At 35.1% G+C, this 69,430-nt stretch overlaps 10 protein-coding genes across 16 annotated transcripts in view; 4 read left to right on the forward strand and 6 right to left on the reverse strand.

The window, feature by feature from the left end:
- LOC112791768 (F-box/kelch-repeat protein At1g23390) overlaps positions 1-1,268 on the reverse strand; it is a 1,774-nt gene extending 506 nt beyond the window's left edge. The window contains exon 1 of the mRNA XM_025834726.3: positions 1-1,268. This exon is cut by the window's left edge and continues 506 nt beyond it. Within this exon, the coding sequence (XP_025690511.1) occupies positions 1-887 (887 nt within the window). The 5' untranslated portion in view covers positions 888-1,268.
- Positions 1,269-25,597: 24,329 nt separating this feature from the next.
- On the forward strand, positions 25,598-28,805 carry LOC112791769 (uncharacterized). Its single transcript, XM_025834727.3, has 7 exons — positions 25,598-25,786; positions 25,901-26,042; positions 26,120-26,202; positions 26,565-26,651; positions 26,898-27,046; positions 27,561-27,692; positions 28,489-28,805. The coding sequence occupies exons 2-7, from the start codon at positions 25,904-25,906 to the stop codon at positions 28,676-28,678; spliced, it is 780 nt and encodes a 259-aa protein (XP_025690512.1). The 5' UTR covers positions 25,598-25,786; positions 25,901-25,903; the 3' UTR covers positions 28,679-28,805.
- A 461-nt stretch (positions 28,806-29,266) lies between these two features.
- On the reverse strand, positions 29,267-32,524 carry LOC112791770 (uncharacterized). 5 transcript variants are annotated; one of them, XM_025834729.3, is made up of 10 exons: positions 32,188-32,524; positions 32,048-32,079; positions 31,160-31,511; positions 30,946-30,979; positions 30,667-30,849; positions 30,484-30,573; positions 30,251-30,316; positions 30,019-30,110; positions 29,759-29,806; positions 29,267-29,671 (listed from the first exon to the last, which is right to left on the reverse strand). In XM_025834729.3, exons 3-10 carry the CDS (start codon positions 31,480-31,482, stop codon positions 29,551-29,553), a joined length of 957 nt encoding a protein of 318 aa, XP_025690514.1. In that variant the 5' UTR covers positions 31,483-31,511; positions 32,048-32,079; positions 32,188-32,524; the 3' UTR covers positions 29,267-29,550. The 5 variants fall into 5 exon arrangements, with proteins under 5 accessions (XP_025690514.1, XP_025690515.1, XP_072083684.1 ...); XM_025834730.3 differs by having other exon boundaries at positions 31,150-31,511; positions 32,188-32,348; XM_072227583.1 differs by lacking the exon at positions 32,048-32,079 and having other exon boundaries at positions 31,160-31,539; positions 32,184-32,495.
- Positions 32,525-32,949: 425 nt separating this feature from the next.
- On the reverse strand, positions 32,950-37,994 carry LOC112791772 (CRS2-associated factor 2, chloroplastic). Of its 3 annotated transcripts, none has more exons than XM_072233578.1 (8): positions 37,725-37,994; positions 37,390-37,477; positions 36,304-37,091; positions 35,749-35,876; positions 34,912-35,137; positions 34,381-34,508; positions 34,045-34,189; positions 32,950-33,565 (listed from the first exon to the last, which is right to left on the reverse strand). In XM_072233578.1, the coding sequence occupies exons 3-8, from the start codon at positions 36,968-36,970 to the stop codon at positions 33,129-33,131; spliced, it is 1,731 nt and encodes a 576-aa protein (XP_072089679.1). In that variant the 5' UTR covers positions 36,971-37,091; positions 37,390-37,477; positions 37,725-37,994; the 3' UTR covers positions 32,950-33,128. The 3 variants fall into 3 exon arrangements, with proteins under 3 accessions (XP_072089679.1, XP_025690517.1, XP_029153065.1); XM_025834732.3 differs by having other exon boundaries at positions 36,304-37,029; positions 37,725-37,967; XM_029297232.2 differs by lacking the exons at positions 37,390-37,477; positions 37,725-37,994 and having other exon boundaries at positions 36,304-37,286.
- A 7,915-nt stretch (positions 37,995-45,909) lies between these two features.
- LOC140183621 (protein MAIN-LIKE 1-like) lies at positions 45,910-47,021 on the forward strand. The gene is made up of 2 exons (XM_072232084.1): positions 45,910-45,978; positions 46,362-47,021. Exons 1-2 carry the CDS (start codon positions 45,910-45,912, stop codon positions 47,019-47,021), a joined length of 729 nt encoding a protein of 242 aa, XP_072088185.1.
- Positions 46,920-48,691, forward strand: LOC140182797 (uncharacterized). The gene is made up of 3 exons (XM_072230213.1): positions 46,920-47,104; positions 47,189-47,276; positions 47,361-48,691. The coding sequence occupies exons 1-3, from the start codon at positions 47,055-47,057 to the stop codon at positions 48,291-48,293; spliced, it is 1,071 nt and encodes a 356-aa protein (XP_072086314.1). The 5' UTR covers positions 46,920-47,054; the 3' UTR covers positions 48,294-48,691.
- Positions 48,692-51,094: 2,403 nt separating this feature from the next.
- LOC112791773 (ubiquitin-ribosomal protein eS31 fusion protein) lies at positions 51,095-51,943 on the forward strand. Its single transcript, XM_025834733.3, has one exon. The coding sequence runs from the start codon at positions 51,285-51,287 to the stop codon at positions 51,750-51,752; it is 468 nt and encodes a 155-aa protein (XP_025690518.1). The 5' UTR covers positions 51,095-51,284; the 3' UTR covers positions 51,753-51,943.
- Positions 51,242-54,498, reverse strand: LOC140181914 (uncharacterized). Its single transcript, XM_072227609.1, has 4 exons — positions 54,268-54,498; positions 52,732-53,125; positions 52,370-52,448; positions 51,242-52,273 (listed from the first exon to the last, which is right to left on the reverse strand). Exons 2-4 carry the CDS (start codon positions 52,853-52,855, stop codon positions 52,165-52,167), a joined length of 312 nt encoding a protein of 103 aa, XP_072083710.1. The 5' UTR covers positions 52,856-53,125; positions 54,268-54,498; the 3' UTR covers positions 51,242-52,164.
- A 6,988-nt stretch (positions 54,499-61,486) lies between these two features.
- Positions 61,487-64,714, reverse strand: LOC114927493 (uncharacterized). Its single transcript, XM_029297481.1, has 4 exons — positions 64,515-64,714; positions 63,506-64,425; positions 62,205-63,422; positions 61,487-62,076 (listed from the first exon to the last, which is right to left on the reverse strand). The coding sequence occupies exons 1-4, from the start codon at positions 64,712-64,714 to the stop codon at positions 61,487-61,489; spliced, it is 2,928 nt and encodes a 975-aa protein (XP_029153314.1).
- Positions 64,715-68,510: 3,796 nt separating this feature from the next.
- LOC112782986 (replication protein A 70 kDa DNA-binding subunit B-like) overlaps positions 68,511-69,430 on the reverse strand; it is a 1,507-nt gene continuing 587 nt past the window's right edge. Inside the window, exons 3-6 of the mRNA XM_025825697.3 lie at positions 69,409-69,430; positions 69,163-69,292; positions 68,857-69,050; positions 68,511-68,750 (exon numbers count right to left, since the gene is read on the reverse strand). The exon at positions 69,409-69,430 is cut by the window's right edge and continues 133 nt beyond it. Coding sequence (XP_025681482.2) covers positions 69,009-69,050; positions 69,163-69,292; positions 69,409-69,430 — 194 coding nt within the window. The 3' untranslated portion in view covers positions 68,511-68,750; positions 68,857-69,008. The remainder of the gene's footprint in view (positions 68,751-68,856; positions 69,051-69,162; positions 69,293-69,408) is intronic.

The raw sequence follows: 69,430 nt of genomic DNA on the forward strand, positions 1-69,430 counted from the left end.
TTAAGCTTCTCCACCATCTCCTCCGGCATAGCCGCCAGCTCCTCGCACCAATGCTCCCCCGATCCAAACCCTAACTCCCCATTCACTTTCCACAGTTTCACTCCCTTCACGTTCTCCGCGTCGCCGATTGTTCCCGCCACGATCAAACAGTTCCTCAACGTTCCAATCACGCAGCAGAAAACTCCGTCGTCGGGGCGAAGGTGGTACGGTCCGTGCCAGATTCCGGCGCCACAGTCAAACGAGTACGTCACACCGGAGTTTTTCTCCGTCACGAAAACCATGTCTCCTGTGACGGCAACGGAAAGCCACGTAGACGCTGAGGAGTCCTTCAGGATTGCCGGCATAGACTGACACCGGATCCACGCACCGGAATCCGCATCGTACATCTCCACCGCGAGGGGATCATCCTCGAAGTCGCACACGCCGCCAGCGACGACGATCTTGCTTCCCACGCTGGCAACCACGGGGTCGATGCGCCACACGCGCGGTGGATGCACGTGGTGCCAGTCATGGTGGAGAGTGTCAACGGAGAAGGAGAATCTGCCAGGGGAGATGGCGTAGAGGACCGTGGAGTGGGAAGAGCGTATAGCGGATGACAAATTTATGGGAGGCGCGTGGATCCGAACCCAGGCACGGGAGCGTGGGTCGTAGGCGTGGGAGGTTGTCACGTGATATGCACGTGGGCTCTGGACATGCACGGTGAGCCAGGGCTTGATGGGGTTGATTTGGAGGGAAGTGGAGACGGCGCGCTCCCACGCCTTGGACACGTGGCGTGCTGGCACGAGGTGGACAAGTGGCACGTGAGATAATACAGCCTCTAAGATGTCTCCATAGATTGGAGCTTCGTTCTCTTGTTGGTGTTCTTGGAGCTTCTTTTCTTTCGCCATTAGAGTACTTGGCTTTCTACTCTGGTTTTCTTTTCTTTTATTCGACTTACAAGTGATATCTGGAACCCGGTGTTTCTATAAGTAGAGGCGTGGAAAATATGAACTTAAATTACCAAAAGAAAACATTGTATTTTAAGGACGGCTGATAATTTTTATTATGAAAAAATCTAGGGGACCAACTTTGTTAAATTTTAGCGAAAAATTAATTAATAAAAGAAAAGTGAATAATTTTATATTATTGAATAAAATTTTATATCATTCAAAATATCATTATTATAAATCACAAAAATTATTGACACTCATTTTTTATTATTGTCACCTGTATTTTTTTATTGATTTCAATTAAAAAATTTCAAGAGTTATATATATATATATTGATTTATTGATTTGATAGCTCAAGTTAAATTTAGTAGAGATATAATTATTTGTGTGGCTTTTTTTAATAAATTTAAGTTTTAAAAATTAATTTTATAATATGTAATTCTTGTATTTTTTATGAAATATATGTATAATGTTGTGTTGCATTATTGGTGGGCCATTGTTAGAATTGATATATAAATCGTTGTTTCTTTTTATATATTAAGGGTAAAGTATTATTTTTGTCTCAACGTTTAGATAAATTTTATTTGTGTCTCTAATATTTAAATTGTCTTATTTATATTGTAAAAGTGATTTAATGTTATTCTGCCGTCAATTACACATCATGAACGCTTTAGTTTGAGTTTTAAAAATCTCTTCTTGAAGTTAGAATACAAATGTCTAAGATAGAATCGATGATCTACTTTGAAAGATAACTCATCAAAAATTGAAACTAATTCTTACAACATTTACAGAATTCACTTTTCTAGGGACATAATTGAATATAAACACAAATAGTGGATAAATATTAAAATCAAACACATCCAAATGAAGTCACAAAAAAAACACATTCAAATGAGATCCAATTGAGGATGAATACATCAAAGTGAGAATAATTGAAAAATATAATTTGATTTGTTAGTGTAATTAATAATAAAATAACATTGAATCACTTTTATAAACGTTAGGAATACAAATAAAACGATTTAAATGTTAAAAACACAAATAAAATTTACTCCAATCATTGGAGATAAAAATAATACTTTACTCATATATTAATCAAATAATAAATCGAATTGATTAATTTCGTTTTATTTTATGTAAATGAAATGTATTTTCTTAGTTAATATTAATTGACTATATCCGATTTAATTTATATAATTAATACAATATTCATACATAAATCAAAACTATTTAATTCGATTTATTATTATAATGTAAAAATTAAATTTATCTAATTCAATTTATATAATTAAATATTTTGAGACATCTACAAAATACTTTTTACTTTTAAGTGATTCGCATAATTTTGACATAAGTGGTTTATTTAAGCTAAGGTATAAAGTTACATTTGGTTGAGAAACGTAACTTGTGTGCGGTACATAGTTACATTATTGCGGCCATCCACGAAATTATGAAGGTCAATATACTCAATTATAATAGTTAAAAAATTAGTTTTTGAAATTTTTTAATTAAATTAATCTTTTAAAAATTTTAAATTAATTATTTTAATTTTTTTAATTATTTTTATTATTAATAGTGTTAAAATTTATTAATATGATATGTTAAAGTAATATCACAATACAACACATATCTAATAATTATAATTAACGATAAACATGATAAGTTTATGAAATTAGATTAAATCAATTTTAAATTGAATAATTTTAATACTTCAAGTTTTTTCTTTAATTAAATTTTGATTTAATCTAATTTCATTAACTTAAATAATCAATTAACACTCTTATGTGTATTATAATATCATTTAATAAATCATATTAACAAATTTTAATCTTATTTAACAAAAAATGATAAAAAAAACTAACGTAATTAATTTAAAATTTTTAAAAAATAAATTTAATTAAAAAAATTGAAAACTAATTTTAAAAAATGAATAATTTTTCATAAACAAATTATACCATTTATCCAAATTCTGAATAATCATACCTATAAAAAAAATAGCTGAATAATTATATATTTAATCACAGCAGATAATAATATTAATAATCTGCAATTGATTGATGTTCTGCTAATTAACTGCTACATCATTTCTGCTCGGATTTGTGTTTTAGGCACGCACGAGGTCTTTCTTGGTATTTTACCATTTTTTTATTCTTTTAATTTATTTTTTACATCCAGTATTTAATATCCATTAAAGATTAAATATTAGATTAGTTTCATAAAATTAATCAAAATCAATAATTCCTTGAATGATTTTGCCAAATATTTTGTATAATTCTATCATATTAATTTTTTATAAATATTAAATTAATTTACATTTTTTCATGTCCTTGGTCAAAATTTTTTGCGGTCGAAAATGAGAATTTATTCATTAAAATATATATTTTGTTTGAATTGAGATAACCATGAGACCGTTATATTAGTAAACGGCATATTGTAATGGGACCGGCTAAACGGTGATATGACATCCATATCAAGACTAGAACATGGTTGTTGCAGAAAATTAAATTAAAAAGGCGTAATACGTATACCCATTAATATTGTTAATATAGTTAATGCTCTAGCCAACCTTGTTTATATTCATGAGCTCGTCTTGGTGGCATTCAATATTATTTTTGCATATATTAATATTAGTTAAAAAGTCAAAAGTCAGAGTTTATTACAAATACATTTACCAAATTACTTTTTGTTTTGGTCTAAAACTGGTCCAAGGTATAGATCGGTGACAGCCGAAAGAGTACTGGCAGCGTCTTTCTCTTGTGCGTTGCACTACAAATTCCTTCTTCGTCTGAACAATGTGAAAAACTTGTAAAAAGGACTTTGATATCTAAATCAGTTCGTGATCAAATAATAATAATAACAATATTTCGCTGAATTCTATTTTGTGTGTGTATCTGATGTTTTTGTTAAGTTACTTGTAGTATCTTATTTATACTTGAACAAGTGCGTTTGTTATGACCCCAAAATTCTTAGAATATGAGCCGAGAGATAGCGTGGATCTTTCTTGTTTGGTACAACTGACTTTGACCTAACTGATCTGAGGTATAAGGTCGGCTGGAGTTATTGGATACGGGTCACAGCTCCCAAGCTTGACTTGTTAATGTTGGTAGCAAGTTAAGCTTTTGTCTGAATATCCGACGTTATATCTATTTTACTTGTATCCGAGCCCCCAAGCTCAACATGATGTCGACTCGTTAGTAATTGCTGCTTTTGTCGTTTGATAATTACTGTGCATTTGTTGTCCCTAGAAACCACCAAGGCACGTTTGCAATAAATAGTAGTGGGGTATTGGTTCGAGGTAATCATGACCGCTAAGCTTTTGGTTATCTGAACGGTTTCTTTGATATGACGGCTAGGGTTGATCTATTTGTTTATTTCCTTGCTAATGTTTACTTGAACACTCTTTAGTTTACTTGTGTTGGACAAATATACTAAGTCTAAGAGGATGGCAACAAAATGTTAGTCTTTTCATTTCTTTGTTTCTCTGTGTTTTTGCTGAGTTCTTAACTATGAAAAAGCCAAAGGATAAAGTAGTGGAGGTTAAAGACGACCTGTATGAGTGGGTGCATGCGGACGTTAAATGTCGCACTTTTCTTCTTCAGAGTGTGAAGGGTTTATCTATTTTTAATACCGTGAACTGGGTTCATGGTGGCTCCGGTATAGGTATTGAGTTGCTTCCCTGTAATGGGGAGGACAGGGTTTGTGAAAAAAGGGAGGATTAGGCTTATTTTTATGTATATACCTGTTTGTTTATTGAGCTGGGAGTGAAAATTTTTTTTTTTTGAATTTTGAGTGTTCAGTGTTGACACAGCTCAACTGTGCTCCGTCACAGTTGCTTCCAAATTCCTGGGCCTTCCTTTGTGCCTCTGAATGTGTGGTGAATTTCCTAGAAACCGTCCCTACACTAGATATTTTCTTCTCGCTTTTCTAGGCGAAAGAAGTTTGTAAAGGCCTTTGAATAAATTTAAGTAGTTATCCTAGTCACTCCATTTTTCATGTTATATAAATTGTCGTTTAAAAGTTTTAAAAAAATGTTCGTGAAGATCCGTTCTTGTGAGATGGGGTATCCGTTTTTCTTGGATTCAGAGTTAGGAGAAAATCTTCTCCTGTATTGGTGTCCTGAACCAATGCAGATTCTGCAGTAGTAGGTAGGTTTGATGAAGAGGATTTGTTGTTGGACTATTTGATTGATGAGTGTTTCTCTTTTGGGAAACTGTTATGTATTGATGATGTTTTAAAATTTGAGAATAATTCTGAAGGTTTGGTTTTGTTTTACATTTGGTATGTTTCATGTTTGTCATATTGTAATGTATTATTTGTTGACACAGGTGGAAAAGTGCCGAGTTTATCCTTGGCACAAATGAGAGGACTTTCTTGGATCAAAAAAAGAAAGAAGGTAGGGAAAGTTCAATTGGAAAGGTTGATAAGGATGCTGCTGCTGATGTTGCACAATTTAGTGCACATCCACGAGGAGAACAAAGAAAAAATCATGAATCTGAGCGATCACTAGAGATTATGTCTGGAGTGGATTTGGTATTTGATTCTGGGGTTAGGAGTGGAGTGAAATGGCAGTCGCGCCTTCATGGTTTTATGGCTGATGGTGTTACAGAATTGATATGGAGTGATCGCTTTCCTTTTGGTGCTGTTGCTGATAGGGTTGCTCAGAACCCTAATGAAGTTCAGCTTTTGAAAGACGTTGGAAAGGAGGTGATCGGTTAGTATATGCAAGTACGTATGGTGTTGTTTGTTTTACACTATTTTTGGTTTGGATCTTTTGTTTGATCAATTATGTAATTTTATATGGTTCTTGGCACAAGATTGCTCTGCGTTGGCCGAACTACAGAGTTGTTCAGAGCTGAAGAACGGGCTAAAAAGGAGAAGGTTGTAAAGCTAGAAAAGTCGGTTGCTGAACGAGATGGAGTGGTCATTGGTCTTACCAAAAAGATGAAAGATATGAAGGTCGAGGTTGGGAATTTGCAAGATCAAATCCGAACTCTTCAAGGTCAGCTGAAAGAAGCTGACGTCAAGAAGGGGAAACTGACATCTCGGATTCACGAGTTGGAGGATGAAGGATTGGAAATGTTTGCTGCTGGATTTGACCGTGCGTAAGCCAAGTTTATGTTTTTGCTCCTGGCTTCAAGATTAGTCAGTTTGATGTTACTAAAATTGTTGCTGATGGTAAATGGGTGGATGACGAGCCTGGAGTGGAGGTCTAGGACGAGACTGTAGATATAGCTGATAAGTAGGATCGAGTATTAGTTGAAGAAGTCTGTAATTATTAGACCTTTGTTTGTTTGAAACACTTTTTTTTATTGCTTATTTTGGTTTATGTAAAATTTGATACTTGTTTATTGCATGTCTTTGCAATGGTAGATTGCGATATATAATATGCGAGTTTTTATTTCGGAATATTTGAAGTGGTTGTCCTCGTTAAAACCTCCCCGAGTAAAATCCTGTTAGGAAAAAATCTCGGTAGTAAGAAAAAGAGTACCTTCTGAACTTCAAATCGTTACAAATAGTCAAGTGTAATATAGTCGTAATGACGAAGTATTCCATATATTTGGTAAATCGACCCCTTCCAAGGTCTGTAGGGAATATACACCTCGACCATGCACTTGCGAGACTCGGAAGGGACCTTCCCAATTTGCGGCGAGCTTGCCTTGTTCTGGAGGTTTTCGTACATCTTCAAGATGTCTGAGGACGAGGTCTCCTTGTTGTAGTGGCCGAAATCTGACCTTCTTGTTGTATTTACGTTGAACTATGAGCTGCATTGCTTCTTGATGTATTCTTGCATCTTGTCATTCTTCCTCTATGGTATCTAGCTTGGCGCTCCTCATTTGATTATTTGCCTCTTCGTCAAAATGATCGGTTCTGATTGATCCTTGAGTTATTCCTACCGGGATCATGGCATCGGCTCCAAACACCAATTTGAAAGGTGTTTCCTTGGTCGAGATTTGTGGGGTGGTGTTGTATTCCCAGAGTATCTCTGGTATTAACTTGGCCCACTGAGCTTTGGCTAAAGTTAACTTTTTTTTAATGCCTGCAAAATAACCTTATTAGTCGCTTCGGCGAGCCCGTTTGTTTGAGGGTGCTCGATCAATGAAAAATGATATTTTATATTTAAGTTTTGTAAAAAATATGCTATTTTCTTATTAGTAAACTATCTACCATTATCAGTAACAATGTCCAAAGGTAATCCATATCGACATATGATAAATTTCAAATGAAATTTTGTACCTTATCTACTGTTATTTTAGCGAGTAGTTGAGCTTCTATCCACTTTGTAAAGCAGTCAATTGCCACAAGTAGAAATTTTACCTAGCCTTGTGATACTAGAAAAGGACCGAGGATATTCAGCCTCCATCTGTGGAATGGCCATCCGACCTCTGATGTGTGCAACATCTCGGCTGGGTTGTGTATTTCTGGTACGCACTTTTGGCAGTTGTCACACCATTGAACCTTTATCATGCAATCTTTCTTTAAGGAAGGCTAATAACACCCTACTCTTAGTAACTTTGCTACTAGGCTTCGTCCTCCTATATGTGTGTCACAAATGCCTTCGTGTGCTTCTGACATTACTAAGGCGGCATCCTCGTCCCTAAGCATTTTAACAGAGGTCGGAAAAACCCTCGTCTGTAATGGTCGTCTCCAATGATAGTGAAAAACTTGATTTTTTCTTGAAGACTTTCGGATTTCTTTCTGTTGTTGGTATTGTTCCATTTTTTAGAAAGTTGAAATATGGACTTTTCTAATCTTATACATGTGATAAACTTAGAACAAGGTTGTTGCAAATACTAGGTTGTTCCAGGGTTATTTGTGATAAAATTTGATGGTTTTTCTGTTCTTCTTGATGTAGCTAGTTTAGATAATATACCAGCTCTATTATTTTCATTCCGATTGACATGTGTTATTTGGAAATTTTGAAATTACTGAATTAAATGCCTTACATGTGTTAAATATTGTTCTAATAAAGGCTCGCATACTTGGAATATGTCATTTACCTGCTGAACTACGAGCAGGGAGTTACAATAGACTTTGATGTGTTGAATTCTGCTTTCTTTGGCTAGACGTAAGCCAGCCAGAAGTGCCTCATACTCAGATTGGTTATTGCTGACTGGAAACATGTATTTTATTGATTGTTCAGTAGAGACCCCTTCTTTGTCTTTGAGCACGATTCCAGCTCCCCAGCCGTCCTCATTGGAGGCACCGTCTACGTATAATTCCCATTCTGGATAAATTTTGTCTGTTGAGGTGAATTTTGCTATGAAGTCGGCGAGTACTTGGGATTTAAGTGAACCCCGAGCTTGGTAGTTGATATTATATTCTGATAGCTCAACCGACCATTTTGTTAAGCTTCCTGCCAAATCTGGTCGTGTATGCACTTGTCGCAACGGATGATTAGTTCGGGCTACAATCTCGTAGCTCTGAAAGTAGTGTCGTAGGCGTTGTGCTGTAACCACCAAAGTCTAGGCTAGTTTTTGGTTGGGTACTAAGTTTCTACGTTTTGTAAGATTTTACTGATAAAGTAGACTGGGTGTTGCTCCCGACCTATTTCTGTTACACGAACGGATGAAATTGAGTTAGCAAAAATTGAAAGATATAAATAGAGTGGGTTACCATATGTTGGTTTTTTCAAGATTAGAGGTGATGATAGTATCTGCTTGAACTCGGTGAAGGCTGCTTCACACTTGTCCGACCATACAAATTTGTTAGACTTTTGTAGTGTGTTGAAAAAGTGGCTTGATCTTGCTGCCATCGTTGGTAGAAATCTTGACAAGGCTGCCATCCTTCCTGTCAATTGCTGCACTTCTTTGATCGTTGTTGGCGACTTCATCTGAATGACCGTGTTGCATTTGTTGGGGTTTGCTTCAATTCCTCTATGGGTTAACATGAATCCCATGAACTTTCCCTCTTGTAGTCTGAAAGCACTTTTTTTAGGATTTAGGTGCATATTATACCTCCTCAATTGCTCGAATACCTCCTTAAGATTGGACAGATGATCTTCTTCCTTTTTTAAATTGACAACCATATCGTCTACGTACACCTCCATATTCCTCCTGATCTGTTCCTAAAAGACCTTGTCCGTCAAACACTGGTAGGTGGCACTTGCGTTCTTGAGGCCGAAAGGCATGACTTTGTGACAGAAATTCCATGTTTGATTATAAAGGCTATTTTGTCCTCATCTGAAGGATGCATGAGTATCTGGTTATAGCTTGAATAGGCATCCATGAAGATTAATATTTTATAACTAGAGGTGTTGTCGACAAGCTTATCAATGCACGACAATGGATAAGAGTCTTTTGGGCAAGCCTTATTTAGATCGGTGAAGTAAACACACATTCACCATTTTCCCGAATTATTTTTTACCATTACCACAACTGCTAACCAGGATGTGAAGCGGATTTCTCAAATGAACCCCGCGCTTAGTAGTTTCTGTGTTTCTTTGATGGCTGCGTCTGTTTTTTCCTGTCCTAAATGTCTCTTCTTTTGCTTTACTGGATGAGCTTTGGGATCCAAAGCCAGTTTATGGCTTATGACTTCTAGGTCTATCCCTGGCATGTCATCCAGGATCCAAGAGAACAGGTCGACATTTGCCTGGAGTAAGTCGGTGATTTGCTTCATGTATCTTGCAGATAAAGCAGAACCAATGTTAGTGTTCTAATTTTCACTGTTAGAGATGCTTACCTTACGCAGATCATTGATTGAAATAGGTCGTTGTTCTTGATTGGTCGGAGGATCTAGCTCGGCTAATTCTAGTTTATCGTTGGTATTTTAGACCGAATTTATTCTCGGTGTTGGTGGCTGTTTCATTTTAAGCCCTGCATTCTAACATTGCCTTGCTTCCTTTCTGTCTGAATGTACCGTTGCTATGGTTCCATCTCGCAAGCAAAACTTGACGTACAAGTGAATTGTGGAGACTATATCTCCGAAGGCATTTAAAGATGGTCTTCCTAGTATAATATTATAAGGGATAAAGCAATCGACAATTAAAGACTGGATATCTAAAGTTTTGAATGAGGATACTACCCTAAGATCGTCCTCACCCAAACATAACCTGTTACAGGGACTTTTTCCCCTGAAAGCCCGACCAATTCGCTGGAGGATGGTTGTAGCACCTTGTCATTTAATTGCATCTTTTTGAAGGTGGATAAGAACATGACGTCGGCATTGCTTCCTGGATCCAGGATGACCTTCTTAATCAACAGGTCTTCTGTTGTCACTAAGATTACCACTAGGTCATCGAGGTTAGGAGTTTTGGATTCAAAATCTTTATTTGCAAATGTGATTTCCAAAATGTGGAAAGTAGATGTTTTTGACGGCGTGTCATCTTGTAATGACAACATAGTCCGGTAGCTTCTTTTCCTGGCTGAGCTTGTGTCTTCACCACATGCAAATCCCCCTGATATGTAATTAGTAATCTTCGTAGGTGGGCGAGGTTGACTATGCTGCCACTGGTCTTTTTCAGTGTTTGTTGCATCCTACTGCTTATGTATTTATCCAATAGTCCTTGCCGTGCTAGCCTCTCTAGTAAATATTTGGCCACCACGCATTCGTCAGTGGTATGATCGAACTTCTGGTAAAACGCATAGTGCTTGGTTTTGTGCACATATTTTTTGTCTTGGTAAGTTCCTGCCTTGCTCGGCGGCCTTATGACTTTATTGTGAAAGATTTTCTTGATTATGTCCTCCCTTTTTGTATTAAATTTTGTGTAAGAGTTGAACTTCGGTGTTAGCTTGAAAAGCTTCTTAAGCTCCTTGTTGATCTGTGACCTGAGTTGTCTTTCGTCATCTCGGCGAGGTTGTTGCTTCTCCCCCCCCCGGTCGAGCTGCGCGGAGTTTCTCGATCTCCATTTGGCCCGCAGCTTTCTCTCGAAATTTTGCTAACATTTCGGCTTGGTAACAGCAATGGTCTCTTGAAACTTTACGGGGCGGAGGCCGCTCTTTAGTGCGTGCAGGTGCACCTCAGGGCTGAGGTCGAGAATTTTCATAGTTGCTTTGGTCAACCGCGTCATATAGTCTTTCAAGCTTTCTTGCGAACCTTGCTTAATAGTATTAAGGTAATCAGATTCATGCACGTATATTCTTGGAGTTGCGAAGTAGTCGATGAAAGACTTTGCTAATTCTTCGAAGCAAGAGATTGAACCTGCAGGTATCTTAGAAAACCAAAGTAAAGCAGCACTATCTAAAAAATTTGGAAAAGGTCGACAAAGTATAGGGTTAGAGGCACCATTATAGAACATCATGGATTGAAATTTCTTAATATGGATATGGGAATCTCTGAATCCTTCATATGGCTTGAGTGCTGTGGGCAACACAAAGTTCTTCGGCTGACGATATCTTCCGAAAAAGGCTTGAGTGCTATAGGCAACAAAAAGGACATTGCTAGTGCTCTTAGGATCCTCCGTGTTGAACTTCCCGTTGTGAGCTAATTCTAAAAGATCCGCCATTCTCTTAACCTAAGCTAGGAGGGTAGCATTCATAGCTACCAACTCGTCATGAGTGGGATGAGGAGTTTGAGGCACGGCGTCATCGGTCATGATCCTACAAAAAATAGTAAAATAAAGTGTGCGTGGGGTTAATTTGAATAAATTCGGGCCCATGGTGGGCTCTAAATGTTTCGATCTGGAACTGGGTCCGAGGTATAGGTCGGTGACAGCCATCAGAGCACTAGCAATGTCCTTCTCCTGTGTACTGCACCGCAAGTTCCTTCCTCGTCTGAACAATGTGAAGAACGTGCAAAAAAAACTCCGATACTTAAATCAATTCGTGATCAAATAATAATAATAACAACGATGCCTCGTCGAATTCTATTTCGCATGTGTATCTATTGTTTTTGCTAGGTCACTCGTAATATCTTATTTATGCTTAAACGGGTATGCTTGTTATGATCTCGAAAGTCCTGGGATTTAAACCAAGATATAGCGCAGATCTTTTCTGTTTGATACAATTAATTTTGACCTAGCTGATCTGAGGTATAACGTTGGACTGAGCTATTGAATACGAATCACTTTTATTTAGTAAATAATTTTTTTGTTAGCATTCATAGTTTACTTAAAATATCTATAGCGTATATACTTGAGAAATGCTTAATAATTGAAGTGTGAGAATCACATCTATGTTAAACTAACTAGTTCTTTTAAGAGTTACATGTTACAAGCCATCAATTTACTTTTGATGTATTAGTAATATAAAATATTTTAAATAATATTATATATCTAAATTTTTTTAAGTTTAATTAAATTAATCTAATATAATAAAATCAATTATAATTAGTATTATTTTAAATTTTATTATTTAACTTAGTTGAATTTAATTCATAAAAAATTTTGAATATATAATATTACTCAAATAATTTATATTGTCATACAATTATATTTATTTTTTTAGATAATTATTTATATAATAAATATAAAAAAAATCTTTTTATTAATATAATATTATATAATTAGATTATTTTATACTGATATTAAATTAAAATTAAATTCTACAAACCAAATATAACTGTCAAGGACTTATCAGGTTAGAAAAAAAAATCGAATCGTACAAGTTAAAAAAAAGTATACTTAAGTAAGCGAATATATATAATTAATTTTTTTTGGTGAAATATATATAATTAATTGTTATTTAATTATAGTAATTACATTAAAAATACGATTAACTTAAAAGTAATGTCACCTTCATATTATTACAAAGAAATAAATATTTTGAGACTTAACAAAATTTTTATTTGAGGATTTTTTTTAAAATATCATTATTGTATCTTCAATTAAAAATCCTTTTGTAGATGGTTAATAAAAAATACTGAAAGAAAATAAAATATAAAGTTATAATTATACTAGTCTAAAAATATATTTTTCATAGCGTAGGGCATATTTTTTTAGTAAAATGAAAATATTTTAATGTTAAATCTAAATATTTAATTATAAATAAAGTTTACATAATGATGTAAAATAATATTTATTTCAAAAGAATAGTTTCTACAGGAAGAAAAAGTATGAATATTAAAGAATAAAATATATTTTTTTATAAATATTCGTTCCTCTCTAATCTAATATGTAGTTGATATCTAACAACAAAGTTTCACATACTTTATTTCTAACAGTAAAAATTGTGAAATGTATTCAAGAATAAGAAAAAAAAATACGATGTCTTTACTCTCTATACCTATCAAAACTCAGAGTCAAATAACTCTAAAAGGAAAAGAAAACAAAACAAATTTGAGAGAAATAAAAAATCAATTTGCTATGAATAATTACACTAAATGTTTTTTATTGTGTTAATTTGAAGACAAAATGCTCTCCCACTTTTTGTGATGGCTGAATTTTTGTGAAACCTATATAATCTATAACTAGTTAGATAGTAATTTCTGTGAAACTTATATCCTCTAATCTCTATAACTAGTTAGATAGACTAAATGAAGAAAGAAATTAATTATGGTTTAATTACTCTGTTAGTCTCTATAGTTTTACGAAATTTTTAATTAGGTCCTTATACTTTTTTTTTTCATTTGGATCTCTATACATTAATTTTTTTTAATTTAGTCCCTACCATCACAAAACCGTTTGAAATAACAGAATATTCTATCAAAAAATTGAATATTCTCATAATTTGGTTAAAAATTCTAATTAAAAACATCTCTTTTTTTTAAAATACCAAAAATATCTTTTATATTTTGTCCCCCAAAATCAGAGAACTCTAACTACCCCTAAGTTATTCTCCTAAGTTCCCAATTGGATTTCTCCTCCGTCGCACTCTGCTGCCATCTTCCATGGCGTCGCCGTCGTCCGTCGCTAGGTGGTCGTCGTCCTTCTGCGTCGCCCACGGATGCTCTGTTCTGCTCCGCTCGTCCGCCTTGCCTATTGCATCCCCTCATCCCGCCTTGCCTCACCGCGCCTCGGGTGCCTTGTCTCGAGTTGCCGCTCCTCGACTCCGTTTTACCGTTTGGACTGGTTCTGCAACAACAGATGATGATTGAATTTTGTTTTAGTTTTTCAACTGTTGGATCGGAGGAGATGAAGGGACCAGGTGGCATGTGGGAAGGAAACCAGCCAGATGGCTTTTATTTGTTTGAATTGCAAAGATCGGGAGTAGAATGAACATGTGGGTTTCTATCAGCGTTGGGTAATAATTCTTCTCAATAATATCTTCCTCCCACTACACTAAGAACGGGAGAAATGTTATGCTTAAAACAACTAGTAGTCAAATGGCATCCTCTCTCGATTCTAATACTTCAGGTACAATATTGAGAAATCTTGATTGTTAAATACCTCTAATTTTTCTTATGCTTATTTTTTGTTGTTGCTTATATGTAATTTGACTTTATTTGATTAGGTAACCAACATCCTGAATGACAAGGAGAACCAATTGATCTAGTTGTGAAGCTTAGTTTGCTAAAATTAGTTTTGATTGTGTTAAAAAAATTTGATTATGAGTTCTGATTATGTATTTTATCTGTAATTAATTGATTATGTTAGAAATAAGAAAAGAGGTGAGATTGGAGATAAGGTGTTTGATTAAATGTCTTTGAGAGAGTTGAATTGATTATGAGTTCTGATTATGTATTTTATCTATTTGTAATTGATTATGTGTTTAATTGATCATTGTCATAGAGGCATACAGGACTCTCAGAGATTGTGGTCCCTATCCTGCTGCCCAGGTCGTGAGAGATTTCCAAGGCAAATTTGCAGTTTATTCCGATTGACAGTGATTCTAAAACCGCATTTATTGTTGCAGTGTGTAATCCTTGGTCTATCTATTTCCAAGGCAAACTTGCAGCTGCAGTGGCTTGTTCCGATTGACTTGTTGCAGTTGAAGGGAATTTTGGATTCGGATTTAGTGCCATTGAAGTTGAGGTATATACTGCTGAACCCATGCTTATGTTTATCTATTTAATTGTCCTTCCATTGTGTTATGTAGATTGATGTCCTTATCTTTAGTTATATTTTCATCATCATATAATAGAATAGTTTTTATTTTAGTATATACATTATTGTTAACTAACAACTAGAATTAAGATCTTATATGAGTGTCTTGCCATGTCGGAGTGTTCTTTCACTATGAGTGTCTTGCTAGGATCCATCCAAAGGAGGTGTAACTTGTGGATTTGATACATAGACAGAGTTTCATGTGCCTTTGTGAGAATGAAAATTTCACTACTCATTGCAAAGGTATCTTACAACCTCAATAATATAATTCTGCTCTTTTAGTAAAGTAATGATCATGAATTGGATTTTGTATGTTATTTTACAGATTATAATGTTGCACAGCACAATACGAGGGCACATGTAATTGCAGGTTGTTACTGCCAATTGAAGTGGTGTATTGTTTATTGTTCATAGCAAACTTTTTCAAGTTGAAAATGAGGGTAATGTGTTGTGTTTACAGGAACAATAACTGACATTTCGGTTGTTGGGGCATTTAGAATTGGAGCAGGTATCTGGTACTTGAAGAAAGTGAGAGCTAAAGTATCAGTAACATGTGGAGTCCAAAGCAATGAGAACATACCCTTCTGGGGATAATTTTGACAAATTTATTTTATATATATTTATTACTATTATTTCTGTTTCATTTTATCCAATCCTTTTTGAAAGTTAAAAAAAAAGAGAAGGTATTTTTGGTATAATTTATATATAAATAAGCAAAAGAATGATAGTGACAAAATAAAAAGAATTATAGGAATATCTTTTTTGTTGTAGAATCATTGAACAGGGATTATATGAATATCTTTCATTGAATATTTATAGTTTTATCAAATTTTCAATTAGGTCCCTATATTTTTTTCTTTTCAATTGGGTCCCCAAGGGTATATAAGTAATTTTAAAATTCACTAACATTTTGTTTACGTTTAACGTTAATAAGGACTAAATTGAAAAAAAATTTAACATATAGGAACCCAATTGAAAGGAAAAAAAGTATAGGGACCTAATTTGAAAATTTCGCGAAACTATAAATATCAATAGAGTAATTAAACCATTAATTATCAATGATCACTCCACACCAATTGATCATCCAAAGAGAATAGAAACTGTTATCATAAGAGAAGTAAACTTATAAGTAGAAAAGTATAATTAAGCGAGTTAAATCTCAAAGTGATCCCTAAACTTGCAATCAAATCTTACAGTCGTCCCTAAATTTGCAATGGCCCTAATATTGTCCCTGAATTTAACAAAGGTGACTCACGGTTAGGGGTGGCAAATGGGCCTAAACCCGCCGGACCGGCCCGCGTAACCCGCCAAAAAAGGCGAGTTGGGCTGGAAATTGGGACCGCCAAATAGTAAAAGTCCGCCTAACCCGCACCGCTTAAACCGTGGACTTTGGCGGGGCGAGACGGGCTTCCCCGCCGGGCTTATAATTTTTTTTAGCAAGGGGTATTTTTACAATTTTTTTTACCAAAACCCAACTTCTCCCAACCCAACTTACAAGAGAATGAAGATGAAAATTGAGTATTTTGGATTATATTTATTTTGCTTTGGGAACAATATTTATAATTATGTTTTAGATGAAAATTTGGTTTATAATTATATTTATTAGATATTTATAATTACAAAGACTTTAATGTTTGTGAATATAAAAATTATAATTTGTTTATGCCTTTATATATATTATTTAATAGTTAAAAATAAAAAAAAATAAAAAGAGATTATTTGGCGGGCTTAGTCTGCCGTTAGGCGGGGCGGACTAGGATTTTGGGACCGCCTCATTAGACGGGGCGGGGCAGGCTAGTCCGCCAAAGGGTAGGCTTCTAGCGGGGCGGGACAGGGCGGGGCGGGCTTCCCCGCTTGCCATCCTTACTCACGGTCGTCTCTGAACTCTGAAGTATTTTTCGGAGAATATTCCTTAAGGCGTGATGACGTGTACCGAGAGACGTCAGGGTGGATAGGTAACGTGGCTGTTATCGTTATTTGACTCAATTTAGTCCCTACAATGGTTTATAACCCTAGTCCCCAATTTGAGTTCCATCTGTGTCCACCATTAGAAGTCACTCTTTGTCTTCTTCTCTGCTCTCCTTCTTCTTCTTCTCTACCACATCTCCTTCAACCACTTCTCCTTCTTCTTCTTCTACTATTATTCATGTATCGTCCAAGCTCCCTAGTTCAATTGGAACCCTACCATTTTTTCTGACCCTGCAGTGTTTCTTGATCAATTGGGTCATTCTGAGGAAGCTGAAGCTCTTGTCTTTGAGGCCACTTCCAAGCTTGAATCTCGAAACAGAGAACTTACTCTTTTCTACTGTAAATTGCTTGAGTCACACTCCAAGCAAGGCTCACCGAAAGGTTTTGATGTTTTTTATTGTCACATGAACCAGCTTTTTCGTAGTTCTTCCTCTGTTTATATAAAATATAGGACTTTTGAGTATATGGTTAGTGGTTTGTGTGCAATGGATAGGCTTCGTGAAGTCGAGGATTCGGTTGAGGATTTGAGAGGCAATGGTGGAGCGATTGACCCTTCAACTTTTAAGTTGAAGTCCATTATGTATGATTATGGGAGGCTGGGGTTGTTCCATGATTTGCAAAGAGTTGTGGATCAAATGAAGTGAGATGGCTTTGAGATTGACACTGTTTGCGTCAATATGGTTCTTTCAACTTTTGGCACTCATGGTGAGTACATGAAAATGGTTTCCTGGCTTAAGAACATGAGAAGCTCAGACATCTCATTCAACTCCTCAATCGACAATGGAAACTCATTCAGAAGGTAATCGACAGTGGAAATGGTTTCCGGACGTAAGGAGTCACTAGATTCTTGTGTGAGAGGTAATGGTGTGTGATTTATCGGAGGCTAAATTGAATTTGCATGGATGTCATTTGGGCTCTTCCTATTTGATTATGTTGCTTTGGTTGAAGGAGATTTGGCGGAGAAGAAGAAGAAGGAGAGCAAAAAAGAAAAAAGAGAGTGACTTCTAATGGTGGACACAGATGGAACTCAAATTGGGAACTAGGGTTATAAATCACTTCAGGGACTAATTGAGTCAAATAACGATAATAGTCACGTCACCCATCTACCGTGGCGTCACTCAGTAGACGTCATCACGCCGTTAAGGAATATTCTCCGAAAAATGCTTCAGGGACGACCGTGAGTCATCTTTGTTAAATTCAGGGATAATATTGAGGCTATTGTATGTTTAGAAACGACCATAAAACTCGATTGCAAGTTCAAGTACCACTTTAAAATTTAACTTTAATTAAACATTGACGATGATGTACTAGATAGACACTTTAAAATACTACACATAGTTGCTTCAGCTCCATAAACCTGTAAAGAGCTAAAATGATCTGATAAAGTTTAACAACGACCAAAATGTAGAGCCTTATCCCATTAAATAGAAATCCTCTATAGTCTATATACACTACCATGACTTGTATTATTTCTGTTGCAATACTAGTCACAAGGCACAATACCATTAGTCAAATGCATCAATTCTAACACTCCCCCCCCCCCCCCCCCCCCCCAAAACTAAAATTTTCCAGATTTTAAGTTTGTCACGAGAGTCTTTTACAATAAGAAAAATATATAATAAACTGCTTTAAACTCTAAAAAATAACTCAAAAATGTTGGAGACTTTGGAAAGACAATACATCAGGCATTTGCAACACGCATTAGCTTAGAGTTTATTTATATTGCATGATTAAAAATACCATCATTAAATTATCATTGATGAGAATATATCACTTAATGACTCATGATTGCAAAACAGAATTCACCATCAGTAAGATTCACACTAGAAGACTATTACTTAATATTTATCACTGAAGCTTTGCAATGAGACAAAAAGAAAAACCTTAAGATAGTTGAACACTCCAAGTGACAGAGGCAAACAGAGTTGCAGCAGTGAATTTGGTTTTAAATAATAGAAACAAACTGTATAGCAACTTTTCAAATAACATGAGGTTTTACACGTGTTAGCGAAAGAAACGCATAAAAAAATAACCAATGCTAAGAAAGAACACTTCTGCAGACTTGCCAGAAAATCATATTCTCTGATAATAATTTGTTTGGCCTTTTTTAACAAATCATATAATTATAACCTAATTGAATGACCAACTTCGCATAAAAAACTTCGAATTCATCCACACTTTGATAGTATCTGAAATTAAAAGGGGAGATAAGTAGGTTCGTTAGGAGAAAGATGGCATTGGCATGCGCACCTATCTTAAGCTGCTGCTTCTGCTTTCAACTATAACGCTTCCTCTCAATCTAATTGTCTGAACTCAGTTGAGCACTGTCGTTTTTTTTTTTGGCCTTTGGGTATGGCTACACTAAAACCGAGACTACAAACTATGTTTGGGCCTAAATTGGACAAAAAATATATGGACCAATATTAGCTCGATTGGTAAAAAAAAAGTTGTTTCTTTTATGCATAATTCTAAAAATTAGATCGGATACTAGTCAGACCAATTCAATTGCGAACTGAATACTAATACGGTTTCAGTGTGCCATTCAAAATCGTCAAATTCAAAATTATTTGCAAATTGCTGAACCGGTCGGTCGGATCGAATCAGACCCAGCTGGTTCTCATGAAACGTCGTCGATTTGCAATTGGGAAAAAAGAAGAAAATCAGGTTCTTCAATATCTCATTTCCTCGAGCCATTCTCAGTCTCCCAACTCTCATTCTCCAAAGCAAGGTTACAATGGTCTCCCCCACTGCCGCAAGGAGTGTGTCGCCGTTCGTTGCATTCAGGGACCACCGTGTCTTCATCCGGTCGTCCGCGCTTCTTCGTCATTCAACAATTGGTGCGTCACTGTGCTTCCTCGAGCTCGCCATCAGTGGTCTTCATCTTCCTCGAGCTTACCGTCAGTGGTCTTTGTCTTCCTCGATGCCGTTTTGCAATTCCATTTAAAGAAAAAGAAAAAGGATTTCTAAAAGGTTCTCAAGCTCTATCTTGAAAGCTTCTGAAAATCCTAGCCTCCATCGTGCCGCCATCTGTCTCACCGTCGCCGACCTTCGCGCTCAAGATCGCCACCAGGTTCGTCGTGGTTGTTCGCCAGCGTTTGCGTCTCTAGTCTTGTTCCGCAGCTCTTCGCCCATCGTCCGTCATCGTGTTCATCGCAAGCTCGTGGTCGTCCGATGCGTTCAACCGCTTTCCCTAAAATTTCTGCTCCCTGCCCTCGCCGAAGTAATTGCTCGAATGCCCAGTGCTCATTGCTTGATGATAAATTGATGACTCTGTTACTACTTAGTACTTAATGATAAACTGATAAATGATAACTCTGTTACTGCTTGATGATAAATTGATAACTTTGTTATTGATTTATTGTTTATTGTTGCTTTTTTTTCTTTTGTTAAACTTTGTGCTGAAAAGTGAAAACATTGCTAATTTTTGTTAAGTTTTGTGCTGAAAAGTTATTGTGCTGACCTTGTTAAATTTTGTTAGAAACAAGAGACTAAACTAGAGAAAAGATTTGTGTATTATTGAGTGTGATCAAAAGTACAATGTACAAGGGGTATATATAGGTGCCAGAAGAATCAAAGTAATAAAAGCATAAAGTCCTACAATTGATATACAGATATGCTATATAAATAATTAAATATAAACGATACTAACTGATCTAAAATCATTCTAATGATTCTCTAATACTTCTCTAACATCCCTCCTCAAACTCAAGTGGGAGCTAAGGATACCATCTTGAGTTTGGATAACAAAGTCCGGAAATAAGTCGGGTGATAAACTTTCGTGAAGATATCAGCAGTCTGATCCAGTGTTCCAACAGCAATGAGACGAACAACATCAATAAGAATATGTTGCCGAACAAAGTGACAATCAATCTCAATGTGTTTGGTGCATTCATGAAAGACATCATTACGGGCAATCTGAATAGCACTGCGGTTGTCACAAAAAACATCAGCAGGAGACGACTGAGGAGCACCCAAATCTTCGAGAAGCCAACGAATCGAGATAACCTCAGCAGTGGTGTCAGCAAGGGCACAGTACTCAGCTTCTGTGCTTGATCGAGCAGTGAACGTTTGCTTCTTAGCATGCCAAGAAATGAGAGCGTCGCCAAGAAACAGACAGTAACCAATAGTAGAACGACGATCAGTGGGATCACCAGTCCAATTAGCATCGGAGTATGCCTGAAGAGACAAAGAGGAATGGGCAGAAAAATAAAGGCCATAAAATAGAGTGCCTTTGATGTAGCGAAGAATGCGAAGAACTGTCGCATAGTGAGTAATACGAGGAGCTGACAAGAACCGGCTAAGTACATGAACTGGATAGGTGATGTCTGGTTGGGTGACAGTTAAGTAGACGAGTCCTCCAACTAGCTGTCGATAGAGAGTATAATTATCCAAAACAGTGTCATCTATATGAGTAAATCGAACATTAGGCTCAAGAGGAGTAGACTCAGTCTGACTATCTGTAATTCTGGCTCGAGCAAGAAGATCTGAAGCATATTTAGCTTGAGAGAGATAGATGCCATCATCTGTGGATATGACTTCTAGACCAAGAAAATAGCTGAGAGAATCAAGATCTTTCATCTCAAAAGTACGCTGAAGGGACGCCTTGAGATCAGAGATACCATCAGCATCATCTCCAGTAATGATCATATCATCAACATACAGAAGTAGAAGAACAACTCCATGTTCACTTTTACGAATAAAGAGAGCATTCTCATGAGGGCTGCAAGTGAAACGAAGATTACATATGGTAGTGCTGAACTTGTCAAACCATTCACGAAGAGCTTGCTTAAACCCATAGAGTGCCTTGCGAAGGAGACAAACTTTTCCAGAAGGATAAGGATAACCCGGAGGGGGCTTCATATAGACCTTTTGTTTCAAATCTCCATTAAGAAATGCATTCTTCACATCCATCTGACTGATAGACCATTTTTTGACCGCAGCAATGGCAAGAAGAGCTCGAACAGATGTGAGATGAGTAACAGGAGCAAAAGTCTCTTCATAGTAAATACCATACTCTTGCGTACAACCCTGAGCAACCAAGCGTGCATTATAACGGTCAATAGAACCATCAGAGCGAGTCTTGATCTTGTATACCCATCTATTTCCCACAACTTCCTGATTAGAAGGAGAATCAAACAAGTTCCAAGTGTGTGCTTTTTCAAGTGCTTGTATTTCTTCCTGCATTGCTTGTTGCCAATTTGGATTTGTGGAGGCTTCTCTGAATGACTTAGGTTCATGTTGATGAAGAATAGTAGAAAATCAATGATAATTAAGAAGATGAGGAGGTGGATTTCTCACCCTGGAACAGCAAGTGGAAGGAGGAGGCATGACGGTAGGAGTAGGAGCGTTGTCCGGTCCAGAATCATCGGGAGATGGAGAAGGCGGAAGAACAGAAGGCTGTGGAAGGTGACTCGAGATAAAACCTATAGAATCATCATTAGAAAAAAGATCAACATTGGGGTTAGTGAAAAAAGGTAACTGAGTAGGAGGAATAGACTCAAAGGAGGAGAACCGAGAAAACATGTGATGCTCCCAGAAGACAACATGACGAGATATACGAATACGTTTAGAGAGAGGATCCCAACAATGATAACCCTTGTGTTCAGTGCCATAACCAAGGAAACAACAAATACGAGCCCGATGTTTAAGTTTACTATGTTCATGAGGCTGAAGAAGAACAAAACAGACACAACCAAAAACTTGAAGAGAACTATAATCTGGGGAGGTACGATAAAGATGCTCTCAAAGGGAGTAACATTACCAAGAACAGAAGAAGAGAGTCTATTGATAACATGAATAGCAGTAAGAAAAGCTTCACCCCAAGTATGCTCAGGACACGAAGAAGAAAGAAGCATTGCACGAACAGAGTCAAGAATGTGACGGTGTTTGCGTTCAGCTCGGCCATTTTGTTGAGACGTACTAAGGCAAGAAAACTCATAGAAGGTACCCTGTTTTGCAAAAAAGGTTAAGAGTTTGGAATCACGGTATTCCATAGCATTATCACGGTGAAAAACCTTAATGACCTAGGAAAACTGAATTTTAATTATAGTGGCAAAGTTCATATAAATTTGAGGTAACTCATGGCGATTGGTCATCAAATAAACCCAAGTAAAGCGTGAATAATCATCAATGAAAACAACAAAGTATCGAGCTCCTCCTATAGAAGCGGTGGGAGCGGGACCCCAAACATCAGAGTGAATGAGATCAAAAGGAGAGAAAGTAAGAGATGAATTATTGTGAAAAGATAAAGCAGGTTGTTTGGCAGTTTGACAAGAAATGCACTCAAAAGATTCATTAGGAAACTGACCCAAAACACCTTGAGACACAAGAGGACGCAATTTTCCTAAGGAGCTGTGGGCAAGACGTTGATGCCATAAGTGAAGGGTAGATAGAGAAGAAGCAGCACAGAGATTTGGTACAGGAGGAATATGAAGATTCTCGACTTCAAACAACCTTACGTCCAGTCCCGATGACTTGTCCCGTCCGACGATCCTGTACAAGACAACCAAAGATAGAAAAAGTGACATCAAAACCCAGATCAACAAGTTGACCAACAGAAATAAGTTTAAAGTTTAAGTTGGGAATAAAATAAGTATCAGGAAGATTAAGAGTCGACTGGGAGATAGAACCCTTGTGTGTTGCGTGCAAAAGGGAACCATTAGCAGTATTGATAGAAGGTCCATTTGTAGTGATAGACAGAGACAAGAATAGATTACTCAATGGAGACATGTAATTAAGCATTTCGAGTCAAAATACCATTTAGAATTACCTAGAGGAGTCGAAAGAGCAGTAGGAGTATTACCAGAAAGGGAGAGAAGACGCTGAAGAAGAGACGCAAAATCAGATAGAAAAACAGAAGACGAGTTGAGAAGAGCAGAGGTGGTAAATTCAAGAGTAGTATCAATAGCAGAAGCAGGCGCAGGACGTGGTGGGCGAGTAGGACAGGTAGTAATCAAATGTCCCGAGAGCTTGCAATAATGGTAGAATAGTTGTGAACAATGGTAGCTAATATGACCTTTCTGGTGGCATGTGCGACATTCAACAGAGGGACAGACGGAGAAGAGGTGCCCAAAACGGTTACAATTTTGATAGAATTTATTATTTCTGTGTGTGGTAGCAAAAACAGCTGACTTTTCCATAATAGCAGATACAAAGATAACGGAGAGGAGAGAAAAATTGCAACTTAGGAGCCGAAAACGAGAAAAAGGAGGGCAAAATCGGAAAGAGCTCACCAAAAAATCCTAGGGAGGGTCCCACTCTGTGCCACGTCAGCAGATAGGAAGACACGTGGCGGCTTCGGAATGGAGGGAGGAGACACGCTGGCGTTGAGGTGGAGACGCAGGTCAACGTTGCGGGTCGGACTGGGTCGCACGCAGGCGGGTTGTTGGGAGTGCTGTGAAGCGGCACGTGGAGGCTTGTGGAGTGTTCGATCTGCACCAAAGATCCAACGGCTACTGAAGCTTCTGGGCAGAGAACAATGGGTGCAGTTGCGGCCAGCGATTTTCCGGCGACGCGTGGCAGCACATTTTGCTGATTCAGATGGCGTGGCGGAGCTCTTTGTAAACTTGGGAATGAGACCAAGACAATGAGATGGTGGACTGGGCGAAAACAGAGGTCGAAAAGGCGAGCAAAAGTAGGATGAAAGGGGTTGCCTGGAGAGGAAAAGAACCCAGAACTTATGAACAAAAATTCATTGAAATGGTGATCGGCCTTCTGGCGGCGCGTGAGGGAGCGTCCGTCGGTGATAGGCGAGTGTAGCGGTGTTGGAAAGCCTGTAACGAGAAGAAGGTGAGGGTGGCGGCGGTGACAAACCAAAGCGTCAGGAAGGAGCCGAAAACGGAGGATAAAGTACTACCGGCGAAACAAGATAAAGGAGCTAGAAACCAATTGTTTTTGAAAAAAAAAAAGCAACATAGGCTCTTGATACCATGTTAGAAATAAGAGACTAAACTAGAGAAAAGATTTGTGTATTATTGAGTGTGATCAAATGTACAATGTACAAGGGATATATATAGGTGCTAAAAGAATCAAAGTAATAAAAATATAGAATCATACAATTAATATACAGATATGCTATATAAATATAAATGATACTAACTGATCTAAAATCATTCTAATGATTCTCTAACAAAGTTGAATTGAAAATCTTGTTAATCTTTATTGAAGCATGTTAATTTTTGTGATGGCTTTGTTAAAGGTGTTGAAAATTGTGTTAAAGCTTGTTTTATGATAACATAAATTGAGTTCTGTTAGTTTTAAGTGTAGATAATCAAAAGTTAGATGTTAATAACTTATGATTATGCTTATAGTTTCTTCAGAGTTGGTTCCATAATACTTGCCATTCATGATGCAAGAGATGTATTCATGGAAGCTGCGAAGGTTTTCAATATTCTAGAAGAGAATGTGGTGCAAGTGTGTTCTTTGGATTCTTTGCACTTTCTTGGCTCATATTGCGGCTAATCATCTTTTCCTTTTGCGTTATTAGAACAAGGTTGATCTTTTGTTTTAGTGATTTGTTAAACTTCATTTTAGCTTTGGAGGCATTTTTAATTCTCGTATATTTGTTTGGTTGTTCTCGGCATTGAAAATTTTTAGCATTAATTTAATTGATCACTTAAATTTAAATGACGTCTTATATTAGAGTATAACTATGTTTTAGTGTATTTATTTATATTTTATTTATTATTTTATTATAAAATAATTATTTTAATTGAATTACAATTAGACCAACAAATTAGTAAATCGGTTATTAAAATGGTTTGATGATCGGCTTGGTTTTAAGAACCGGTTTTATGAAAGTTTTGGATTAGGCGACACAAAACGGTATCCCCCGGTGTCGTTTAACACGTGGTTTTGAAAAGCAACAAGGTTACAGAGCTGACACGCTAGATCTTATAGATCCATCGGAACGAAACTAAGACCTTCGTTCCGCCATCTCCCCCTCATCGGAACTGCCGTCCGCCACCGGGTAACTCAACTAGTACCTTTGCCCCTTTCTATTCTCTCTCTTTTCTTTCTCTTACTAGAATTTCTCTCTCTCTCTCTCTGGTGTTTTCATTTCTCTTCTTCCTCACTCTCTCAGGCAATGGAAGAATTGGACCAGTGGAAGGAACAGCTTCTCCACTTGTGGAGCCTAGCTGAAGAGAAACTCCGGCAGGTTCCCCCAGTTCAGCTCTACGCCGCCGCTGCCGTCCTCGTTTTCACCACCCTGCTGCTCCTATCATGTCAGCCTCCCCATCCATATTCTCGTACATTTTTTGTTTTTGTCATTGGTTTTGATGATGGATTTTGTTGCTTGCAGTGCGGTTGTTGAAGCGTGCCAAGTCCAACACCATTGTATTGACTGGCCTAAGTGGCGCCGGCAAAACTGTTCTCTTCTATCAGGTAACAATCCCAAATTCCCAATTCACATGTTCTTTGGTTCATAGTTCAATTCATATCATATCATGTAGTTTCTTAATTATTGCCATTCTAGTTTGCTTTGCTAAATGAATTGTTGCTATCATCTTGAACAAAAAGAATATTCATGGTTAGATAGTGAAACACTCTTGAGCAATGTTGTTACATTATCAGGTGCCATTTGATTGTTGAATAGAATATTGCTTTTTATGATTTATTGTGTATACTCTTAACTTCATTTCGTCGAATTTGTGTGTAAATGGAATTTCAGTACACTATGCAGCAAACGAACCTGCATTTCCCATGCTAATATAATGTTATTGATGTACTTCTTCTGACTCTATCAGCTTAGGGATGGCTCTATCCATGGGGGGACTGTTACGTCAATGGAACCTAATGAGGAGACTTTTGTTCTTCATTCTGAAACAACAGAGGTAAGACACTAGGCTTTTGCTCTTTAATACATGTACATGAATAAATAGAATTAAACATGATTTTCGATGTGTATTTCGTTGTGCTTCCCATTCTGTATGAAAATGCCTTAGTTATTCTTCAAACCACAAGCCTTGGATGGGTAGTCAAGTTATTTGAAATTATGTCTATTTTATTTTTCTTATGCTTGTTTGTTGATTGTGGAATTAAACATACTAGAACTGATCTTGTCTCTTGTTTCTTTATAGAAGCGTAAGACAAAACCCGTTCATGTTGTCGACGTCCCGGGACATTCTCGTCTTCGCCCCAAATTGGATGAATATTTGCCTCGGGCTGCTGGCATAGTTTTTGTTGTTGATGCTTTGGACTTCTTACCAAACTGCCGTTCTGCTTCAGAGTAATTCCTTTTGCACTGAGTACATATTTCTTAGGGTAAACCACCAAAAATACACCTGAATTATCTTAACATTGACAAAAATGTTCCTAAATTTTGTTATTGACAAAAATCCTCTCAAATAATTTAAAAACATGCCAAAAATGTCCAATTTTGATCAAAGACCTACTCCATTAATGGAAAAAATGTGACGTGGCTAACGGAGCATTCAACGTGGGAAGTGACACTATAACATTTTCCGTTTGTCACATCGCTCTTTTCCGTTAACGTAGAATGTTTCAGTACATAGATGTGCATTTTTGTCACATTTTTAAATAATTTGAGGATACTTTTGTCAATAACAAATTTCGGAGGCATTTTTGTCATTGACAAAATAATTTGAGTGCGTTTTTGGTGGTTTACCCTATTTCTAATGAGCTTGTAGTAAGCATTAGGCATGTGGCATCAAGCATTAAATAACTTAGTGATCATTTATCATATCCTGATGAAGTAGTTCCTAATTCACTTTCCTTCACAGGTATCTATATGATATTTTGACAAAGGGAAGTGTTGTGAAGAAGAAGATTCCATTGCTTATTCTCTGCAACAAAACAGACAAGGTCACTGCTCATACGAAGGAGTTTATCCGCAGGCAGATGGAGAAGGAAATGTATGTTCTCAACATTCAATCTTTTATATGCTATGCTTTGATTTGTTCATCGATTACTTTATAAGTGCATATTGTTGGAGGATTATGTGAGGCTGCCAGCTGTTGTGCAATGATAAAGTTGTTACCTCATGAACAGTGATCACAGGTTCTGGCTGGTCATCTAAATTCCCTCTCTGCTCAGGGGAAAAGGTTGTTGACATCTGGTCATCCCCGCTGCCCTGAGCTCACATGACTTGTAGCCTAGAGCATAGAGTTTAACTTCAGTTGACTTATTATAATTTATATGTTTAATAGTTCAATATGCGATTACAAATTGTCAATCAATTATCAAAGTCATAGGAATATTCTAAACAAACATATACATAGATAGGAATAACATTGTTCTATGTAGTGAATGTTGGGTTAGGGCTTAGAGATAAGAATGTTGTGGTGGATGAGAGGACATCTGGAGAGAGGTTAGACAGGATTAATGTCTTAAGGAAAGAGTTAATAACACCGAGTGAAGAAAAGATGTTTGGTAATAGAAACTCCAATATAGTGCTTTTTGTTGTGAGAAGTTCCAGTGACATAGTGTGAAAAGTATATCAGATGGAAGATGTCTCAAATAACAAGGGTCAAAGCCTTAGAGGAGAATACAAATTAAAATTAAAAAAACAATCATTAAGATAGACCTGATTCTAAATGGATTTATTGAAGCTGACCTTATGGTGTTGTTTGATATCCATTTAATTATAAGAGCTTTTTTGTTTCTCCCTTTTTTTTGTCAACATTGTTGATGACAGTAATTATTTTACAGTGACAAATTACGGGCATCAAGAAGTGCAATATCGGCAGCGGACATTAAAAATGAGTTCACCCTTGGGGTGCCTGGAGAACCATTTTCTTTTACCCAATGTTACAACAAAGTTACAACTGCAGATGCTTCTGGTTTAACTGGAGAGATATCTCAGTTGGAACAATTTATCAGAGAATATGTAAAGCCATAGCTTGATCTTATCTATGGAAAATTATAGATCATGTTGGGATCGACAAGGTGATTAGATAGTTGAAATCGTATGATTGAACTGTATTTTGATTAAATGAGTTGCATAGTTACTTGGATTTATTACTTAAGGACACATTTCCAATTGATCATTTAGAGTTTGTTTAGGTGTCAGTAAGAAAAAAACTTGATGAAAAAAGATTTTTTAATCTTTTAATATGTTTACCAAAATTTTAGTAGTAAAAATAAAAATATTAAAAAAATAAAAAATATTTTTTAGAAGTTATAATTTATATTTGTTTTAATTTTTTTTGCTTAAAAAATATTTTTAACATAATAAATAAATAAAGTGTTTTTATATTGTTTATAAGTTTTTGTAACTTTTGGATATTGAATCTAATTGAAGGATTTTATTGTACAACTAGGAAGATGATTGAAAATGTTTAAATTATAGGAAATTAATTGAAAATTAAGTGTAATTGATATTTAGTTTTCGACTCCACAGAATAATTTTTGTTGTGTAAAGGCAAGTAAACTTCTAGATAGAATTTGTTTACATCATGGCTGACAATTTTTTTTTTATAAGGCATAGTTTGTTCTTCAAAGTTTTGATATATATTACTGTATTAAAATTCAACTCATCATTCCAGAACAGTGTTGCTCAGACTCAAATCGTACTCATATACAGTTAGTTTTGAAATAGAAAAACAATTTACACTAATTTTGAAATATAATTTTCGTCCCTTATCTAAAAAAATGGAACAATCTATTAAAATTTGCTATTCTTTTTGGTGTATCGTATGGTATTGCCTAAACCTAATCCATAGAAGGCCAAGACCAATGGTTGATTAACATTGTGGATTAATCATTAATGTTCTACCAGGGAACAAAACGGCAGGACCCAGGAAACGATCTTGATAACCAATAATGCTTCAGCCTCACTAGTATGGAGAATATGCCGTAGCATGGAATATGCATTAGAGCCACGGCTAGGTACCTGAAAAGTCCAAGAGGACAAAACAAGAGATTAATAATATTGTATAATTGTATTCATTACACAACATATTTTTCATTCAAAACATACCATAAGGGTGCAAATGAGGATGACAAGTCAAGAAAAGGATAAGGCCACCTGTAACAATTAAGGGTGTCAAACTAAACATAGCCAAAATCTTAAAAATACCTATTTTTTCTTAATCAATTAATTTAAACTTTTGCCTAAAATGATAATTTTTTTTAAAAGACATTAATAAATTATAATAAATGTGGCATTTTAATTGATATTCCGAAAAAATTCTCAAGATGTTATGTATAATCAAAAGAATGGGTAAGTATGCTTTTTACCACATTGAAACACAAGCATGGAGGATCCACTGAAAAATCACAAATATGCACGTCCACAGCATAAAATATGCAAATCGAAACTTTGGAAATCTCTGCATGTTTAAGAATAAGTATTTGTGAGTTTAACCATTTGAACACGTTACATGTCCAAAAACAATAATTATAATGAAATTGACAAAATTAATAAGAAAAAAAATGCAAACATTTATAAAATACTAAAATCCAAACTCACCATGCAATTCAGTGTTGTGTCACCGAGCAGGAAAACAACGTTAATGGAGTGCATGAAAAACATAAACTGCAAGGTAGTAAAAAGTGCAAATGTATTCAGATGAAAAAACACACAACTATTGTAGTCTTTGGCTGTGCAATGCAATGCGAATTGTTAGAGAATATAAAGATTCACGTGCCTTCTCCTATCAATTTAAGCTTTTGAAGAAGTGGCTTCATGACACCCATACTTACAATATCGAGATTGTAGTCTTTGGCTGTCAGCAACGGATAGAGGATAAGCCAGAACACAGTGTCAGTGAGCATTACAGCACCTGCACAAATCTATATATTCAACAGATAATGAAAAATTAAGTTAAAAGCCTTCTAAGTTTGATGAAAAATGAAAAATGTATTCCAAGATTTTATCAGAGTCACCTGAAAAATTATTTGGAAAATGTAACCCCATGCACCGGCGATTTCGCGAGCATGGGGATGCTGATGAACATTTGGACTCTTGGGAATGCCTTGCTCTGCATCCAAATAAGCATGATTCACTGTGCTACCTTCAATTTTATTTTGTTTATAATAACATCCATAAAAGGAGAAACATGATCCAACCTGAATGTGAAATTGAGAGCAAACATGTTGAGTTTTGTCCTACAATTCATACTAAAATAATATATATAACAAAGATTTGAACATTTGAATTGTTACCCCAAAGTAAATGATGACCAAAACAAAGGTCCATCTGTTCAGCACAAGAAAAGAAAACAAAATAATATAATCAGAACACTTGCAAAAAAAATGAAGGAACAACAAATAAAAGTAAGGGTCATTAGATAGCTTCTAATCATTCTTCTTAACTACTTAATGAATTAATAAAATCTTTGGTCATTTTGTAATTAGGAGAATGGTTACCGAAGCTTACTGAGTGTAGAAGTAAAAAATTTCAGCTCCATCGGCCGCAACATTGGCGATGATCAAAGCCAAAAGCACAAGAAATGAAATGATTCTGTAACTTAGCAGCCAAGAAGGATCAATTCCAACAAGACATGTATTCCATGCTTCATCTTCATAAACCAATGAAGCCGGTTCTGGCTGATCATCTGTGCTCTCTGGCTCCGATTGATCGAATCCTTCGTATCTCCATAGTAGATAAGATGCTAAAGCCATAGAGGAGAAAATCCATAGTACACACAAAAAGAACCTCCAATTCAACCAATAACTTGATACAGTAGTATCTGCACTCATGGTTGGTTGCCAAGTATGGCCTTCAGATCCTGCCATGAAACTCATGAGTAATGGATACTAGCTCGGTTCGCAACAAAGTATATATGTTCTTGGAATCTTGGTGCTATTTTTTCTTAAGACTCTATGAACAATGGTGGCAGCTTCATGCATTAGGCCACCATTTTTATTGAAAAATTCTCAATCTACTCAACTCTCACAGCATGATAAAATGAAAAACTTAGCAAAATTCAGAAGAGATATATCAGAAAAACCAAAATCCCAAACGAATCAAGCATGGTATGGTATGAATTCCCTTGTGCATTTAAAAATTATGCATAAAGAAAGTTCAAGGCGAAAGGGCCATGATTGTATGAAGTAAAATAGATGGCTAAGAAAAGTATCAAAATCCAATCAGCTAAAAGAATGCATTTTTTTCAAACTAGCAAATAATAAAAAAAAGAATCCATTTTTTCAAACATAAATCGGCTAAATATATGATGTGATGATTGTTGCTCTTCAAGAATATATAAACTAAGGTGTAGCATAAAGGGAACCAAAAATAAGAAGAATTAAGCAAAAATTAAACCTGGATTCCTTGCTTGTGATGAGGTGTTTCACCTAAAAGACCCATAAATAAAGTTCAATACTTGATCAAAAATGAAAGGGAGAAAAAAGAAAATTGGATGATTGTTAATGAAGTGGAAGAAAAGTGACAGTAGCACTCACTATTGATAAGTAAAATTCAGAAGGAAGAAGAAGAAGATGCTTTGCTTTGCTTTTTTCCTTTAATGGATTATGTGAACATGAAGGGGAGAGAGGGAGGGAGAGGAATCCGGTTTTGTGAACCATACAATTCCACAAAACCCCTAACACAAGGAATTTGCAAATGGGAAAAAAGGGTATATGCCTTTTGTGAATTGTTACATTACTGGGATTACAGAAGAAGAGAAGAATATGAATCATCTTCGCTATTATAATTGTAACTAAGAGAAAGACACAAACAAAGAACACGTTTTGTCTTAATCTAGCCACCATAACTTGCATTTCATACCTTTTTATTTCCTTAAACACAAAGTCAGTTCATGTTTTTCAACTTTCAGTTCCCACGTCACAGTCAACGTCACGTGTCAAATTCTTGCATTTATGAATAAAATGTCTACTTTGATAAATTTAAGTATTCTTGAAGTTAATAGAGTACGTGTTAGATATAAGCTTTTAAAATTTTATGTATTAAATATATTGGAAAACTATTTTTTCCACTATATTTATGAATAAAAAGTTGAATGAGAAGTTTCCTTATTTTGGTACTATTTTATTCACTTGTTTATTTGGATCCAATTTAGTACAAAAGATAGAGACACTTTTTTTTCTTTTTTCGGTAATTACCTTATAAACCATAAAAATGCTGTCACCACTCACCACACGTGTGGTAATTGTTGCAAACGTAACATAGTTGTCGCGCAAATATAAACGATGAAACAAAGAATATTGGAGATGAATGAGAAATTGTATATTTGCAGCTAACTATTTTTTTCTCACACTAAAGAAATTTTCCCCCTTTTTCATGTTTATTCCCTCTCTTTTTACATTTCAGGCATGATGCACCCTATTTTCGCTCAATAAACAAGATCTTCATGTTGTGCTAGAAATATATATTATAAAAGGCATTATTCTTCTAGTTTTGGTTTCAGCTTGTTGACAACAAAATCAATAGGTAATGATCCGGGTTCCGCAGATGAGTCCACAACATCAAACAAGTCATCTTCAAGGAAATCATCATCATTGTCGACATCGCGTTCGTCTTCAGTAGCCAAGCCATCCTGACTGGAATAGCTGTCTTCTATGTCATCTTCAAAGCTTGCAATTGAACCTTTAGCATCATTCTCATTAGATAAAATCAATGCTGGATAGGAGTGCTCCATGGCCCGCGAAACCCCTTCGAATTCTTCTACCTTCTCCAAGAGGGCATCAGGACCAAGATTGAACTCATCCAGCAACAAAGCTTTGCTCGACTCGATTGCACGCTTCCACAGAGACAACATTTTTGGGCTTGTGTTCACCACGTTGCCCCCTTGTTCAGATTGATTATCATCTTCAGTCTCCCCTGATAAAGATAGTTAAAGACATCATGTTGAATTTGCATAGCCACCAATAATTTAATTTTAGGGTGTGGTCAGGCAGTACTCAACATCTAGACAAACTAAAACACCATTATACATCATAATTATCTATGGTTTTGAAAGAAAGATAAATGACAATTACAAAAGGATACTCATGGCAATGAAAAACCATTATGACCATATACTAAGAATGCACTTGTCCTTTTCTTCTTCGTTAAACTTATTTCATGATACGCTTCCACGCAACAATGACAACAACAACAAAGTCTTATCTCACTAAGTAGGATGGGCTACATGGATCAACGACACCATTGTCATGTATCATGTCTGTAGTGAGACCGTTCACAGACAGATATCTCTTGACCAACTCATGATATACATCCACACAACACATGTAACTAAATAAAATGTACAAGAATTTCAATAGGATAGGACATGCAAACAAAATGGTTCAGTTACACACCTGTACTGTCCGAATTCCCTGTAATGCCTGCTTCTGAAGGACGAGAAAGTGGAGGAGGTTGTGGGAACATTGATTTCCAATCTTTGCCTCTCCACATCAATATTTGTTCATCATCAAAAGACAGCAGAACAGAAGGAACCAAATCCTGCCAAAACAAGATGATCAAAATTCATGCAGAGTAATACTCCTAATGGTTGTTGGCAATGCTTATGCCGCTTATCTAGATACTTAAAGGCCTTTTACCACAAGTAAGCTAGAAGAGGTTGCCTACCAAAGTAGATTGCTCCTGGGTTTCTCGTATTTACGAACATAAATAAATTAGTTGCTATTTGATACCTTAAGCTTGGCACCTAATTTCTTGTAGTCGCTAGGCTCCAGTCCCTTGCAGTCAATCTTCGCCAAAGGGCTTCCTTCAAAAGCCTCTCTGACATCCTTTACAAGCGAAGTGTAGACTCCATTTTTGGCTGCAACATTGCATAACCAAATTAAAGGTTTAATTTTAGAAAGAACCATAACTCAGTTTCTTTAATGGACTTATACAATTAGACTAAAAGAGAAGTGCATTATCAATAATAACTCTAAATTAAAAATAGGCTTAGCAGGATGAATATCCATATAGATAAAGAAATGCAAAACATTATGCCACTTATCTTTTTTGCTTTGACTTTATTTTGATTTCCTTTCCCCAACTACAAGATTTGGACTATATTCTTCAGCTTGTTTTATTGAAACATCTAGTTTTCTTATCTTACTCAGTCTACTAACCAAAAGATTCTCCTTCTTGACAAGCCCATCATTAGTCAAATGCCTATAATATGGTTAAATCTTTTAGAGAAGAGTGAAGATGATAATCACAGTGGACATTACCTAATTTACATATTGGCAAAAGACTTTTCCCTTTCAGACGTAGTTCGTCAGCTTCAGATTTTGTTAATCCTCCTGGAGCAGCTTGTATAAGTTTTGGGTAAACAGGTGCAGCAGGCTTCCAGAGCATCACTGGATACAGTGGGCGTGTACTATAGTTGTAGTTTCTTCCACGGAAAAGATAAACAACACCACCAACTCTAAGAATTATTTTCCCCCCTGTTTTATCCTGTCATAGCATATAAAGGGGTTCAAAACAAAAACAAAGAAAGATCCTATGATTAAGTTATATGCATGGTTTATGCTAGGACACTGTGGTTATGGTTTGCTCCATGTAAGTTGAACCCATCTAGTGGGAGTAAGTAAACTTGATTTTTGCCATTACCAAAACATTTCAACAGGATAAAAATGCAATGCCTCAACTAAACAGGTGATATCAAAACATTTCAACCGGATAATGCTATTTCTATTTTCAATTTAAAAGAAAACAAATACAAGTGTGGAAAGAGATAGAAAGGCTATAAGAGCCCTACTATGCTGGTCTCCCTCATAAAAGTCAACTCTTTCGGTGCATGGGTCTCAATACAACTGTATTAGTCTATGCATCAATCAAGTCTTCAGCATTCTGACTGGAGGTCACCCAGCAAGAGGATGAGAGAGCATCCCTCATCACCACCATCCAAGATAACAACTTAACGTTCACATAAAAAACAAAAGTTTCCGATTAATGTATATTGTGAAAGTTTTGGCAACAAAATCCTCAGATATTGAGTTAAGAAATGTATACTCATGAACAACAAAGAACTAGGAATCTATTTTTACAAAAATGAAGATGGATACCTCAATGTGGTGACAGACATTTTTCATATCTACAGTTGGAACCCCTTTACAACGAATTTTACAGACAGGGCTACGCTTCCAATGCGAATGTATCAACTCCAACATGTTATGTGTTAATCCATCCCTTCCTAGGCCAGCAAATATTGAAAAACCATTAACACAAAACCTACCCCTTAACACATAAAAGCCAACCCATAACAGATATATCTCAAATAACATAACACACTTAACCAATAACCAAAATAACTCATCAATTGGATATCATAAACAACAACAATAATAAGTAAACAACACTCTCAAATAGTCAACATAAGTAATTCTGATCTATTTCACAGTTCAACAACCCATTTAGCCTTCGAGCTGGTTCCGTGTGGTAATGATTGTAGGAGACAAAATGCAGAGAAGCCAACAAAGTAGGGTCAATGAAAACCTGTATCTAACTATCCGAGTGTAGACAGTCTCCAAAATCAGCCATAAAGTTCGATTAAGCCTAATCACCTAATTACATTCTATGAAATCTTAAGCAGCAGAAAGGAAGGAAAAAAGGAAGCTCACCGAGATTAACCTGGCGATTATCAGAGACCATAGGCTTAACAAGCATCCTTATCTCCCATTTCCTCAAGGGGTCGCCGAGTATCTCCTCCCTCGACTTCCCATCCCTGGAGTATTGACCAAGCTTCAATGGCTTCGCCATCTCCAACTGCTTCACCCCATTGGTATCGGGACGCGGCGGGTTCAATGACTCCAGCAGCCTCACCTTCTTCTCCTTGTCCTTCTTGCTCTTCAGCGGGGCCTTCCCCGTCCACGGCCGCGGCATCGTGGGCGGGGCGAATGGCAGGAACGCCGGCTCCCTGATGGCGATGGGCTTCTCCTTCGGGGTCTCGGAGTAGCTGAATTGGAACTCGAAGGGAGCTCCGGGGAGGAGGTATGATACGCCGGAGTCGCCGACGACGACGGAACGGTCGCCGTCGGAGGCAATGACGCCGGGGCGGCTGACTGGCTTGTGGTAGCTGGAGCGACGGTGGTGTTTGAGGGCGGGGTGGTTGTTGGGAGGGTTTTGGAGGGATTTGCGGGGAGGGGGATATTTGGGGATGGGGATTGGTGGTTGGGGGGTGGAAGAAGGGTGAGGGGGCGTCGGTGGTGGTGTGGATGGGAGTGAGGAGAAGAGGTTTCCCCCTGAAAGTGGTGATGGTGATGGTGATAATGCTACTACTACTACCATTGATTTTCAACTTGCCTCAAACCTCACACCAATTCAGGGATACTTCATACTCGCAGATACTGCTCTCCACAATCATCCACAACATACAGATAGATATTTTCACTCTCTTTTCTTTTGCTGACTGAAGAACAAGGACAAAGAAAGAAAAAGACACAAACACTAATCTCTACTTTTTCTTTTGGTGATCAACAGCAAACTCTTTAACTCAAGTTAAAAACGGTATTTTACTGTATTATTTGATAACGAGGAAGTTTAGGTGAATAAAGTAAATGTTGAACATTATGAACAACGGTTTAAAATAAAAATTATTTAAATCAGATTAATAATTAATTAAATTTATTTAAATTTTTTAATTTGAATAATTATGATTAGTTAATAATATTTTAAAATATACTATGATCTCTTTTCTTAAATCATACCGTGACCATATGTAGCTCCCATCACCACTGGAGAGAGCTGCAACTCAAGCTGATCGACGAAGTCGCAATTGTCGTCAAGCTGTAATTCCTACAAATGTTATTAGGAGTAGTTATTATACTAGGTAGGCAGATGATTATTTTTATTATTGGATAAAATTATGTTAAATCCAATTCAAATCAAATAAACGTCCAAATTAGAATGAAAATAACTATTCGCCTATTTAGTAAAATGAACATCTAGCCTATTGCATATGAAAACAGTCGTAACACTCTGTTTCATGTGTTTCTGATATTGTAATACTCTGTTCCAGGTATCTCTCAAGAAGAACAGTTACCAGGAGCGTCGGGAACAGCTTAGGGCTGACAGTGCGACGAATCCAGTTACGCGGGGGAGCAACGACGCGAGATGGGTTGCTTCTAGTAGGCGACTGTGGCAGCGACGACGAGGGCACAAGGCAGGCAGACGAAATGTCAGCAGGGGATGGAGATGATACGGCCCAGCGACGGCGCAACAGCAATGAAAAAGTGGTGATACAGTGGAGACGCGATGGTGCTGCAACGGTGGAATGTGGTTCGGTAGTTTTTGCGTTTTAGGAGGCTGCGTTAAAAAATTAGGATTTAGTGTGGGTGAAATTAGGTTATGGAGTAGTTAAAAGGTGAAAGTGAATTTTGGGATTAGGATGTTTTGACTGAATATTGGGCTTGAAAATGAGGCTCGTTGTTCACGTTCTTCGCATCTCTCATTGTTCACCTAACGAGATTGTTTAACAATTCAATATAACACTCATAAATATCTTTATTATTATTATTATTATTATTATTATTATTATTATTATTATTATTATTATTATTTAAGTTACGATCTTAATTTTAGACCTAATTATTCTTTTTTTATAGAATCTAAGAGGGCGCTCTTTGCTATGAAACAAGAATGAGTTTATCAAATCTAGAGTTTGATTAGAAATTTTCAAAGTTTGTCAAACTAGTTAGGTTTTCGTACAATCTCAAATACAATGAACAACTGATTCTTGACCAGAAAAATATCGTGGATAGCTATCCGTCGGTGAGATGCCCCCCATGAAATGAAAAGCAGTCGTGGATAGAGTCTCCTAAGACAAAGCTAGGCCAAGAAATTATGTTTTTCGGAACAAGCTGACATCAAAGTCAAGGTCAATTTTCCTGGTCCTCCCAACCAAACTTCTTCTTACCGACGCACAAGTAACCACTACGAGAGTTTTGTCATAAACCTTTGACATCGCACCAAACCAAAACCATCTTACCATTGAACCTGCTTGCACATCCGGATTATGGAAAAGAATGTTGCCTTGCAAAAACTGGTTTAGAGGATAATAGATATTTTAAAGTGCCATTGTCCAGATGACCAAAGATTCAAAATCCGGAAATCCGAATCAGAAACATGAACATAATCCATCTCATGACAAAGCTGCCCCTCTTTTCTTCAATTAGAAAACTAAAAGTTCTGGTTGAGATCCTCAATACACCAAACAAAACAATCCTTCAACAAATAACAAGTTATATATATATATATATATTCTTCCAAACATAAGAGCCGTGTTTCGAAACCGACTGAAATAGTCTCTGAGAGAGGAACAATATTTTTTCACCAATAATTGAACCCATAACTTGTTTGGATGATGAAAAAATTGCTAAACTAGCTTCTCAAAAAGAGTAACATTAGTACAAAATGGATCTCGAATTCTCCAACTACCAAACTTTTTAGGAGTGACCAACACCTTCTAACTAACCAGATTCATGTCTCTACCATTAACTTGACCTTTTTAGAAAAAGCTCTGCATCATAGATTCTATCTTATTGGATATCAATTTAAAGAAGAAAGATAATTGCATGCAGTAAGAAAGAATCGCAGCCACTACTGAATTGATCAAACATAGTCTTCCTGCCTTGTTAAGAAATCTCCCTTTCCAGCTGACCAGCTTCCCCAGAGTTTTGTCCAAAACATCATTGAACGCTGCTCGCGTCACACGAGAGTGACTAAGGGTAACCTTTAGATACTTGCCCAAGTTTTGGACGAATCTGATGGATGACATCCCAGTATAAATCTCTTTTTTATTGCTGAAACATTCTTAAAGCATAGCACTTTAGATTTCTACACATTAACCTTCATTCCAGAAGACCTGCAGAAGTTATCCAAAGCAACCATTACATTTTAAACTTGTAATTTTTCAGCTTTATAAAAAAGAAACAAATTATTGACAAACATCAAATGAAAAATTCTTAGACCCCTTAAAAATATTTAACCGACTTCCACAAATCCCTATCAACTTGATGATTAATAAAGTAGGACAATCTCTTTATACACGACACAAACAAATATGGTGATATCAGATCTCTTTACTTGAGTCCCCAACTAAAAATAAAGTTATTTCGTCTCTCTCCGTTAAACAAAAATAGATAACAAATTTAGTTTTTATATATACAGATAAGGTAAAGAATTTATAAAACACGTATTTCATATCAACAAAATAATTAATCACTAATTATAAAAAACTTCTTTTTTTGGACAAAGTTCAAGTTGGAAAGCCCAACCTAGACCAAACAAGCTCCAAGCCCCTTCCAACTAAAGCAAAGGGGCAGCAGCACTTCTTCCTCTAATCTTCTTCCTCTCCATCAAGGTTACAACATTCTCTATTTCCAACAGCTTCCGCTCCGCATCACTATTCCTGTTACAAAGTCTTCTTATCCTGATGGGATAAGCACTCAGAGGCGAGTGCGCCACTTCCAAAGAAAAATCTGCTGAGCTGAATCTGGCTACTAAATGATGAAGAGAGAAAACCCGAGGCTGCAACAATGACGAATTCTGCGGCACCAACACCAATCTCTCCTGCAATCAGCTGCGCTCCTAATTGATACTGCCAATGATGCCATTGTGTTGATGAAGTCATTCCTCCTTAGCTGAGCCTGCAAAGGTATATAGATGCTAGTATTTGACTTATTTAATTTTATTAGCACCCATTCCAAATCAGATTATCTTGTTCATGATCTGTTCGCCATTTGTATTGACATGTGATTCTCTCTGTTCAAAATGTGCATAATGGACTGTGGCTTGCAAAAGAACCAATTTTGCTGAAGGGTTCCGGCAAGTGTAAGCTTCGCCACTTCGTGTGCCAAAGCATTCCCTTCTCGAGGCACCCAGGTGAATCCACAATTTGGGATGCTTCTTGCTAAATCCAATATGTCGTCTAGAATAACTTGAATTTCTGCAATTGATGCCTGTGACTTCAGGGCTTGAATGAGGACCATACTATCAGATTCTATGACAATTTTTTCCAATTGAAAGTTTTTAGTCATTATTAATGCTTCCCTAACTGCTAACGCTTCTGCAGCTAAAGGCGAGCTGGCCACTATTTTAGAGTTTGAACCCGTGAGAAAGTTTCCATTGTGGTCTCTCATTACTGCCGCCGTTGCCCCTCCAAAGTGCTCTTCAACAAATTCTGCATCAACATTGCACTTAACCCATCATACCAGTGGTGGTCTCCAGGTAACCCTTCTGACTGGTCTTCTTTCACTGATAACGATCTTAGTCAGTTCTTCTGTAGTTTCTACAAATTCTGTTTCCATTTGCTTAGCCTTGTAAATCACTGTTAGTGGGTTGGGTTTGAACCTTTGATGTACCGCTTGATTTCTTGCTCTCCACAGTTCCCAAACTAAAAAACCAACCTTACTGGCACACTGCTCATAACTTCCTCCTGTACTCGACTTCATGTTCTTAAAAAGATCCCGCATCCATTTCCCAAAAGATGACACTGTATGGGCTGTAGGGCAACATTGAACTTGAGCTCCAAACCATGCTGCCCTTGTCCAGGGGCAGAGCAACAATGCATGCTCAGTGGTCTCCGGTTCCTGTAGACAAATTGCACATATAGGAGTGTTAGATATTTTCCTATCATAAAAATTTTGAAAAACCGGAATTATGTTATGTGAAGCTCGCCATAAAAAGGTTCTGATTTTCTGAGGAACTTTTAAATTCCAAATTTCCTGCCATAAATCCTTGAAACCATCACTAGTCGATGGGTTATTGTTATTATTGATGCTCCATTCCTTTCTAGCAACATGATATCCTGTCTTGATAGTGTACTTGCCATCTGTTTTAAAAGGCCAGCTAAATTTATCCTCTCTTCCAATAATACTCACTGGAGTTCTAATGATTTTTCCTATAATATCTCCATCAAAATGTCTCTTTAGTTCATTCATGTTCTACCCCTGACCTTCCCGAATCAGTTTCTTTACAAGAGTGACATCGTTGTTCCTAATGTCAGGTCTCTTCTTATCCATATTTAAAATCCAAGTATCATCTAGGATCCTGACTTTCTCCCCATTCCCAATCAACCATCTTCCATTCCTCAAAAGAAACTCCTTACCATGTACAATACTTCTCCAAATCCATGAAGCTGTCCTACCTGCCGTAGCTTCTTTAAATTCCCCATTTGGAAAATATATCGCCTTAAGCACCTGAACCCAGACTGCATTAGGAGAATAAAAAATTCTCCATGCTTGTTTAGCCAAGTGTGCTATATTTTGACTATAAAGATCTTTAAAACCAATTCCTCCATCTTTTTTGCTAGCACATATTTTGTCCCAACTCCTCCAATGGATACCCCTATCCTTACCTGCAGATGCCCACCAAAATTTAGCCACTCTCTTGCTAAGACGTTGACAGAAACCCTTAGGAAAGAGAACAACGTTCATAGCATAGGTAGGTATTGCTTGAATTATGGATTTGATGAGAATCTCCTTCCTAGATTGATTCAGGAGTTTTTCTTTCCATCCACCTAGCTTATCTGTCACTCTCTCTTCAATCCACCTCAGAGCTTGAGTCTTTGATCTTCCCCACTGAGCCGGAAGCCCAAGATACTTACCTGGTTTATCCCAAGCTGGCAACCCTAAAATCTCCTCTATTTCTACTCTATTCTTAATCGGAATTTGATTCCCAAACGTGATCCCAGACTTGTCTACATTAATTCTCTGCCCCGAGGCTTCTGTATACATATTCAAAATTGTTATGAGCTGGTATATTTCCTCCTCACTATCTTTCGAGAAAATAATACAGTCATCCGCAAAGAGGATATGTGAGATAGGTGGTGCAGTAGGAGCAATTTTGACTCTAGAAATTCTACCTTCTTCTCTAGCCTTATCCATAAGGATCGTAAAAACCTCTGCCGCTATGATAAACAGGTATGGCGATAGGGGGTCTCCCTGCCTTAGTCCCCTCTGCGGAGTAAAACTCCTAGACAAAATTCCATTAATCTTAATCTTATAAGTGACTTGTGACACACACTTCATCATCATCTTAATCCAATGCAGATTAAACCTAAAAGCCTTAAGAGTTGCTTCTAGAAATGACCATTCCAACCTGTCATAAGCTTTATTCATATCAATCTTAATAGCCAAATTCCTAGAAGAATCCTTCCCTTTTTTATTCAAAGCATGAAACATTTCCTGCATTATCACCATGTTATCTTGGATTAGGCGTCCCCCCACAAAGGCACTCTGAATGGGAGATATAATCTTGTCTATGATCCTTCTTAGCCTAATAACCATCACCCTACAGATAATCTTATAAACAAAGTTACAACAACTAATGGGTCTAAGCTGATTAAGAGTCTCCGGGTAATTGGTCTTAGGAACCAATACTATAATGGTTTCCCCTATGCTGCTTGGTATGTTACCATCATGAAAGAAACTCTTAACTACTTCACAAACTTCCTTTCCAACAACTACCCAATACTTTTGAAAGAAGAGACCATTTAATCCATCTGGGCCTGGTGCCTTGAGACTGCCCAGGCTGAAAGTAGCTTCCTTGATTTCGACATCAGAAACCTCCTTCATGAGCTCTCTATTCATATCTTCAGTCACCCTAATAGGAATTTTGCTTATGCATTCAGTCATATCTAAGTTGTGAGAGGTCTTGAAAAGATTCTGAAAATGATCTACAGCCAACTTAAGAATATTGTTCTCCCCACTTACCCATTCACCACTAATGTCTTTCAATCTCTCTATCCTATTCCTATCTCTTCTTTGAATGGTAGAAGCATGGAAAAAAAATGTATTCTTATCCCAAAATTTCAACCATTTTACTCTCGACCTTTGACCCCAATACTTCTCCTCTTGTCTCCATAGTCTAGTAATCTCCATTTTCAGTCTGTTAATCTCCTCTTGCTGTCGATCCGAGTACTCTCCTTGATGTACTTGTTTGAGGTTATTCTTCAGTTTCTGTATTTCAGCATTTGCCCTTTTAAAAGTAACCTTGTTCCACTTGAACAATTCCTTCTTGCAGTCATGCATTTTTCGAGTTAAATTTGCCCATCGATCAACCCCATTATTATAAGTACTGCTCCATCCTCTCCTTATGACATTATCACAATCAGCATGATCAGCCCAATAAGCCTCAAATTTAAAGCATCTGCTCCTTTTTTCCCTGGGTTTAACATTGAGGACTAAAGGTGTGTGATCAGAGCTTATAGCTGGTAAGGCAGAAAGAGTGGCATGTTGGAAAGCTCTTCTCCATTCCCAATTAGCAAGTACTCTATCTATCTTTTCTTTGGTGATAAATCCATTCCTTGGATTACTAAACCAAGTGTATTCAGTCCCATGTAATTCCAAATCCATAAGAGCATTCTTATCAACAAAATTCCTAAAGGCTTGAATCTGACTAGCCGGTTTTGGGTGCAACCCTACTTTCTCCTGTTGTGTGATAACATCATTAAAATCACCTATGAAAGCTCTCAGTTCGTCCAGGTTATTATTATCATAAGCTAAATCGTTCCATAACTCCTTTCGCCTCTTATAATCGGATGGCCATAAACAAAAATTCCTTCCCAAACCTTATCATTCACAGTGCTAATCTTAGCTTTAATAAAATTTTCACACCAAGCATAAACAAAAACACTTATATTACTTTTCCAAAATAAGCACAGCCCCCCGGACAGACCCCGGGACTCCACAGAAAACATATTAACAAAACCTAACTTTCTCCTAATTCTATCGCAACTTAGTTTGCTAGCTTTAGTCTCCATTAAAAACAAAAGGGATAGCCTAAGAGATTTACATATACTTCTGAGTTCAGACACTATCGAGGGGGTTGCCATCCCACGATAGTTCCAGCTGACAACAATCATGGCTGTTGGTGGGGCATGTTAAGGCCCGCCTCCTCAGCCATGACTGTTCCCGCATCATTCTTGAACTTCTTACCTGATTTTACCATACTCAGATCTTCTTCCTTCATCATGTCATTAAAGTCTGTGAAGCTGCTTGTATCTTTCTTCCTTTTGAGATTCAGATTCATTCCTATGTCTAAAGCCAGCTGTAACGCACCTTGATTCACAGTCCTCTGCTTTGCCACAGTAGCAATATCCTCATCCATGTCTTGCTGGTCCTCAGCTAATTCAACATAATACTCTTCTCCATTATGCATTCTTTGAATCATGGCTCTACCAGCTGCATTAACAATTCTCTTCATTTTTGGTTTTTCTCTATAACTCCACAACTGGCCTGCAACATGACTGATGACTCCTCTCACCCTCTCTGTTTGTCTAGTGACATCCTCGTTGACCTGTTGATTCAGCTGAGCCTCCTTCCTCCTAAAAAGATTCCCCAACTCTTCCCTGATTGTTAATACTTTAATATTCTCACATCCGCCGTCCTCTTTTTGTGCGCCATTATTTCGGTCCTCATTCAGCTCATCCAGATGCACCTCATGCAGCCTTGTTTTCATAAGAAAAGGTTGGCCCTCATTGTTATCCGAAACTTTAATGTGTATCCTATACCCCTCTCGGACATTCTGCACATTGCATGGCCCAGAAAAGCCCATCAAAGATAGTATAATATACCCAACGGTTGGATTGTTGACCAGGTATGTTATTATTATATTTTTGGTATATTATTATTATTATTATTATTATTATTATTATTATTATTATTATTAAACTCGTGTAATGTACGGATTTATATTTAAATTTGACATATTAAATTAAAAATAATATTTTATAATCATAAATTTTTGAGTTTAATATAACACGATCATTGTCATTATATAATAAATAGGGCAATTTACCCAAATAAATAAATTTGGTTAAAGCTTTACTCAAATACACAAAACAGATTTCACTTACGTTTTTGTGCAATTTCCACTTTATGTAAACCGTGGTAAGCTACCACGGTTTCTGATTATAACGTAAACCGTGGCAAGCTACCACGGATTATGCTTTTTTTGTTTTGTGTGTAAACCGTGGCAAGCTCCCACGGTTTACAAAGAGAGAAATATAACCATAAACCGTGGCAAGCTCCCACGGTTTATGAAGAATGCGAGCTGCACGTAAACCGCTATGGCTTACCACGGTTTACGTGTGAGTGCCTATAAATACATAATCCGCTGAAACTTCTCACAGATCATTTGTGACACAAAGCAAAATTTGGGGGTTGTTGGTTTGAGAGAATCTGTGGAAAGTAAAGAAGGTTGGAAAGATGTTTAGTTGGTGGAGTATGGAGGATGAGGATCGCTTGTACCGATTAAATGGCGTCGCTCACGTGGCTGGATACATCGATGCCAAGGTTAGTTATTATTATTATTATTATTATTATTATTATTATTATTATTCATATCATTACTATTTATATAAATATTGATATTATTATGGTTATTGTTAGTAAAATTATTTTTTTACATTTAATTTTTGTTGTTATTGTGAGTGCATAGTATTAGTAGTGTTATTGTTATTATCATTATTGTTGTCCTCGTTTCTGATAATGGTAGTTATTATTGTTACTCTTAGATTTTGTTAGAATTGGACCGCTTATTATTATAATCACTGTTATTGCTATAATTAGGGAATTAAGAAAAATAATGTGAGGCTTGTAATAATTTTTTATAAATTACGTCTGATGTTATTAGTAATGGTCGTATGTTGAGGGATTTTGTTGCCCACATTTTTCAGCCTGCTAGGGTGATTAGCGGCGTTAGCAAACAACAGAATATGCCCTTACACGACCGGATTATACCCTACCTGGAGACGGCGGGCTTGTATCATTTGGCTAGGCTGAACAGCCAGTGGTTCTGGGTTGATGAGCCTCTCCTTAGCGCATTTATTGAGCGGTGGCGTCTTGAGACGCACACCTTCCATATGCCCTTTGGTGAGTGCAGTATTACTTTGCAAGATGTGGCATATCAACTGGGTTTGCCGATCGATGGTAAGCCCGTCAGCGGGTGCCTGACTGAGTTTGAGAATCTGATGGAGCAGGGTAGACCAGCATGGGTATGGTTCCGCGAGTTGTTTGGGGAGTTACCTCCACAGAATAAAGTCAAACAGATGACAGTGTGCTACACATGGTTCCATGAGAGGTTCCGGGTTCTCCCAGCAGATGCTACTAATGAGACCGTGCGTATATATGCACGTGCTTATATTATGATGCTATTGTCGTCTCAGCGGTTTGCGGACAAAAATGCAAACCGGGTCCACCTTCGTTGGTTGCCTTATTTGGCATCGTTGGACGACTTGGGCAGATATAGCTGGGGTTCGGCTGCACTGGCCTGGTTGTATAGATGTCTTTGTCGTGGGACGAACAAAAACGTTGTTAACTTGGCCGGGCCACTATAGCTTCTACAGTCTTAGATTTTCTGGAGGTTTCCCATGTTGAGGCCTAGTGGGTTTGATGTATTCGGGTTTCCTCTTGCCTCCAGGTACGATTTATTATTTTCGGTTCACAAGTTGTTCAACATCATGTGTTATTTCTAGTTATGACATGATTTCAATTAAAATTGTAGGTGGGCTACGTTTATGCCGAGGAATGATCCAGGGGATCAGAGATTAGTGTCTGCACGCCTTTCGTTGGATCGATTGCGTGTCCACGATGTGAGTCATTTAGTTATTGCTCTTAGTTTTAGTGGTTTATGTTAAGTGTCGTGCTCTGACGAAACCCTTACTATTTCGATACAGTTTGTGTGGGAGCCTTATTCTTCTGCCGAGGTTGGTGCTGTTATTCACTCGGAGATACTAGCCGACGAGCACCGTAGGCTATGGACGACCGTCACTAGCCTGATATATTTTGCTGCGATTGAGTGGCATCAGGTCGACCGGGTTCTACCACAGTTTGGCGGTCTTCAACATCTCCCTGAGCCAGCTCTGAACATAGATTGGCTACATGCAAAGGATGGCAGGGGTGGGGACAGGTGGTTCCCCACCTATTATCGGGAGTGGCATCAACATTGGGAGAACCGGCTTCATTCAGTCATCTGGGTCGATCGAGTCCTTGATCCCGGTCCATCATCAGACTACCTGGAGTGGTGGTGCCGTGTGGCGCACAGATTCCTATCCCCAGATGTTGCATTTCATGATCCTAAGCCGATTGTGTTGACTGAGGAGGCTCGTCATAGAGGGTCGTCGCAGGCACCTCCTAGAGTGCACGTTTACGACAGACCAGATAACAGGCGAGCCGATCGGCGTCGGCGTATAGGCACCCGTACCACGAATCGAGAGTGGCGAGAGCTGGCTGACCGTTTAGAGGAGGACATCCCTAGAGCTGATCATGGAGATGTGGCAGATTTTCGTGTTCCTCGACGTAGAGGCAGTCGACAGGCAGGGCAGGACGGCCGTGGAGGGGCTCGAGGTAGAGTACCTTCCGTTGATGATCAGGGCACTCAGCATGGTGTTGGTGAGGATGTAGTTGGTTCAGCCTCAGCTATGGATCAGCCGACCTACGATGTGGGTAGTAGCTCTCAGCTCTTTGGGAATGTCGCCCCAGATGCGTTTGCTGGGTATACCACCGCGGCTGTTGGGATGGACATCGATGATCCTGTTACTGAGTCAGAATTCTATAGGGATATAGCAGACATGCTCATGGATGATGATGGGACCCATTATAGGCCATAGATGCCTGACGACCAGCCCCGGTTTGCTGATCCGCAGCCACAGACTTACGATGTTCTTCCTCAGTTGGCCGTTGACCTCAACGAGCCTGCAGCATCTCCGATCCCATTAGGAGGGACCCCAGCCTCAGCATTCAGCGGCGTTCCCGCACAGCCATCAGGACCAGCGGCAGGGCAGAGACCTAGGAGGGTGAGGCGTCCTCCATTGTGTGGCACCGGAGGTCACCTGCTCGGTCAGTTCGACGATGATGACAGCGACATCATTGAGAATTCTGATTAGTTATGTCATATTGTCATGTCCGGTCCCTATATTAGTTTATGTTCTTCGCATGCTATTTAGCCTTATGTATTTCAGACTTCTGGAATTTATTATCTGCCATGTATTTAATAGTTAAAAAGGTTTGAGAATTGTCTAATATGCTATCTGTTATGTATTTGATAGTTTAAGCGGTTTGAGCTTCTATTATATACATGTATTATGTCACAATTATCATGTGCAGTCTAAATGATACCACATTGATGCAATAAAACACTTTAACATAAATGGTTTAGGATTAAAATTTCCCCTTCATAAACCGTGGGAGCTTGCCACAGTTTATGGTTATATTTCTCTCTTTGTAAACCGTGGGAGCTTGCCACGGTTTACACACAAAACAAAAAAAGCATAATCCGTGGTAGCTTGCCACGGTTTACGTTATAATCAGAAACCGTGGTAGCTTACCACGGTTTACATAAAGTGGAAATTGCACAAAAACGTAAGTGAAATCTGTTTTGTGTATTTGAGTAAAGTTTTCACCAAATTTATTTATTTGGGTAAATTGCCCTAATAAATATATTGAATATGTTGTTTTATCTTTATTCAAAGAAAAAAGCAAATAGAAGAGTTTGAAGTCTATAATATTCTTGAACCATAAGGAGGGAGACAAGAAAAAAATAAAACATATATAACTGTAATAATAGTATGTCAATTTTACACTAAGTTTTATATCAAAAGGCTAATAAAAATTTATCGACAACCTAGTATCTTACTAACTTCATTAGAAAAGCAATTGGCATATGATATTGTGCTCCTTGTTACACATTTCATCTCAAATATGAAAACAGAGTTATAGATAAATTAGTTATATCTACAGTAAATATTTATATAAAAGTATAAATCATAACATGCTATTAAAATAAAAATAATATTATTCTTACTTAAATATTATTAAAAACTTATTTGAACACGACATTTGTTGTTGATGACTTCGGATTGCCATCTTCATCTAGAATTAAAACCCTGAGGTCACTGCGACTCTTAACTCTTGACAAAGCAACATAAAGTTGTCCATGGGTGAACACTGATTTTGGCAAGTAAAGTCCTACATGTGATAATAATTGATCCTGACTCTTGTTAATGGTCATTGCAAGAAATACTGTTAATAAAAATTGTCTCCGTTGGAACTTAAATGACAATCCTGAATCTGAAGGAATCAAGTTCATTCTTGGAATGTACACTTTATCTCCAACATTTCTACCAGTCACTACCGTCGCTCCAATTACGTTGCTGCCAAGTTCGTTAAATTATTAATCTTGTCCTGTTGCATAAACCTGAAGTCTGGTATATGTTTCGCAGTAGCATTACAGCAACTCCTGACTTCAAAGTCAACTTGTGATTGGATAGTCCCGAACATTTGATGTCATTTAGGAACTTTGGTGTGAACCACTCTTGTTGTACATCTTCATTCTCATCAGCTTGACATGTGTCAGAACTCAAATATTCCTTTTTCATCCCTGAAAAGATTGTCAAGACAAAATCGTTTACCTTCTCGACACTCTCAAGCGTGGGTGCAAAAATTATCATACTCTATAAATACCTATAATCTAACATGTTTTGCAACAAATTTGGATATGCAAAGCCTACCAAATGAGAGAGAGGGTCATCAGTAGTTGTAATCAATAGATCATCTGAAATTTCAATTTCTGATTCATCACCAACAACAGAACCAATATTTTCATTTCCAACAACAAGTATCCAATTAGTAAATCTCTTTATTTTACCTTCATCTTGATCTGAAGAAGACATTAGAAGTTTCATGATTAAGAATATAGGAATTAGTATTAGAATTTTAAATTTTAATTTTTTAAATAGAGTTTTCTAATTAGCTAGTGCAAATTTTAAATTTAAAAAAAAATTTCTAATTAAACGTTCGTTGTTCATTAGGAATATAGAAATTTGTTAATTTAAAAATAATTTGTTATTAGTTTCGTCATAAGTAGTATCAATCCTATTATTTGTCGATAAAAATAAATAAAATTAAATACAATCTAAAAATTAATAACCTTATAAATTATGTAAATTTTAAAAAAATATTTAAAAAGAGAGAAATAATGAAAGTACTTCTATTGTGGAGAAATAATCTAAAAGATAACAATGTAAATTGAGTAAAGAGAAAATTTATAAATGTAGCAAGTAAAAAAATTTAAATTTAAAAATCGAAATAGTTAAAAAGTCACTTAATTATGAATTAGTATTAGAATTTCAAATTTCAAATTTTAAATAGAGTTTCTTAATTAACTAGTACAAATTTTAAATTTTTAAATAAAATTTTCTAAATTAATTCAATTTTGTCGAAACAATATTAGAAACAGAATTCAGTATAAAAGAATATCAAATTAAAATTTTCTTTAAATAGTATAAATATAACCTCACATTTTAATAAGAATAATAATTCTATTTACTTTAATATAATTTTTTGCAATTAGCATAATAACTTATAAATTATATAAAATTTAAAAAATATTCTCAAATTCAATTACTTACTTAAAAATTAAAAAAAAAGTTTATTTGAATTTAAATTTTGGCCCATTTAATAATGGGCCTCCAACTAGCTAACAGCAGCCCACCCAAAACACCACTCAAACCCTAACCCTAATAACCCGCTCACCATATGAACCCTCCGCTTCCAAATTCATTGAGTTCCAGCGTAGCTTCCCCCTTCTGCCGTCCGCAAAGATGCAGATCTTCGTGAAAACCCTAACGGGGAAGACCATCACCCTCGAGGTGGAGTCTTCCGACACCATCGACAACGTCAAGGCCAAGATCCAGGACAAGGAAGGCATCCCACCGGACCAGCAGCGTCTCATCTTCGCCGGCAAGCAGCTCGAGGATGGTCGCACCCTCGCCGACTACAACATCCAGAAGGAATCCACCCTCCACCTTGTCCTCCGCCTCCGCGGTGGCGCCAAGAAGAGGAAGAAGAAGACCTACACCAAGCCTAAGAAGATCAAGCACAAGCATAAGAAGGTGAAGCTCGCCATCCTTCAGTTCTATAAGATCGATGACAGTGGTAAGGTTCAGAGGCTTAGGAAGGAGTGCCCTAACGCTGAGTGCGGTGCTGGAACTTTCATGGCCAACCACTTTGATCGCCATTACTGCGGAAAGTGTGGCCTCACCTATGTTTACCAGAAGGCTGCTGCGTAATTTCGTTTAATTTTCTGTCATTTAGGGTTTTACTCTTTAAATTTTAATTTCTCATCTGTTAATTTCGGTGTTTCGGTTTTGGAACGAGACTGCTATGTTAGAGGTTTAAATTTTGAGGATTTTTATGTGACTATATATCTTTTGCGATTGTGTTTTGTTCTGCCCTACGAATTAATGGTTTGTTGAGGTTAGCTTATTAGATTCTCAGTATTTTGTTTGCTTAATATTATATTTGGGTGCTATGGAATAATCGAATAGAATAGAACATGACAGATTGAGCTTTTAATTGGGGTTATGATTGCAAGTACTTCACTTGTGCTTCAATTTTAAGCTTCAAATGTCTCTGCACCTGAAAAATTATGATCCAAATTGATTCAACATATTATGCTCCAATTTCAATTTAGATCATATATTATATTATAAGGTATTGGTAGCTAATTAAGCTACCTACCTCAATTTGCTCATCAAGTTTCTTCTGTACTTCCATTTGCATTTGGAGAGCCTCAGCAATTTGCATGCTTCTGTTGAACATAACATTTGATCAATGAAATTTTTAATACCAATTAGAAAAAACATTCAACTACTTTGATCAATGTTCTAACTATTATAATTATTACTCAGTCATCTCATTCTGTGTCCCAATACTTTCTTCCCTGCTGCTACAAGGACCTTCACTGTTCTTCAATTCTCTGCAATCTGTACCAAAGAGAAAAAAAATGATCATTGATCAGAACAAGTTATTGTCAAAACAGATTTCTAGTTGTAGTTGGCTTTTCCCAAGTCTATATTTCTGCAATGACCAGAAAAAAAAACACACAATATGTTGGTAAAAGAAAAGAACTCCATGATTTGGAATCAGTGAAAGTAACAAGAAGAAAAGGGAAATGCCTAATACAGATACATTAGCCTAAGATGTTTAATTATCTCAAAAATACTAAAATAGAAAGGTATTGTTTTGTAGTTTGTACTATATACTCACTTTCTGAACCTCCAAGCTGATTAATTGCCTCAATGAATCTTTGGTGAAGTTCAGGAGTCCATTTGAATCTTGGCTTTGCATCAGTTGAGAGAACCAATTGTATACTATTTTGCACATTTTCCATTGTTTGTTGCTTCTTTCAGGAAAGAGTTACACTGTGGAGTTACACAATAGAAATTTTTCAATGAAAGAATGAAACCTTTTTTAGCTACGTACGACTATATATGATCTGTATATGTGGAAGCTCTATAGTTTCTCTTGTATTATATATAATATAAATTGGAGTAGTTGTTATGTCCCATGATCTCATTCTCATATCAGGAAGCATGAGTGGGGTTATGTTGGCGGAATGTATGCCATCACCTCTTTCTCTTCCCTCTTTCTTCTTTTTTCCCTGATACAGCAAAAACAAAGAAAGGAAAACAGTTCAATATCTGAGTCCTAAAAGGGGAGAAAAGAGGAAAAGTGTAAGGTTTGTTTTTATCTTGCTGTTTTCCCACTTCCCCTCTCTTTCTCTAAGGTAGAGAGTCCTCTAAAAGTATGATTTTGATTGCTTGTTTCTGTTACTGTGAATGTTCAATTCAGCTACTAATACTGTAATACATGTGTTAAATGAAATCAAACCAGACTTATCTGTTGAATGTTGTGTGTTGGTTGTTTTCACGTATGAGTAGAATCTATATTGTTTTATACCTTGTTAGAATAAACTGTAAAAAGTAACATCTCGAAGCATGTTTGGATATGGATTCTATTGGGAAATCGGCTATTTTGTTTCTAATTCTCATCCTGTTGTTTTCACCTCAATAAGCGGATTTAAAACAAGTTAATTCCTTACGGTGTTAAAACTTTATATAATAGTTAAAACTAGCACAATTTTCATGTGTAGTTGTCTGATCAAACTATTTGTTGCCTCATGCTCGTTGTAAGCTATATTCCAATTTAGAATAGACTGAATATTCACTCAGTGAAGGGAAACTAAAAGCTAGTCATAGTAGTTGAACTAATAATTGCATTTAACGAATGTCAAAATGAATTTCATGTAGTTAAGATTTATGCTGCATATTGTCCTGAATTTCATGTGGTTAACATTTACCAATTTTAGCAAAAGAAACAGAACTTGAGCAAAGGATGGCGTCATTTTATGAAAAACTAGCAGAGCAACCCGTGCATTCGCACGGCAACATATATTATTGTTTACATTTAGAAAGAAAAAAACTAAATCTTTTTATTTTTAAGTTATTACCACAAAAAAAAACTAAATCTTTCCATGTCTAAATATTATTAAGCTATAATATTATTAAAAAACAATCTTTTGTTTGAATTTTATTTTTATTATCCATGTAAAAATTATTTCTGGTTACAAATCAAACATTGAGTACATAATTATTAAAGAGAAGTCGCTGATATCTATTAAAAAACAAAGTTAGTACAAAATTATCAGAGAGAAGTGGTTAATCTCTATTATGAGACAAAGTTTGTCAAAAAGTTCAAACAATTTTAGAAATATATCTTTTAAAAAGAGAAAAAACAACTAACCAAATATGAGAAATTTTTCGCCAAACATTTTGGTCCAAGTTTGGAGTACATTTTAGACAAATTGTAACTGCGAGATGATTGGAGGAGATGTTGCTATTCCAACGCGAGGCAGCAAGAAGAAGAGCGGAAGAGATGAGAAAGGAGAAGGTATGGTGCAAGACCGAATGAGGAGATGCTACTGCTGAAATCTTCTTTTGAACACTCCAAAACTGCATTAAATCTACTCCACCATCCAAAAGGAATTTCAATAATTTATTTAATCAAAACTTCTTCTCCGTTTTCGTTAGGTATTTTGACTCATAGAAAGAAACCCTTTTGAAGATTTGGTAAAAAAGTGATACAATGAATATGGGCCCAAATGTAACAAAGGTAATTAAAAAAAAAAGTTAAAGACAATTACAAATACACCCCTCAATATGAATAATTAATGCTGCACAAAAGTATAGTGCAATAACTACATCAAATTCAAGTTTAAATAATGAATTAAACATTATAATTTTAGTGATGAGTTATAAGAGAAGATATAAATAAATATAAATTAATTCCATATTATAATTTAAATCTATCTATAATCTTAAAAATACTTTAATACTGGAATTCTATTTTTGATTCAAAATGAATAAAAAAAAAAAGAAAAAGCGCTAATACAAAGCTATCCTAATTCTGGACTCAAACAAAAACATGATTAACCTGTTACATGAATTAAATATTATTAAAGTCTTATTACTGATGTATATACTATTAAAAAATTGAAGAATAAATTAAAAGTGAAGACATAATGGCTGAAATAGCATAATATTAACTTCAAATATAGAAACCCATACAAAAGAAGATGAAACAACAGTTAAACATAAAGCATTACAAAGTTCACAATATATTACTAATATTCTACACCAGTTTGAGAAAACTCTTAAACACTAACATCTTCATCATTGCATAATAGCAAGAAAGATACTTGAGTACAATACATGTAACACGAACAAAATGCAAGACTCTTTCCAATTCTTCACTTCAATGCCAGATATTGGACTCTGATTGACGTTGGATACACAATTTGAAAGCATCTTGAAGTTGATTTGTAGTTGTAACAGAAGAAAATTCATGTGCCAAATTTACCTCGCTGGTAGTAGAATTGACCTCTTGGTTAACAGAAAATTCACAAGGCTACAAAAAATCACAAAATACAAAACACTCGTCAGAGTAAGAACAAAAGAAATAAAAAAATCATCAATAAAGGCTAATGAATACTAAAGGAAATCACTTTAAAGTAAATGATTTAATAGTATAATTTAATGCAAACCTTTTGTTGCATATTAACTGTAGCCTCTGTTGTGCAACCAAAATCCATGGAGTATTGCTGCATAAATGAACCGAAAGAAAAAGAAAAATTAATAATACACTGATAAATAATTAAATACAACACCATGAGACACAAGAATTGAGTTTTGAAACCGAGAGTGAATGAAGAATTAGCTAAACCTTATCATATAATTTCTGATTTCGTGATTGGAATGAATCAGCTATTAACCTTCCTGAGGTTGAAGGTCTAACAACTTTGGCACCATGAACAGAATCCGATAATTCAATTTGAAAACTACTTGATTGGAATAAAACATGAATGAATTTCAAAAATTTAAATAGGATTAACAGAGGACAATAATATAATTGCAATAAAGAATGAGAACATAATTAAATTTAAAAACACAAGATAGAATATGAGCAAAATGTTATCATTGCAACCAAACCTTTTTATCATGCATTGGAGAAGCACGTTCAAAGAGATTGACCAATGAAACATCATCACAAATACGATACATTATATACACAGTTGTCTTATACTCATAACCAACAGGTCTAGGATCTATCATTAAAACCATCTTCTTCCCAATTAAACAGTCATACATGGTTGGCGGGACTCTATGCTCATAAATAGTCTATATAATTCAAAGAAAAATACAGAAAAAGTAAGCCACACAAAACAATTTAACCAGTAAGAATGAGATGGAGAAATAAATAATAAGGGTAAGATTTCTATGCATGAGGAAATCCAGCAAAAACAATAAAAAGAATAAACAAACCTCTTTGAAATTTGATTTTTCATTCAACAAATCACCACAATCTTTCTTGATAATATGCCTAACTTCACGATCATGCAGAATGAATACATTGCTACCACTTGCATGAGAAATCACCACCTTTAACCGATAGCTTTTTAAAAAATTCAAAAGAAAAGAAACATTATTGAAATAACTAAAAACCTATGCAGAACGATGAATTTCGCAAATAAAAAAAGTAATCACAGTTAATTTTGTTAATATAATAAGAATGCAACCAATTTTTTTTAAACCTTGGAATAGCGTCAACACACTCAAGCTGACACATACTACAAAAAAATTGTCATTCTGTGGATAAATAACTGCACCACAAAGACATGAAGAATACCACCATTTTTGCTCCTTTAACACAGATGTGATCTTTCCAAGCACTAAGCAGAAAACATCCTACATGGATTTTTTTTGTAAGTCAAATAAGTAATAAGGCAATATCAAAAGGAAGAAAATAGAGAATGAAAAAGAACCCAAAATGGAGAAAAAAAACTATTTTCCAGAAAGTTTCGTATGAAAATTAAACTTAATTTGATCCTAAAAATATAAAAAAAAACTAAAATATAATTACATACTGGCTCTGGAGTAGAATGATAGTAACGCACAGCAAAAGAATCAAGCAGCATGTCATCAACATTGCAAGCATGAATAAAAGCATCGCATGCAATTCGACTTTTATATTTTTCAACTTCTGCATAGTGATGATAATCTTCACATATGGGAGTATAGATAGGTGCTTGAATACCACTCTACATTATAAATCAAAATGTTATACTCAATAGATGAATATAATCTTGAATAACAACTAAGTTCAGTTTGGAAAAGTGAAAAAATTAATATATATAAAAGATGTGCTATAAAATCAACAAAACCATTTAAACATACATTTATATTTGGATCAAGCTTCAACTCAACATGTGGTAGATTGTCATTCAAGATTGAAATAACTTTGAATGTCCCAGTGTATGGCTCGTTGCTTACTTTTTTGCAGTCAATTTTGAAAATCAGCTCTTTCCCAATAAAAAGATCAAAAAAGGTAGGATACAATGCATAACTGAAATCCTGGAATGTTTTTAGAAAAAGAGTTAACAAATAAATGTTAAATGAGAACAAAGACAGAAATAATATTTAAAAACAAAATGAATCTAAATCACATTCAGTTCTTTCTCATGATCCATCAATGCAGAAGAACATGTCTTTCCAAACAATTTAGTTGCAGCAGAATCCATAAGAACAAAGACAGCAGTTGCATTTCTATCTTCAACAACAATCCTAACTCTATACCTGTAAAGATAAATTTTTAAAAATAAAAAATATCACTAATATAAGAGAAAAAAAAGAAGTTTGAATTGATAATAGAAAATCAAATCAACGAAGAAAGAAATGATATATTTTAACTTCTAAAAATAATTACTTTGCAATAGCATTGTCAACATCTCTGTCACAAACATGACAATGGAAAACATTATCCACTTGATCAAGACTATGTCCACAAACACATGAAAACAGCCACCAATTAGCACCACCAAAGATTTCTTTTACTTTAGCTACAACAAAGAATAAACCATCCTGCAAATAATGAAAACCACAAAAAAAAACCTTTTAAGTTTGCAAAGAACTTACATTCATTTAAAAAGATTGCATTAACATTATATGGTGCATACAGAAGAATAAAACATGACCTCAGTATTCTCTTGAATCACTTGAATTGTGCGAATGCATCTCCAATTCAAGGAATCATCATCAATGTTTGAAACTAAAGAACCATGATCATTCTTTGTAAACATATTAAAATGACAACTTGCTACATTCATTCTGCAAATATAAAAAATTAAGAGACAATTACAAATTTTCAAATATCTAAAAAGACCAAACGAAAATTCATAAAAAAAATTATGCTTACAACTAACCTTTCAAGAAAATGCACAGTTTCTTGCAAATCAGGGTTGATAAGGATATTTGATATATTTAATACATTTTGCAAAGAAACTCGATCTGAATAATACATAACGCAATAAAATGTATCGGTAAAGACCAAAATGAAAGGTAAAAAAAAAAAGCACAACATTAGATTGTTAATTTCTGATAATCGCATGATTTAAAAATAGAAAAATTAAATGGAATTCCAAACCTCCATAAACTTTGATTTTAAAAGATTGCAGAATAATTATAGGAGGTCTCTGAAATTTAGTTAGCATAGAAAACTCCAAACATTCACAACTTTTTCCAAACACATTGCACTGAATCTTCTTCCTATAAACATGAAATTCAAAGGCATTACAATTAACATATTAAAATAACATTAAAAAATAAAATAGTTAAAAGTTTAGATCTCATGATAAAATACCCATCAGCATAAAGCTCCAAGATGACAACTTTAATCATTTTTCCACAATAATTAATTTCTTTATCCGGATGCACACCAGTGATAACTCCAACAAAATCTAGAAAAAATATTAAAAAAAACAAATATATTATAAATAGAATAACCATTTGAGAAAGAATAAAACTTTCATTGCTAAAAAAACAGATTACAATTAGTTAGAAATACAAAAATCCTAATCTAATTACATACCTATTAAATAGTCAGAGTCACCTCTTTTTTCTAGTATTTCAGATATTGGACAGAAACTGAAACCATCATTTAAAGCTGAAAAAGGAACTCCTGGGGTGATAGTAGTTTCTTCTTGAAATAGCAACTTGAAACGATGCTGAGTTACCCTGTTGGACCCAATATTTGGAACAATAGAAAAATTTGTCATGATGTAAACGCTTCCCTGATCTAACACATCAACAACATCCGATATGAAACATTCTTTGATGATAGCTTCAATCTTATCCAGCTGTTTTAACAAATAAAAAGCGTGAAAAAAATTAAACACACTCAATGGTGTTTAAAAGTTGAAAGAAACCAAACAATTTTTTTTCCATGAATATGGAAAAAAAAAGCTGTGAAATTGCTGTAAAAATAAAAATTAAAAGATAATATTACAACTCACATTCAGGTCCATCAGTATAAGGTGCAGCAACCCATCATCATTTTCTTCTAATACTGAGTTTCCATCAAACCAAAGTCTAACAACTTTCACTCTCAACCTCCATGTTTCTCTCCAAGGCGTAATGCACTTGATTGGATCAAATAAAGTATGCATCTTCTTTAATGTTCCCTCACAATGCTGAAGAAGTGAAATAAAAATGAAGAGCAAAGCAGAGATGAACCTAAGTTGGCAATTTTCTCCCTCTCTTGCTACATATATATAAAGCTTCTGCTATAAGTTTGCTTAGGGTATGACAAGACTTGACTTTCCCTTCTTGGGAAAGAACAAAAAACTTCAAGTATAATTCACCCACTAACCTGCAAAAAATACCAACTCTATATGTCATAATAAAAAAAAATATTTTGACAAATTAAATAAAAAGTTAACAAAAAAAACTGGTATGTTAACGCCTTTTTTTTCAAGCAAGAACTAACTTGAAGAAATTAAATTGAAAATTAAAAAGTTAATAACAAAAATAAATTATAAAAGAAACTATTTGCTTAACAACTTTAAAAAAATTAAATCAAGAATAAATATAAGAAATGATCAGCCACAAGATAAAATCCTTTAAAATGAAAGAACTTATATGCCAAATAATATACTTTTGTATCGCTATTGATTGGTGAAGAATCACACGCGAAGGCTTTTTGTTAGTTCTCTCACTGACTAACCTGCAAAAAATACCAACTCTACATGTCATATTGATACTTAATTAAAAAAATTATTTTGACAAATTAAAGAAAAGATTAAAAAAAATTGGTTCACTAAAATTTTATTTTTATTTTCAAGATAGAACTAAACTGAAAAAACTGAATTGAAAATTATTAGTTAATAATAAAAATAAAGTATATAACTTAGTATATTAAAGAGTCCAATAATACTTAATATTTTGGACCCTCATTTCTTATATTAAAATAGAAAAGTGCATGAAATATATAATTTAAGAATTATAAAATTTAATAAGTATTCATATATTATAATCTATAACAAATAAATAAACATACCAAAAATTTTGTTGAAAACTTCTGTAAACACTATATTTTCAGTCAAGTCGTCTTCAGGTCTATTTTCATCACATAAGAGTATCTTCAATCCCTTTTTATACTTAACACGTGATATAGCAACATACAATTGACCATGAGAAAACACAGGACGACGTAAGAATAACCCAACGGTTGATAAAGTTTGTCCTTGACTTTTGTTAATTGTCATAGCAAAGCAAAGCAATAAAGGAAACTGCCGACGTTGAAACTTAAAAGGTAACCCAGAATCACTTGGAATCAAATTCATTCGAGAAATGAAAACTCTATCACCGACGTTACTTCCAGAAACAATATCTGCAGTAATTACATTTCTTCCAAGGCTATGCACAATAAGTCGAGTTCCATTACATAAACCACCTGCTGAATCAATATTTCTCAATAAAATAATAGGAGCACCTACTTTCAACTTTAGAGAATGATTTGGCAATCCTGAACATTTTATTTGATTTAGAAACTCAACATTAATCCAATTAAGATCAATGTCAACATTAGCATCGGTACCACATATACAATCTGAGCTCAAATACTCTTTCATCTCACCTGGTAGTAAATTCACAATATGATCATTGATCTCCTCAACAATTTCAATAGTTGCAGCGAGAATAGCCCTATCTTGAAAATATGTTGAATTATTCAAATTTTCAGAAAGATTAGGATATATGACTGAAACAATATCAGTAATTGGATCATCAGTGATAGGAATTAACAATTCTGAAGCAATTTTAACAAAGACTCTATCATCAATCCTTGTACCACATTTACCTTCTCCAACTTGAAGAATCCACTATGAGAATAATCTTAATTCATCCATGTCTGAATTTTGAGCTGCACTTTCTAAACGCATATTCCTAGTTAAATAAAAAACTTCACAATGCTTCCATAAATATGAAGAATTAATTGAAGCCATAACAATCTCAGCACGAGAGGCTTTTGGTATAACGGGTAAAACTTGTCTGAAATCACCTCCTAAAACAATAACTTTACCTCCAAAAGGCAAGTTTTGATTAGAAATAGAAGTAACTTTCATCAGATCTCAAAATGTTCTATCAACAGCCTCAAAAGCTAACTTGTTTGTCATTGGAGCTTCATCCCAAATGATTAGATCTGCTTGACGAATTAAATCTGCCTTTTGCGAATTAACTCTAATTCTACAAACAGATTCTTCATTCAATTCAATAGGGATATTAAACAATGAATGTGCAGTTTTTCCACCCGGCAGCAACAAAGAAGCAATACCACTTGAAGCAACATTGATAACAATTTTTCTCTCAGATCGCAACTTAGTTGACAATGTTTTATAGAGAAAAGTTTTACCTGTTCCACCAAAACCATATACAAAGAAGAAACCATGTTCTTTGTTGAGAACACGACTAATAATGGCATGGTATATACTCTCTTGTTCAGCTGTAAGTTGAGCAAAATAATCATCATGCTGAGCCAACATCTCTGATACATCATATTGCATTTCACGCACAACCATAGAATTAGAAAAAGCAGAAATCAGATCCACATTAGGTAGCGGCATCCCAGCATAATCTTTCAAAGATTTGCCATTATTTTGCAAAAGTTTCTCGATCTCAATCAAACAAAAGGTTTGTAACTCCTCAAGTGTCATTGTTAACGCTATTAGAAAAAAGAAAAAACTAAAAGTTACAAAAACAAAGAAATAGTTCCAATGAGAAATTATGTTGTTTAACATGTATGAAAATAATTGAAACAAATAAAGTAAATTCGTTTCTTTTTAAAAATACCTGGATATTGTAGCTGAATCCTTCTATGATAAAGAATGTCATTAGATAAATACACCCAAGTTTGATTCCAAACAGATAAAGGTCTACTGATTGAAGCTGACAATAATAATGTTACAAATAATCGTCTGAGTTGCAAGCCTGTTCCTAACAGAGCAGCTTCTTTAATAGCTTCAACAAACTCATTATCATCAGTCAACAATCCTAATGCAGAACATGCTTCTTGAAATGTATCATAAGTAGTCCCATTAACTGTTCTAATGCTCTTAAAGCTAGTACACCCTCTTTGTACATTTAATAACAAACGCATATAAAACAATTCACCCGCAGTTGGGGGAACAAAACTCAATCTACCGATTGAAAATCCCCTTTGTCTTGGTTTCCATTCCCTATTATCAACAATATAAACAAAATGCCGTGGGAACTCAACATATGTCAAATCTTTCCCTTCGGGATAGACCCTATTTGCTAACATCCAAGCTATAAACATGGTAACCAACTCCTTATTCCTCACAAGAATAGAACTTATAGTGTCACGATCATCAAAGATAATATGTTGCTGGTTTGGCAAATGGAAAGTTAACCTTTGAACAGATGGCCATCTATGATGAATATCATATGCAAAAATTCTCCATACAGACTCACATGGAGATAGATATCGACAATCAAAATACTCTTTAATTTCATCAAGAACACGAGTATTTTGGTTCCCAACATGAACATTGCTAACTGTGGCTGTAACACGATCAGGACCTTTGTTGACATATTTGAATAAATATTTAATCACATTTGACTTATTGCAAAACTCCAAATTGATGTGAGCACGATACTTCATTAAAAGCAAAGGATTATAAGGGACAACAAATCTATTATCAATCTGAACACCATAAGCTTCATATGTAACACCAAGATCATGACGTCTGTAAATAGGATAACCTTCTTCATCAAAAGAAGTTTGTTCACTAAACCTCTTTGGATAAAATTTAGAACACCTACCACCACGCATACACGGAGAATTAAACCTAAGTTGACCACAAGGACCATGAATCATACATTTTGTTACCACATCATAAAGCTGAGGATATCTTGTAGGATTAGGAAGCTCAGCACATATAAGTTCATCTATTATCTCAGTTGATTGTAATCTTGACCTTCCATCAAGCCAAAGTACAATATGTGCATGTGGTAGTCCCCTCTTTTGGAATTCAATCGTATACATACCTAAATTAAAATGATAAACCAAAATTTGTAAACAACATTCACAACTAAAATTTTTAAAAATAATGTAAGTAACATTTATGCACCTGCATTAAGTGGCCCAAAGAAAACACCATCTTTTAAATCAGTGAGTAAACACTTCAATTTTGCATGGAAAACTCGACACGAAATATCCGGACGATCAGCAATAGGAATACCATCAATACTTGTATATCTTTGAAATTCAGGCCAATTTGGATTGCAAGTCATTGTCATAAATAAATCCGGATAACCAAAATGCTTACAAATAGCCATTGCATCTTGACAATTGTTAAACATGTATCTTTTGCCACCAGTGAAAGAAGAAGGTAAAATAACTCTTGTACCTATTGATGAAGCTTCAATATCACCACGCTGCATAGCTTCTTCAATTCCGTTTAAAAATTCTCCGCGAATAGTATTTTGTTTTTGCCTTATCTCATAAAGCCTTTGTGACTCAACCATAGAGAAACTATCAACAATAAATTGTTGGAACAACCTTCTAGATTTGTGAATAATACTTTCTTCTATCTCTCTCATTTGCAAACGAAAACATATGAACTCACGCAATGAAACTTTTGTCCTTCTACCACGAATATTGATATTCTGAACACCTCTATAAGGTATGTTCTTTTCGAAACCATCTTCACCATAAGGAAAAAGTAAAGGATATTGCAATGACCAATATAAAGGGTGAGTTTCATAAATTCGTCTCAATTGACCATCTACAGATCGAAGGATTATATCCCTTCCTTGATCAGAACTATCAAAATCACCAACTATTAAAGCAGCTATTTCATCACATGATGGAAAATTATAGACTCTCCGATCAGATCTCCTTTGACAAAATAATCTAAGAGAGTAAACTTCTGAAGGATGATACTCATGGAATTCTCGAACTCTTCGAAATGACTTTGCAATAACATTATGTTCATCAATCATTTGTAGCAATCGAACAATCAATTCTGTATCTATATCAAATGTATGACTGGCATAAAAAGAACATAAGAATCATAACAACACACATACATCTTAATTTTTTTTAAATTCAAAGTTTAAATAAAAATTAACACATACCTAAAAATACTTTGCCGATTAGTAACCTCGTGTGCCGTGTCATAAACATATAGTTGTGCAAACTTAGGCTTTTCGCCAGCATTAGGCAGCAAACTACCAATTCTGTGATAATTTTGTCCAGTCACAATAAACTGTGGCGGACCACTCCCATCATTGATAGAATTAAGAATTTTACCCCCAAATGAGGTGAAAGCGAACATACTGTTGTATGAACGTATATTCTTTTGGAAATGTCGGCTTTTGGCATCAATCCGTTAATTAGTTCAACTAATAAATCAGGTGCTCACTCCAAAAACGGTAATTGAACTTTATCTTTAGCACAGCAAATTGTAAAAACAGGTTGCCCTTGTCTTGAATCTTTCTCTAGTCGTTCTAAATACCAAAAAGAAGCTCCACACGTGGAACATGTGCAATCACAATCTCCAATATCAAGACAATCTAAAGAACCAATGTATGATGTAAGATTGGTTTATTAAAAAAAGTTAAACTTAAAAAAAGTAAAAATGTCATACTAAAGCACTTACTACTTGTTATTATTACCCTTTATACTAAAAAAAACTGCTTTTAAACAAAATTTACATTTAATAATTTTTAAAAATATAGTTAAATAGTTAGAAGTTGTTACTGTAACTTTATTTGCAAGAAGAAGTATATATTTATTTGTTAAAAAAGCTGTTTTAGAAAAGAAATTATCAAAAAATTTTATATTTTTCTAAAAGATATATTAAAGAAGAATTTGTTTTAAACAACTTATGATATAAGATTGGTTTATTTTTTTAAAAAAAATTAAGAGTCTAAAACACTTGTTGCTTGTTATAATTACCTAAAAAAACTGCCATTGAAAAAAAATTTACATTTACCCATTTTTAAGAGTACATAACTTTCTAAAAAAACTTCATATATTTTCCTAAAAGATATATTAAAGAAGAATTATTTTTAAAACAATTTAGATATAAGACTGATTTATTAAAAAAAATTAAAAAGAGTAATTAAAAATATAAGACTAAAACACTTGTTGCTTGTTATGATTACCCCTTATGCTTAAAAAAGTTGCTTTTTAAACTTTGTTTGCAAGAAAAACTTTTTCTTTCTTAAAAAAGTTGGTTTAAAAAAGAAATTCTCGAAATAGTTAGAAGTTGTAACTATAACTTTGTTTTTAAGCAAACTATAACTTTTTTTTAAGAGCCAATGAGTAATAGCTCAAATGGCATAGTTTCTCCATACTCAATAAGATGTTGCAGGTTCGAGTCTCCTATCTTTAATAAAAAAAAAACTTTGTTTTTTAAGAAAAACTTTGTCTTTCTTAAAAAGGTTGTTTTTGAAAAAAAATTCTCTAGAAAACTCCTTATATTTTCCTGAAAGATATATTAAAAAAGAATTTTTTTAAAATGATTTATGATGTAAGATTGGTTTAATTTTTTCTTTTAAAAAAAGAAAAATTTTAAAAAGAATAAAAATATTAGACCAAAATACTTGCTACTTGTTATGATTACACTTTATGCCTTAAAAAATGCTTTTAAAAGAATTCCGTTTAAAATTTTAAAAATATAATTAAATAGTTAGAAGTTGTTACTATAACTTTGTTTTTAAGAAAACATTTTTTCTCCTTAAAAAGTTGTTTTAGAAAAAAAAATTCTGTTGCAAAACTTCTTATATTTTTCTAAAAGATATATTAAAGTAAATTTTTTTTAACCAATTTATTATGTAAGACTGGTTTATTTAAGAAAAAAGAAAAACTTAAAAAAGGTTAAAAATGTAAAACTAAAACACTTGCTGCTTGTTATGATTATCCTTTATGCTAAGAAAAGCTGCTTTTAAAAGATAGTTTACATTTAATAATTTTTAAAAATATAATTGAATAGCTAGAAGTTGTTATTATAACTTTGTTTGCAAGAAAAATTATTCTTTCTTAAAAAGTTGGTTTAATAAAAAAATTATCTAAAAAAACATATATTTTTTTAAAAAATATATTAAAAAAGATTTTTTTAAACAACTTAAGAGATAAGACTGGGTTATTTAAAAAAAATAAAAAATTTAAAACACTTGCTACTTGTTATGATTACCCAAAAAAAGCTGCTTTAAAAAAAATTACATTGTTAAAATTTTTAAAAATATATAACTTTGTAAAAAACTACTTATATTTTTCTAAGAAATATATTAAAGGTGATTTTTTTTAAAAAAATATATTAAAAAAAATTTTGTTGACACTGTTGAAAAAGATGTTAAAAAAATAAATGGAAGAAAAGTTAGCTAGACTTATGTTAACATATGAATTAAAAATAATTTAAAGTTAACCATAATTAATTTAAAAAAAGATTGAACCTAAGCATAACTTAAAAAGATGAAAAAATTGAATAACCTAACCTTGCATTTCACTTTGTGCAAATAATGGATGATCAGCAGCAACATCATCAACAGGTGAAATACTGATAGAAGGATCTAAAATATCTAGTAATTCTTCTACAATTTCAAACCAAACAAAAATGAAATCAAATCACACAAATCAACACTATAAAATTATTTATCATTTCTTATAATAATACCGTGAATAATATTGAATATAGTTATGACAACTAAATAATTTATCTATATTGAAGTAACAATAAAGTTAACCAATAAACAGGAGAATTACAAACAACATATACTCATTAAAAGTAACACATTCTATGAAATAAACGTATAAATATTTACCATAATTAATTCCAGTAGCTTTATCTCCAAGTTTCCTTTTAGCAACTAAGAACGAACCAGCCATGGATAGAAGAAATAAATAGGAAATAAAAGTAAAACCAATCAACTTATATTAATAACTATGACCGACTCTAACCTAGTAAAAAGAAGGACAACACACCTTTATATTCCCAGATTTCAATGCTTTCTTCCTTTTCAAAATGTTAATTCTTTTCAACTCGAAGCCGCAGCATTGGAAGACATGATTTTAAAGGAAATAAAAGACAGCAATCTACAAAAAGACAGAATGACGCATCATTTTATACGTAATCGAGAAGACTGTTGAATCACACACACGCTTGCTCTGTATACTTATATACGTAACACAAAAAGGTTGAGATATAAATCAATAGGAACAAAAAATAGTATATAAGCACAAATACAAAAGGATAGTAGCAAATTTGCAATAGAAATGAAACATTCGATCAATTACAATACAATCAAATGAGACTATTACATTGAAATTTACTGTAACCATATGATATGTTGAATTAAAACACATGTTCAAAGACAATTATGGAGCATAACAACAACTAATCATGAACAACACAAATGAATAAAAGACAGCATACGAAAAATACAAAAGAATTAAGACTAATGAAGCTATTTCCTTCCATTAATATTATAAAATTCACTACACTTGCTTGCTTACATTCACAAAAGTGACATTATAATTCCACACTCTGACTATAACCTATGTCCTTCTAAATACATGACAATATGTCCAATCTTTAGCAAAGTACATTTGAAATTAACACATACCCTTCCTAATTCAAAAAAGCATAACAATACTTACAACAGACCAACCAAAACACAAAACATGAAGGGATAAGGTGTGACTCTCCTAACAGTTGGACATGTCTCAAAAAAAAAGGACACACTTCAAATATAAGTCAGCATGAGAAATATGAAATCTAATTCGGAATTTAAGTCATATAACCCTAATAAAGCTGCTAACTTCAGCTAAATAACTATCCATCCAAATTATCTTCAATCTTGATCATCTTTGATGAAGGACAACAGTTTCCTCCAAGGCTTTCTGAAAATCTGATTCAAGGTTTCTCTTTACTTTGGAACGCACAACATCATTGCAAATAAAAGAAACATCATTGTTGTCCGAATTATCCAGAAGATGAGATAGGAAGTCCTAGACAGATAAAAAAATAGAAAACAACACAACAATGAATAAAAAGAGAAAATGGAATGCAATAATAAATTGAATAAGAGATTTGATTCAATAGAAAATTTAGACTGTGTGACCTGAGTTTCTTCAACACCTGAGTTGAGCAATGAGCCAACTTCATCACTAAAGACCTGATTCTCATCATTATCGCCAGAAACTTGAGGAACAACAGATTTCCTATTAGCGTCCATATCTATCGAAATGTCATTAAGACCAGGAACACTTTCATCCTTATCCAAGACTGAAAGCTTAACATCTTTTGAAGTAGGCTGTGTATAAGAGGGTTCACCTATGTCCAAACCAATCCCAGGAACATGTGCATCCTTCGATAAAGAATGAAAGAAGAAACACTCAAGCAAGAGCAATGTAATAAAAAAATAAAAGAATCAAAGAATAAAGAAAAAGCAAAGAAGAATAAAAAAGAATAACCTTGACAGGTGTCACTTCGTTCTCATTCTCAGCAAGCTCAAACATAGAAATAATAGTTGGGTCATCACATATCCTTTTTACACGAAAGGTTCCAAAGTATTTGTCTATACCAAGGGACTTGGTATCTACTTTTAGTAAAACTTTTTTACCCTCTAAAGTTTTAAATGTAATAGGAAGCTATCTCCACACAGAACCTATAAGGATAAAATCAGAGAGGTCACCATCTACGTCATAATGAATAATATCATAAAAAATGATAACTATTTATAGCTCAACATTTAGATGGACGTAAAAAATTATACGTACAGTTGGCTCCTTTTGGACTTCATTAAAAAGGTCAGCACATGCTTTTTTAAGCAAATAAGCTGTTTCACGATCAAACAAAACGAATATGCCCTGTCCAGTATGATCAGAAACTGCTACTTTAAGTCTGAACCTATAACAATATCACGATAAAATAGAAAAATTAATAAAAAACCTTGTTAGAATTTAAGTAAACAAAAAGAGCAAGAAGTAATAATTTAAAAAGCTACAAATTATGAAAATAGAAACCTTAGAATCACATTTGTCACAT

Source organism: Arachis hypogaea, chromosome 3 (genome assembly GCF_003086295.3).
Source record: "Arachis hypogaea cultivar Tifrunner chromosome 3, arahy.Tifrunner.gnm2.J5K5, whole genome shotgun sequence".
Taxonomy (NCBI): domain Eukaryota; kingdom Viridiplantae; phylum Streptophyta; class Magnoliopsida; order Fabales; family Fabaceae; genus Arachis; species Arachis hypogaea.

Excerpts from the sequence above, each read along its gene's own strand:
- LOC112791770 (XM_072227583.1), bottom strand. The coding sequence starts at position 31,527 with ATGAGTTTCATGGCAGGATCTGAAGGCCATACTTGGCAACCAACCATG. Across the intron at positions 30,574-30,666 it reads TTTTCCAAATAATTTTTCAG|ATTTGTGCAGGTGCTGTAAT; the intron begins GTGACTCTGATA and ends TTGAATATATAG. Across the intron at positions 30,111-30,250 it reads ACACAACACTGAATTGCATG|AGATTTCCAAAGTTTCGATT; the intron begins GTGAGTTTGGAT and ends TTAAACATGCAG.
- LOC140182797 (XM_072230213.1), top strand. The coding sequence starts at position 47,055 with ATGTTGAGGCCTAGTGGGTTTGATGTATTCGGGTTTCCTCTTGCCTCC. Across the intron at positions 47,105-47,188 it reads GGGTTTCCTCTTGCCTCCAG|GTGGGCTACGTTTATGCCGA; the intron begins GTACGATTTATT and ends TTAAAATTGTAG. Across the intron at positions 47,277-47,360 it reads ATCGATTGCGTGTCCACGAT|TTTGTGTGGGAGCCTTATTC; the intron begins GTGAGTCATTTA and ends ATTTCGATACAG.
- LOC114927493 (XM_029297481.1), bottom strand. The coding sequence starts at position 64,714 with ATGTTCGCTTTCACCTCATTTGGGGGTAAAATTCTTAATTCTATCAAT. Across the intron at positions 64,426-64,514 it reads AATCGGCAAAGTATTTTTAG|TCATACATTTGATATAGATA; the intron begins GTATGTGTTAAT and ends TTTTTATGCCAG. Across the intron at positions 63,423-63,505 it reads CTTTGGGCCACTTAATGCAG|GTATGTATACGATTGAATTC; the intron begins GTGCATAAATGT and ends ATTTTAATTTAG.
- LOC112791773 (XM_025834733.3), top strand. The coding sequence starts at position 51,285 with ATGCAGATCTTCGTGAAAACCCTAACGGGGAAGACCATCACCCTCGAG.
- LOC112791772 (XM_072233578.1), bottom strand. The coding sequence starts at position 36,970 with ATGGTAGTAGTAGTAGCATTATCACCATCACCATCACCACTTTCAGGG. Across the intron at positions 35,138-35,748 it reads ATGTCTGTCACCACATTGAG|GATAAAACAGGGGGGAAAAT; the intron begins GTATCCATCTTC and ends ATGCTATGACAG. Across the intron at positions 34,190-34,380 it reads AATTAGGTGCCAAGCTTAAG|GATTTGGTTCCTTCTGTTCT; the intron begins GTATCAAATAGC and ends TTGTTTTGGCAG.
- LOC140181914 (XM_072227609.1), bottom strand. The coding sequence starts at position 52,855 with ATGGAAAATGTGCAAAATAGTATACAATTGGTTCTCTCAACTGATGCA. Across the intron at positions 52,449-52,731 it reads TCAGCTTGGAGGTTCAGAAA|ATTGCAGAGAATTGAAGAAC; the intron begins GTGAGTATATAG and ends TCTTTGGTACAG. Across the intron at positions 52,274-52,369 it reads ACACAGAATGAGATGACTGA|AAGCATGCAAATTGCTGAGG; the intron begins GTAATAATTATA and ends TATGTTCAACAG.
- LOC140183621 (XM_072232084.1), top strand. The coding sequence starts at position 45,910 with ATGGAGGATGAGGATCGCTTGTACCGATTAAATGGCGTCGCTCACGTG. Across the intron at positions 45,979-46,361 it reads CTGGATACATCGATGCCAAG|CCTGCTAGGGTGATTAGCGG; the intron begins GTTAGTTATTAT and ends CACATTTTTCAG.
- LOC112791769 (XM_025834727.3), top strand. The coding sequence starts at position 25,904 with ATGGAAGAATTGGACCAGTGGAAGGAACAGCTTCTCCACTTGTGGAGC. Across the intron at positions 26,043-26,119 it reads CACCCTGCTGCTCCTATCAT|TGCGGTTGTTGAAGCGTGCC; the intron begins GTCAGCCTCCCC and ends TGTTGCTTGCAG. Across the intron at positions 27,693-28,488 it reads AGGCAGATGGAGAAGGAAAT|TGACAAATTACGGGCATCAA; the intron begins GTATGTTCTCAA and ends ATTATTTTACAG.